Here is a 71,173-nt window from a genome sequence, read left to right as displayed (position 1 = left end):
CATCGTGTGTAAAATATCTCGTAGTGGTTGAGCAAAGAACATCAACGTAATTAAGGCGAGGGCAATTTACAAGGACTTTAGAAAAAAATTAAAATTCAATTCAACACAATAACAAACTTACAGGGAGATTGGTAGGTTTCTTCTTAATTCCCAAGAACCAATTGTAGTGAGTATCCCCAAACTCTCATTTTAGAGAGCCAGACACGGACTCCGAGCCCTACGAATTTTACTCTTGCACAACCAGAAAAATAGGATTGGGATTTGAAAATGACTTGCAGATTAAAAATTCGGACCAAAAGTCGTAATTTTGTGGGTTAGGAAAAGCCCAAACCGAGCTTACACTTAACAAGCCATTAGTCTCCAAGCACCCACGGGAGACTTCAGAGAGGTCGTGACAATCAAGTCCATGCTCACATGTCTGTATTTGTAAGAAAATGAGAGGAATGATGTTTGACATATCTCTAGTTTTTTTCGTGAAATTACTTTAAAGAACTTTAGGCTTTGTGTAACATCCGCGATTTCCAACTCCATGAGAAATAACTATGAGTCTGGTGTGCCAATGGTAAAGATCGACCATGGATCGATTGGCTCAATCAGAAGGGTAACCAAGGGATTAATCATGTTCTGATCAAAGAATCAATCATGGATTGATCAAGGAATCGGCCTCGCATGCATCCGCCCCTCACTAAACCACTTTCTCTAGCTTTCTTGAGGTTCATTAAGGTAAGTAGAATTCATAACTCTTGGTTAGGGTGATAGCCTACATTATCGAGTTTAGTTGTATACACACTTGTACTTAGTTTTGTGCATATTGATTGATTGCAGCCTACATCATCGAGTTTAGTTGTATACACACTTGTACTTAGTTTTATGCATATTGATTGATTGCTCATGTGTTTATATTCCTAAGCTAAATTGCGCTCTGGGTCATGAACGGCTCTCGCTCGGCCTTAGATTGGCAATGAGGCATGTCAGTTCAAGCCTTGAATCATGTTGCTCAGACTTGATTGCACTCTCATTCGATTTTAATTTGTGTACATGTTAACATTCAGTTTCCTCATGCCTTTGTATGTAAGTAGAATCCTAATTCTTAACTAAGATGATAGCCTATGTCGTCAAGTTTCGCTATGTGCTCACCCGTATAAACCATGATTATGTTGCGATGTTCTTTTATATGGTTTGCTCATGTTTATTCATTTGAGTGTGTTCATGCTCTGGGACAAAGTCGAGGTTCGCTTGACTTGGAATTGACGTTAAGTCGTGATGGCCTAAGCTCGCAAGACCTTGGATTAATATTGATGCATGCTAGTTCTAAATCTTGTGTGGCATAGGGATCGCCCAGGTCTGCGAGGCCTTGGATTGACATTGAAGTGTACCGGATCCTAATCTTGTTTGGCACGGGGATCGCCCAAACCCACAAGTTCTTGGTATGGCATTAAGATATGTTGATTCCAAGTATTGCTTGGTGTAGAGATCGGCCTTATGTGTTTGGTTCAAGCCACGGACCAAGAATTGTGTCGAACATGTTATATTATATGATATTGAGGGTCATGGCACACATTCTTGAATGAGCACGCCCCAACCCTTATGTGTGTCGGCTAAGATGAAAGATAAAAAAAAAAAATGGCTTATGCAAGGCACCGCGTGTAATCACCTAATGAAATATAAGAACTATCATCACTTGAGGTGGCGACGATGCCCCCACACCAACGGGATGCCTCATTAATGAAAACAAGATGCCCCCACATCAATGGGATACTTAGGTTAAGCCCGAAAGCCTCGGGAAGCTAGCTCCAAAAAGCCTCGATCGAGCTGAGATACCCTAATCGAGCCAAGAAGCCTAGCATGAAGCTAGAAGCCTCAGTCGAGTGGAGATACCCTGGTCGAGTGAGGAAGCCCAACTTCAAGAAGCCCAACATGAAGCTAGAAGCCTCGGTCAAGCCAAGATGCCTCGGTCGAGCTTGAAGCCTGACATGAAGCTAGAAGCCTTGATCGACCCAAGAGGACCTTGTTGAGCTATGACAAAGTTAAATGAATCTTTTATGTGTGCCAATATATGCATAAGTTAGATATGTTTGATGTATTTAATGAAAAGTCGAAGGTAAGCATGCATTGAAGTATAGCGTGATGGACACATGCATGTAGTTGATGTGTAGCAATGAATTTGTTATTGATCTACCATTGACATTGTATTGTCAGTGTTGTGTCAGCTAGATGTTGATGATAAGATGTTCCTATAGTAGAGAATTAGGGTTTTTACTTACTGAGTTTCCCGCCTCACTCCATTATCTTCTAGACTTGTAGGCATGGAAATCTCCCCTCAGTTTGGGGAACTATCGTCACGCTAGAGGAGATAGGGATTCCCCTAGCCTATGCGGATACTTGTAGTATAATGTAAAAAGGAAAAAATGGCCTGTAGAGAAAGGGCTTGTAAATATACTATTACAATCTAAAGTAGTGTGCTTCATCCGTCATGTTATCCCCGATTTCTAGTTGTTGTTTATCAAGGAGAATACTTGTACACGTTTTCGCATGTGCATATTAAAAGGATAAAAAAAAAATGAGATGGCGACAAGTCTGGGATGTCGCAATGATGACCCCCGCGACCGCGAGTCAGGTTGTTACACTTTGATCTTAGCCAATCACATCTAAGATCTTGTGTAAAATATCTCGTGGTGGTTGAGTGAAGAACACCGGCGTTAAGATTGAGGCCAATTTATGAGGACTTTAAAAAATTTAAAATTCAATTTAACACAACAACAAACTTAAAGGAGAGATTGCCAGTTTCTTCTTAATTCCTAAGAACCAGTTGCAGTGAGTATCCCAAAACTCCCATTTTAGAGAGCCAAACATGGAGTCCGAGCTCTACGAAGCTGCTGTGAAAGGGAACACGCATTCTTTGCTTGAGTTGCTCAAAAGTATTTCAAAAGTATTATATCACTTGTGATGGTTTGAGATAATTTACTGTGCTATAAGGAAATCACTAAGTGTAACTACTCTCATGCGATAAAATGAGTGATTTACCTTCAAAGTAGTAATGTCTCTTAAGACAATCATATGCCTTATAGTATGGAGAAGTACACTATCAGTGTCATAAGTTGTGTACAACGCTCACTTTGGTGCCAAAAGTTTCCGTCGGATCACTTAAGTGCTAAATCAGAGGAAAAACAATCACTTTGGTGTTACCAAGCAAGAGATTCCAGCCAAAATTATTACGTGGATTTTATATTTTAAAAAAAAATAAATCGACAAGGCCTTTAAACGATGTTGTTTTCTGTCCTCCTTAAGAAAATGACATCGTTTTGCCGTCCTAAGTGGATGGCCTCGAGAAAACAACGTCACACAACTCATTTGGGTTTTTTTATTTATTTTTTATTTAGGGATTGAAATTAGGTTTTTTTGTCCGATCTCGCCCAATGTTGGCCCCGTCGCTCAGCCGCCGTCGCTCGACCGTCGTTGCTCGGCCTCCGTCATTGCAACACCGTGCCCCAATCTTGGTAACATTTCACCAGCTTCAACGTCCTCAAATTCTTCAAGTCGAGACCACGTCCAGCAGCTCCGAGTGGGCATGGAGGGCGAGCCTCGGCGACTCTGGCCTTTGATCGCAAGCCAATGGCAGCACGTGAGGGAGCACCACCCAAGTTGCCAAAGCCTAGGTATTGGAAGACGTAGGCCAAGCACTCGCCGAGGAGATCGAGAGATGGAGAGATCGGGGCAGCGCACTCGTCGGTGGCCTCTCCGAGCATCGGCCAGATCACGGCCTTCGACTTGGCTGCCGAGTGGCCATCGTTAGGGTCGGGGTCGGGGTTGGAGCCGCGACCACCGAGCGCAGGGGCCATTGAGGATGGCGACTGGCCCATCGCCATTGGCTTATCTTCTCTCTCTCTCTCTCTCTCTCTCTCTCTCTCTCTCTCTCTCTCTCTCTCTCATCTCTCAATTTGGGGACTTAAGGTTTTGAATTGGGAGAGAGACACCAAACGGCGCCGTTTTGTTATTTAAATGCTGACTATACTCTCCGGCGAGTCACATCAGCTTCAAAAATTAATAAAAAAATATCACGTCGGATTTCCGGCCAACCAAATCGGAGTTGACACTAAAATGGTCGTTTTTCAAACTTTTTGGCACTTAAGTGATCTGACAGAACTTTTGGCACCAAAATGAGTGTCATACACAACTTATGACACTAATAGTGTACTTATCCCCTTTATAGTAAGTAATTAAAAGTAGTAATCTAAACTATCATATGTAATGCACCTCTAAGGTAGTCATTTCCCTTGTAATTAGTAAATAGAGTAAGTGCTAATTCTTGATGATATTAATTATATTTATGCTAATTCTTGATGATCTTAATTATATTTATTCTTAATAAATTGCTAACCCAATCTAATGGTAGTAAAATCTTTATTGTATCATAACTGCAAAATGATGTTTGTGAGTCATACTTTTGTGTTTATAAAATTAGTCTCCACGTTATTAAATTACCTTTACGTTCTTAAGTGTTAGTAAATGCGAAAGTGATCTTACAGTTTATAAACTACTGGGGTTTGATCTAGTAGCCACCCTTCCAACATAAAATAGGGAGGTGAGAGGTTCGAATCCACACCTTCTCGAGAGTTGGAATGTGAACGATATAGTTTTAGGAATGTGTTTTGACTTAAGTCTGAAAGTGAGAGTTAGAGTAGGAATATAGTAGGACTGACAAAAAAAAATCTTACAGTTTATAAATTATCTTTATGTTGGTAACCAGTCGATTTGGCAAGTCGGATGCGGTCCCTCTTTTTCTCACAGCAGACTCTAGACCCGTGGCTAATGATATGATCCCGTTATTTTTTACTCAAATTTAATGAGCCTAATTCAGTACAAGTAACTTGGTTTTTTTTTTCTTTTCTTTTTCTTTTCTAAAATGGGCTACAATGGATTGAGAAAAACTATAGTCCAACCCATTTTGCAAAACCCACACAACCACGAGACTCAAGCCGTCTAGACGAGACAATGAGTCTTCCTCCATCTCCAAGTGCCGCCGCCCCCTCCCTCACCCCCATCCTTCCGCCCGCGATGACCTCGCGCCGCCAAGCCTTCGCCTCCTCGGCACTAATCGTGATGGGCATGTCCCCGAACTGCTCGCCGTCGACCTCAAGTCCTGCCAAGTCCCGGTTGGTGCACCTATCATTCAAGATGATGAATTAGATGCAGGTACAAGTGTTATGGGTGACCGATCCGCTCGCCAAAGGGAGGGAAGGAGTTGGAGCAAAAGAGGAGATAGGTCGAAGAAGCTCTTGCGAGTCGAGCTGCCTCTGAGCAAACAAGGAGGAGGTCATAAGCTCGCTTCGACCATAGTTAATTCTCAAAAAGGGCTGAGGCGGCGAATCTATAGTTGAGGTGCGTTTCCAATGCAGAGGAATCGTAACTTATGCAACGATGTTCTTCCCCTAAACCATGACCGGACATTTTACACACAATCTTAGACATGATTGGCGAAGATCAAAGACCAAAATTCTCTAAGGTAATTTCGCTGAAACAATCATAGATATATCAAACACCATTCCTGTCCTTTTCTTACGAATATGGGCATATGTGAAAGCGTGAACTCGACCTAGGTAGGCCAAATGCATACGATGTCCCCGCCAAATGGTCCCCAGATGCAACCCCAATTTCCTAAACACAGGAATGTGAACTTCTAGAGCTCTTCTTATAGTCTTATTTGAGCATGTGGGGAAAATTGTCCAAAAAGTCCTAAACCTACTGCACTTTTGCCAATTTAGTCATAAACCTTTTAACTTTGCCAATTGAGTCATAAACCTTTTCACTTCTTGCCGATTCAGTCCATCCGGCCAATTTTGATCGGAAAATGCTGACATGGATGACGGCGATGCCACGTAGGACTACCGGTGCTAACGTTTGACAATTTTTAATAATATTTTTATATTTTTTTATATTTTTTGTTTTTTTATTATTTTATTTTTTTCCTTTTTCCTTTTTTTTTTTTTTTTTTTTTTTTTTGCTTTTTTCTTGGCCTTTTTTGATGGCTGGCCATAGGCCACGGCCCGGCCGGCTGGGCCTTGCCAACCACAGTGCAAGGCCCGGCCGGGCTAAGAAGAGCCCTAGCGAGGGGAGCCCTCGCCCAAGCGCGGCTCAGCAAAGGGTCGCCTAGGTGAGGCCAACCTCCCCCAAGCTAAGGCGGCCTCGCTAGATTTGGCAAGGGGAACCCTCGCCTGGGCTCACCCTCGCCTAGGCGAGCGTCGGCCTCGCCCAAACCAGATATGGTGAGGCCAGCCCTCGCCCTTGGTTGGGCAGGCGTCAACCACCGGCCACAGCCTAACACTCGGCCGTGGGCACCAAGGAGCTGCCCCCACCATCGATGTGGATCTCGCTCAACTTCACCCAAACGTTGAGGAACTCCTTGGCCTTCACCCCGCGAAGCTTGCAGATCTAATGGGGCTCGACGTAGGTCGACACGATGGTGTCATAGGAGATGACCACGTTGTCTACCACCTTCTGCTCCACCTTCTTGCGATGCTTGAGCCACACCAACCCCACACCCTTGTCGTAGCCGTACTCCTCAATCTCTTGGGACGCCGTGATGAGGCCGTTGGGAGGCCGATCTCCGCCAACAAGAGGTTCAGCTTCTCACGGTAGATCTCGTCACCATGGTAGACCTCGGCCTTGGTCTTCATCTCGTCCATGACGAGAGCCATCCTCAAGGAAGAAGAAGATGGAGATGGCGGAGGTGGAAAAGGAGGTCGAGATGAGGTGGGGGGAAAGGGCTCCCCTCGTCGAGGCTCCTCCTCACCCGGCTGGGCCTCACTTGTGGTAGGCGAGGCCAACCGGCTAGTTGTGGCCGGTGGCTGGCCGTCACTTGTGGCCAATGGCCGGCCACCATAAAAGGCCAAGAAAAAAGCCAAAAAGAAAGGAAAAAACAAAAAGAGATAAAAATGGAAAAAATAGAAAAAAAAATTAAATTATTATTAAAAATTGTCAACGTCGGCGCCGGTAGTCCTACGTGGCATCACCAACGTCCACGTCAGCATTTTCCGCCAAAATTGGCCGGATAGACTGAATCGGCAAGAAGTGAAAAGTTTTATGACTCAATTTGCAAAGTTAAAAAGTTTATGACTAAATTGGCAAAAGTACAATAGGTTTAGGACTTTTGGACAATTTTCCCTGAGCATGTGCGGCACCTTATTCTTCAGCTAAGACTATTTAACTTAGATAGATTGTAATAGGAAGATGGTTGAAATGAGCAATAGTGTCATAACTGCATTTACTCTTAGTCTTTCAACCAACATTGTTGCTAATTGTTGAGAATGTTGAGTTTGATCGCATGAACAAGCCTGATCAATTAAAGGAGACTACGAAAATAAAAAAATTTAGGGACATCCGCAACTATGTACAAGGGAAACCTATATTTCATTTTGCGTTCATAAAATTAGTTTCGGCGTCAAATGACCTCTACATTCTTAGATATTAGTAAATGCAAAAGTGATCTTATACTTCATAAATTATCTTTATGTTGGTAACCAGTGAATTTTGCACGTGGGATGCAGTCCCTTTTTTTCTCATAGCAGACCCTAGACCCGTGGCTAATGATATGATCCCCTCAAGCTTCCTTTGTTAAGAAGCTTGTATTATACATGTGCTCCCATCTCATTTGCCCCCACAGATGGGAGCTTGAATGATTCGTATATTTATGAGACATATGACGTAAATTATTAGTTAACTTTCAACTTCAATTTTATTTAAAATATGATTATTGAAATATCCCATATCGCTTGACTGTGGGCTTTATTTGCATTTTATATACATGTTCTCTTCCTCCACCATTAGTCCAAGCTTTTTGATTGAACCTTGTATCATAGTATCAGAGCCAAATTGTACCCTAGTTTATATCACATGTACTTTATATTTTCTTTTCCATCTATCTATCAATTTAAGTTTTTGGAATGGACTTACCAACCATGATAAACAAAGTCAGTGTTTAGAAATGATCACTAATATGCATAGTCAATGGTTGTTTTCTTTCTTCTTTTCCAATTCTAGCCATTGTTCACGAGCAATTGTCAATCTCAAATTTCGACTAGCAAGTTTCTTCCAAGTTCCATTTTTAAAATAAGTAATAATTGAATTATGGGTACTTTATGATTAATAAGGAAAAGGCGTTGGAAAAATTCTACATCTATTGTATTAGTGTCAATTTAGTCCTGATCATTTTAATGATGCAAATTTAGTTATAAATCTTTTGATTTGATACCTAATCAATCATGCCTACAAATTTTGGCAGAATATTGCTAACATGGGTAATTTTTAATAATATTTTAATAATATTTTTATTATTTTTATGATTTTTTTATTTTTTTTCTCTTTTTTTTTTTTCTTATGTCAATGACTAGCCACAAGTGATGCCAGGTCAGCCTCACCCAAGCCAAATTTGGCGAGGTTAGCTCGCCCGACCATTGCCCGTGGCTGGTGGCCCGTCACCAACAAAAGGAAGAAGAAATGAGAAAAAAAATCGAAATATTATTAAAATTATCCACATTAGTGCTGACAATGTCACGTAAGTCGGCCGACGTCTCTGTTAGCAATATCCAACTAAAATTTGCCACAAGGAATGTAATGGGGACCGGAACCCATTTGACGATCCAGCCGATTGGCACATGTTCAGCAGGGGCCATGGTGACGGGAAAGGTGGGGCCAAGTTGTCCCACGCAGGTCCCCGGGGACGAGCAATGCCGGCACAGAGGATTGCTTCCATCCGTAACTGGAGGAGTGGAACTATTTTGTGCCGACGGTGCTCCCCCAAACTGCCGGCGCCGCCGCTTCCAGACAATGGCAGCTGTTGTCACGTGCTTAGAGAGATCATTCATACTCACGAAGCGTTCGATTATTCTTCCAATAGGGTAGAAACTTTTCTTGATGAATTAGTCTGTTTGAGGAGTTCAGGCACGGTTGAACGCTGTCGACAAGTTCTGTAATTGATCCCAGGCCGACGGTGTTTGCCATTTGCTAATGCTTTATGTAGCAACACTTTCTAACATAAGTTCTTTCAAATTTAATTAAAGGAAACCAATCATACCACAAAACTCGAACTACATGGAAGAGTTGGTATGGTCAGTCACACGATGCTGGACACTTAGCAGAATCCTGGTGCGATACCATCCAACGGCGAGCATTGGTATCAAATGTTTGAGTAAGCACTTCAGTTAATCACTTCCATTAAAAAGTTAAAATGACATTCTTTTATTTTTTCGGACATTGGAGTTCTGAATATGTATCGGGCAGCAATATAGTCCTGTCTTTCTTGCTTCCATTTCAGTTTTTGCAAGAAAAACATACAGAATGTGAAGGATTTTCTGCAGCAATACTGTGAGGGAAGGAGACTGGCTGGCTACACCATGTAACAGGACCCGCTCGCCATGTTCTATGAAGCTGGGTGCGTGGGAAAAGATTTCAACGGCAATGTAAATGCCGATTATTTTCAACTACCTCTGCCTCCGACTGTTTCAGGTGATGCATAGCCATTCGCACTTTTCCAAGTCACAACATTATAAGCCTCACATATAGAATCAGATTCGAGTTCCCGTTGATCTTTTGAATAGCTGGAAGCGGTAGAATGCTTTTTTTTTTTTTTTTTTTGGTATTTTAATTGCTTGAAGCTGAGAATCCCGGGCAAACGGACAACAAGCCAAAACCTAAGAAACGACAGGCGAAGTCTCCTAAAACTGGGCTTGCAGCACAGGTTACTGCTTTTCTAGAATTATTAACTGTGTATGTGTGTCCTGTACAGCCTTTTATGCTACGATAAACAATCATACTTTCTAATATCTCTTATGACTGTTATAAATGTAAGCGATATCCGGAGTTCTGTTTTTCACGAAGTTATCATCGCAAACAGTTTCTGCGTGGATTCTGTTGAAATATAGATTACTCCGTGAATCTTTATCCTCTAGGACTTGGCCTTTAGAATAACGATCTTGTTCAACGGATGTCACTTGTATTGCACTCATCTTTTACTTCCATTATTCTGAAACGGCTGTATTTATGTGCTGAGATTAGTGCAGAGGGAGAGAGCGGGAAAGATGACCCTGGCAGATGTCGGAGGTTACTTCCATCTTCCGATCGAAAAGGCTTCTAAAAGATTGCATTTGTGTCCTACCGTTGTCAAGAAAATTTGCCGAAAAGGCGGAGTGGGGCGGTGGCCTTATAGAAAGGTTACATTCCCTTTAGTTTCTCAGTTCTCAAATTGAAATTTGCCCTTCCAAAATTTTCCACTTCAACCAAATCTTGGTTTTCTGCAGGTTCAATGTATTGAGAGAAAGATCTTGGAATTAAGGGAGAGAGAAGATGAACCGAAAAGGAGTCGCACCCAAGCAAAGATCGACGAATGGCAACGAAATTTGGACAAGATCCGCTATGGAGTCGCTAGAACGGACTAGTATGGCGTTTACTAAGTTGGATACATTTATATACTGCAGAGACTGTGAGACCTTGATGCGTCTTATACTTTCGTCTTTTGGAACATTTTTGTTTGTGTGCAGTCCGCTGTGAGCGAAGCGAGGACAAAGATGGATACTCTTTCTTGCCTTATATAAATCTGTGATCAGAATTTCTTGTTAAGCCTTGACAGAGAGTGGAACATTTTTGTGTGAAATTCTGTACGGTCTCTATTTGGCTATTAGTTTAGAGCACAAGTTGGTCAGTCTATGATTATAATTTGTGACCTAATTTAGCCGGCTCGCTTGTCATCATTCTAATTAAGTACATGACGCTGGTTACCATATGGCATTGGAAGGGTCTTCAAGCTGTTGAGAGAATATGATCTGGACGTGAAGTCCTAAACATAGACCTTGGAATGTTCGTACATCGTTGCAAACTGCTCTAGGACAGACAGCGAAACCTCTCCTAGGATATAAACCGCGTGAATAATGTTTCCATGGAGAGGTACTGGTGCGTTTTCCGAAGGAGAGACAACACGGGCAGTGCTCAGACGACGGTGTTGTGTGTGAAACAGGTGAAGCAGGAGGTGCCAGAGGACTGGGACGAGAGCATGCCACTGCACGGGGACATCATTGAAGGGTTCGTGGAGGAAGACATGGATGAGTTTGTGCCGACCAAGGCCCGGTCGGAGTTCAACTTGCAGCTTGGCAAGATCAGCCAGCAGGCTGAGACTTTGTGGGCGAAGGTGAGGAGGGGCAACTGTGTGATTAAGCTCCAGGCACACATAGTGCCTCTTAAGGGCTTGATGCTCCAGAGGAAGTTCACGATCCAAGCCGCATTGACGATAGACGTGGTGGTTTTAGGGGATTTAAACCTGGAACAAAATTGCAAGGTAACTTTTGCCTTTTTTTTCCTAAATCTACGATCACTTCATGTTAAGGGTTTAGACATTACCAAAGATGTGGGGCGTGCCAACTGCTGAGTAATCTTATGAAATAAATTTGATTGTTGTTCAAACGATTGAATTTTGACGCATCACTAACTGAACATGTTTTGGGCAGAAGTCTTAGTATTTCTAGCTAAACTTGATTGATTTTACCTGTTCAAAGTTTCCCTCGAGATGATTAAACATAAGCCTTCAGATTAGAACTTCACAATAGTAAATCACGGATTGCGTTCACTGGGCAAGAAGCCCTGGAGACAAAACCAGGCAAATGAAAGTTCATCCCCATGTGCTGCAAACATTCATCCACACAATTATCCTGCTAGGATGATGGCTGGTAGATATATATACTACCTCTTGAACATTCATTTGGAAGAGCATGCCTGTATATCGTGCAAAGGGATAAGATGAGGACTTTCCATCTGACGATGCAGAAAGGAGCAGGCGGGTGGTGAATGTGGACACCGCAGGATTCAAGAGGAAAGGAATGAGATATGACTGGAAGGCAAAAGTCGGGACCTACTTGCCTGATCAACGGTCTCCGGTAGTTAGCTCCATTCTATTTATGCCTCTACCAGGTGAACACACCGTCAAGGCCACTACAACCCGGTCCATGGCCTGAGTCTCTGCGTCAGTTTCCTCTGGAATTCCTCTCGTCTTTGTCAACATCCAAACCGAACAGATCGTGACATCGGTAAATTCTCTCTCCCATTGAGATTCTTCGCCAAGCTCTTGAGATCTGTTTATGATTATAGCTCCCTCATGTGAATGTAGCTTCTAATTCTTGGCATGTTGAGTGATTACTTCCCTGTTTTTTTTTTCACTAAGGGCAAGAACATCCCCACAGGAAAAGAAATTAGTTTGGGGAAGCAACATAGCCAGACAATGACTGTCCAAATGGTTCATGGGATAAGATTATGGTTTTTACCGGGAATTGCGGAGGTTTCAATAGAACTAGTCCCCGAACCCGGAGAAACACGGTTCGTAATGCACATCAAACGAACTGAAGAGGCAATCATCACAATTATAGGACGACATTTTATTAGCTGATATTCCTGCAGAAATTGATGTGACTAGCTCCTCCACGCAGGGCTTCATCTGCATCTTCTCCATGACCAAAGGATGAGCAGCCGATTGCGCTGGGCTTGGACGCATCGGCAATGCAGCTGGGCACCTGCTTGTGGTCTCGAGATTAGAAGGCAAAAGCTGGCAAAAGAATAGCCCAAGTGCTAAAATTTGACACAATGGGACACTTTTAAGTGCCAAAAGTAAGAAAAGTGACACTTAAGTGCTACTCGGCAAAAAAAGGCCGATTCCATTATTATTGCTCGCCTACATGGCTTGTCGGAAGCTGACTCAGCAAAAAAAGGCCCAAACGACATCGTTTTGACGGGGATTTGAATTTTAATATAAATATTAATTAACTTAAATTTAAAACCAAATATTAAAAAGAAAAAAAGTTGCAAAATGGCAAGAGTTGAGCCCTCGCCATTGCCTTCTCGACGTCCCCGGAAGGGGATTGATGGTGGGGAGGCGGCGACGAGGGCTCAGCCCTCGCCTTCGCCTCTTCCCCTTCCTCATCCTTTTTTAAAATTTAAAATTGATATAAATATTTTAGTTTAATTAATATTTATATTAAAATTCAATTAAGAGGCAAAAACGAGAAAAAAAAAAATGAAGGAAGATGGAGATTGTAGGAAGCGAAGGGCTAGCGACGGCGAGGGAAGGGTCGACTAGGGTTGTCGGGCCCGACCAGAGTCAAGCAACCCCGTCTAACCACCGGAGAGGGCCTGTGAGCCCTCGCCTAGATCTAGGGCAAGGTCATGGCCCTCCCAAGATTCGGCGACACTCGTAGGGCCAAGGGTCATCGATGGTCTGGGTTTGCCCTAGATTTGGGTGAGAGCTCACAGTCCTCACCGGCAGTCACCGGGCTCATTGCCCCCTAGCCCGGCAACCCCAACGAACCCTTCCTCAGCCCTCGCCGCCTGCAATCTCCATCTTCCTTCCTCTCTTTTTTTTTTTCTTCTTTTTTTTTCTTTTTAAATTTAATTTTTAGCTTTAAATTTTGTTTAATTAATCCTCATGTCGTAGCATAACGACGTCATTTTTACACTTGTCTAACCACGTCAACATACAAAATGACATCGTTTTGCACTTGTCTCGCTAGAAAATTGCCACGTTAGCATTTTTGCCGGATTTTCTCGTCGTTGACACTTAAGCGATCTATTTTGCTCTGATTTTGGCACTTAAGTGTCCTTGTGCCAAGTTTTGCACTCCAGGTATCCTAATCCCAGCAAAAGCCTAATGCCTTCGAATGCGTGCTCTGTAGAGCTAATGCACTGCTGTGAACACAGCGACATAAGAGAAGTCCTCACCGCAGCCATCGACACGATGGATAGGATCAAAATCCACATCATGGGATGGCCGAACCAAACTCGCCCTAATACATGCGGCTCTCTGTCCTCCTAATGTACACCGTTCACCCCCTCCGCTGTTAAAAAAAATGAAAGTCAATATAGAGATTATGTACCGACAAATTTTTTACCCATGTCACGTGAGGAAGAGTCAAAACAATTTCAAGAATTCTTTGCCATGTTTCTGAATGCATTGGAGTAAGTGATCCGAGTACGTAACCTGCTTAATTAAGTCACATAACTTGGTTTTCTTGCTCTTTCTTTCTGGGAAGCAACTCAACAGGTCAGATTGATTCGGACAATTTTGGCTTTCCCTTCTCCAATTTATGATCATTTCTTTTTGCTGATTATATCTTCAAATGTCAATTGGTTTTCGAACAGAGATGGGCAATCAAATGTATAGCAAGACTGCTGATTGCTCCTTGTGCTTAATCTTTTTGCTAGATTTAAATCATTTGCGACTATTTTGGTAGGAAGACTAATCGCAGATGCACGTATGACACTTGCTCATTTCAAGCATCTTCCTAACACAATTCACAAAGTCAAATAACGCTCCTGAAGAATCAAGCAATGTGCAGGCTCAAATAACACCAATAGAAGTCTTTGAAGTTGACATGCTGCTTTCAGGGAATCGGGGGATTACAGCTGGGGACCATTTTGTGGTGACACTGTTTGCATTTAATCTATGGAGGTCAAGGTCACGCATTCACACATGTCCCTCTTCGAAAAGAAAGGAAAAGCATAGAGTTGATGCATCTCTTATTGCTCGTCAAAAGTACCGTAGAAAATTATGATCAATGATCTTGGCTAATCATGTCTAACATCACGTGCATTTGCTCCGAAACTGTTTGCATTTACTCTATGTAGGTCAAGGTCACATGTCCACACATGCCCCTATTCGAAAAGAAAGGAAAAGTATGATGTTGATATATCTCTAATTGCTCGGCAAAAGTACCATAGAAAATTATGGTCATTGGTCTTAGCTAATCATGTCTAGCATTGTGTGCATTTGTGCTGACACCGTTTGCATTTAGTCTATGTAGGTCAAGGTCACATGTCCACACATGTCCCTATTCGAAAAGAAAGAAAAAGCATGACGTTGATTGCTCAGCAAAAGTACCGTAGAAAATTATGGTAATTTATCTTAGCTAATTATGTCTAACATTGTGTGAAGGCCTCGGGGACTATGACACTACGTCTATCTATTAAGAGCCTAATATCAATACATAATTCTTCAAAAAACTTCAATTATAATATAGTAGATTCATATGCTCAACATTTTGGGACTATTTTGGTAGGAAGACTAATTGTAAATGCACTCAAGCATCTTCCTAACATAATCCATAAAGTTGAATAATCCTATTGAAGAATTAGGTAACGTGCAGGTCCAAATAAGACTATAGCAGAAGCTTTTGAAGTTGACATGCTGCGTTTAGGGAATTGGGGGATACACCTGTGGACCATTTGGTGGTGACGCTGTTCGCATTTGATTTATGTAGGTCAAGGTCACGCGTTCAATCATCCTGGGCTTCTTCATCTAAATAAGAAAACCATTTCTGTTGTGGCAAGGGTATACATTCTATGTGATTCATTTCCCTGCCTAGCGCCATTTAGGCCTTTGGAGACTGAACAAATCAATCAGAAACTTATGGTTCTTCAATCCTTGAATTTTTTTAATTGGAAGAAAGAGAAGATCAACTCTCTTTGGCGGAATTTTGGAGGCATAGCCTCCATATTGAGCTTAAACTATTGGCAAGCTCAAAATCACTTGGAATTACCATACTGAGAAGGCCGATTCATAATGTGCCAATGATACTAGTGCTCATTTGTTTCTGTCCTAACACACCCATATGGCAGAATAATTTTTCTGAAGTGCCTAGTTACGGCTCATTACGATTGAGCGTGCGTTAGTGCAAAAATTATAATTCCCATACCGATGAAATTAATGTCCTTTCAAAGTAATTCATTACAATTTGCATGAATAGAGCATGGCTGCTTTACATCATCAAGGACGTCATGGCTCCAACGGGACATCTTACTTGTGCGAACTCGACCTGTATAGGACCAATGGAGACAAGACGAGATTCGGCAGAAAATGGCCGACAGCCGAATCCTCACATACCCACGCTAAGGGTGCGTTTGTTTGCGTTTCCGTTTAAAAATTGTTAGAACAGAAATAAAAATATATATATATATTTCTGTTCGGGAACAATTTTTTGAACAAAAAACGCGTTTGGTAAACTTGTTAGGGAATAAAAAATAAACGAAACACGTTTGGTAAATTTGTATAATTTTTTATTTCTTTTATTTCTATTTTTTCCTTTTTTTTTCTTTTTTCTTTTCCTTTTTCTTTTGGCCGTCGTGGCGAGGTCGAGCCTCGCCGTAGCCGGGCGAGGCTCGCCCTCGCGGGGCCGCGAGCCTCGCCGTGGGCGGGCGAGGCCGCCGGCCCTCGTCGGCCGGTCACCGGCCATGGTCGAGGCCGGCGACCGGCGAAAGAAAGAAGAAAGAAAATAAGAAGAAAATATAAAAGTGTTCCTCAAATGTGTTTCAGAAATAAGAAACACAAATTCGTTGTTTCTTATTTCTGTTTCTTTTTTGTTCTTGGGAACAAAAGAACAAAAATACAGAAAAAATGTTTTAAAAAAAAAAGAAACACAAACAAACAAGCCTAAGTCTCCAAGAATCATTACCTTTTCTGACATTCTAGGACATTTGCTGGAATTGCGCCAAATACTTGCTGACGAGAAAGATCTGCCGATCATTTTTCGGTCTCCGTCAAGCCTAGCGTTAAGCTGACATGGTTATGATGGTATTTATTCAAGTTTCAAAATGGAGGAAAGAGTACTCTGAAAATCTCTTTTTAGAGATCCAAACATAGAGTCCGAGCTCTACGTAGCTGCCGTGAAAGGGAATGTGCCAGCTTGAGTTGCTCCCAAAAAGATAAACTATTTCTTGATAGAATCATGACCAAAAACATAACGAGCATCCTCTACACATTGCAACCACGCTTGGACGCTTGGATTTCGTGGAAGAGGTCCGGTCCTAACTCAGAAGGCCGAGCTGGCAAGAGAGCAAGATTCCCTCTTCATCTCGAGTAGCAAAAAGATCCCCTAACATCGTGGCATGCTTGTTAAGAGTCAACCTTGATATGTGTATTGTCCTCAATAAATACGAAAGAAACCCTCTCGTGACCATGAAATGCCATGTGGATATATTGGAATATTTGGTCCGAGTGAGACCTAATGCAGCCCATAGTGTTGTCGAACATGGCCAGACAATCCTGCATTTATGCGTGATGCATAATAGACTAGAAGCTTTGAAACTTTTGATAGTTATCTTGGGCGATGATCAGTTCATCAACTCAAGGGACAGATATGACTACATGATTTTGCATTTGGCTACTGCAAATAGAGAAACTAAGGTATGTTTGTACAACCAAGCCTCTGCACTAGTCAAATTCAGTGAGCTTATCAATAAAAAAAAGGTGATTCTAGAAATATTCGGAAGCTAAAAGATACCCATTTGTAAATCATTATATGTTTTGATATTTAAAAAGAAGGAAGTCGTTGGTCCATATAATAAACTACAACTTTACACTTCACACAATTTTGATACTTATTTTATCTAGATCAGAAGGAACATAAAAACGGAGATAGCAAAAAGAGTTTCATCAAGGGACGAGTATCCCTTCTGATGGCATCAAATAATAGTCACAAAGACTAGAGGACTGAAAAACGTTAGTAGCAAAGTTAATCCTGAAAAGTACGTAACATGGTGTTGTCTAGATCAAATTTGACCCCAATTGATACATTTTGATGTTACTCCTCTACAGACCATGCTCTCCTTGACTAATAAAGGAGTTAAACCAAACATTAAGAACTCCAGAGGTTTCACAGCATTCGCCGAAAGTGAGGAAAAAAAGAGAAAGTGACAAGGCAATATGGAATTTGACGCTAATGGTGATAGTGACATTGCTAGCTACGATGACATTCCAAGCCAGCATTACCCTACCTCACGGCCTTTGGGAAGGAGATTTCATGGGTGATGAATAGACTGCAGCATATACTGCGGGTGAATCTGTAATGACAGATAAGTTCCTGAACGCGTGCAAGAATTTCTTAACATATAACATGATAAGTTTCATTGCGTCGCTTAGTATCATTATGCTTTTGATGAGTAGTCTTCCTCTAAAGCGGCATTGGATCACCATGAGGATTGCAATGCTGATTATGTGGGTTGCGATAAGCTTTGCAGCGGCAACTTATGCCATCTCCGTATTTGTCTTCACACTAGCGAGCGAACTGAAAACGTTCATTGGTGCAATTGGACTTGTGGTGCTGGCATGGGTTGGATAGATAGCTCTTTTTTTCCTGTGTCGCTTCGTTTAATCCTGAAATTGGTATGCAAGATTCTGGAATTCGTCCGCAAAGCCTCGACAGAACGCAGGCCAGAGGATCATACGGTTTAGTGGCTTTATATAGTTGCAAATGTGTTTGTTACAGAAGAAGCGCCCTGAGACCTAAGGCCATAAAAGAGGAGATGCTATACAGTGCATGCGTTGTTCAGTGTGCCAATTAGACAACTTAGCTCCGATGCATTAGAGTATGGTATGTGCCAGAAAACAATAAATGTTTTAATCCTGTTGAATTTATGGAAAAGATGGAGTTTAGATGTATAATGGATGGCTGTCTTATTTGATTTGATTTGTGGCAGTTTAAAAAAAGAATGACTTATAGGATTTAAAGTCCAAAAATTTCAGCCATGGGATCAATTTTATTTAGTGTAACGGAAACATATTCAAGTGGTAACTTATTGATAATTAAGGAAGTTTGTTCTTGTGCAAATTCTACGATTAATTACGGAAAATCACGATAGTCGAAAGGATTATTACTTATGGACAGGATCCATTGATTACAAATTTGAAGGATTATCTATGTAGATTTACTAAGAATAGGGAAATAGAAAGTAAACTTTAGGTTGCTTAGATTTCTCAATAAAAATTATGATCCTTATGATCTTTTGAGCTTACGATGACTTGAGGTAATTTACTATCTATAAAAGTAGAGAACTCATTACCATCTACACGAACTTGCGACTGATTTACGATTATAAATGTCAATAATTGATTATAAGTTGTGCCTCCTATGACAATTTCAAGTATCTTATTATCCCAATGGTTTATTGCTATGTGATAGGAAATTTTTGTTTCAAATTGTATTAGCTCAATTACTACACAAAAGGGAGAGTACTAATTGGACATGGGATTGAGATCGTGATGATTTTAGGCAAATTACAATTGCCAGAGGTGTAATTATTAAGGACAAGAACGACAAGTTATGACTAGTTGAGGAAAATTACCCCTAGAATGATTATTTAGTAATTCCATTGTCGAGTTATAAAATATGAAAGGAAGTTATTACTAATACTGGAATAATACAAAATAATCAACTAACAATTTTGACTAATTGAAGAAAATTATGATAAAAATGGATAATTACTACATCCCGATGTCATCTTGCTGTTCGTAGATTATCTTCTCCTTCTCCAATTTATGATCATTTCTTTTTGCTGATCATACCTTCAAATGTTAATTGGTTTTGAACAGAAATAGACAATCAAATTTATACCAAGATTACTCATTACGCTTTATTTTGTTGCTGGGTCTAAATCATTTCCGACTATTTTGGTAGGAAGACTAATTGTGAATGCACTTCCGAGGGGTGAGCATGGTTCCGGTAGAACGGGAACCGGAACCAAACCGAAGGAGGGTCCGGTTCGGTTCCCGGTTCCGAAGAGGCCGGTTCCTTTTTTCTGGGAACCGATCAAATTCAAAATGAAAAACCCTAAACCTCTCCTTTCCCCCTTCCCCACGTGATTTCCCCCTCGATTTTCCCTCCTTCCCCTTTCTTTTTTTTTTTTTTTCTCTATCTTTCTTTTCTCTTCTTTTTCCTCCTCACGTCACTTCCTGCCCCCTACCCCTACTTTTTCTTTTCCTCTCTCTCTCTCTTCTCTTTCCCCTCTCGGCTGAAACCCCCATTCTTCTTCTTCTTCTTTCTTTTCTTCTTCTTCTTCCTTCCTTCCTCTTGCAAGGGATGACCACGATTCCCGGGTAGAATCGGGAATCGGAGAACCGAACCGGACCCTCCCGTTCTCTGCCTCTGCCCGTCGCCGACGCCGGATGCCGTTGGACGCCAGTCACCCCGCACTCGTCTCACCCTTGCCTCCTGCTCCCTCGATGCCGTCACCCCTCGCTTGCCTCGCTACTCAGCCGCTCGCCGTCTATGCCACCAGTGGACGCCGCTCATCCCTCGGTGGAGGCCGCTCGCCACTCGCACAGCCGCCCCCAACTCTGCTCGCTCGGTCGCCCTCGACGCTACTCCCCCCCGACGCCGCTCGGCCAGCCGCCCCCAACACCGCTGGCCCAGTTGGCCCTTGACGCTGCTCACCAGTCGACGACGCTCCTCCCAAGTCTTTGTCTCGATATGCTTGTAAGGATAAGCTAATTTGGATGGTTTAACCTAGAGATTATGATTCATGGGCACTTGAGTTGGGTTCTTCAGGTTGGCGGTCGCCATTTGCATTTTGCTCTGTGATTTTTGTTTTGTGATGAGGCATAACTTGTCTAGTTCGTGTCAAGTAGATCTAATGGGATTTGTGATACTTATGCGATATGATTATACTTGTTTTTTGATGAAGCACATCTACGAGGTGAGCTGTTGATCCCCTACCCCTTCCTCAAATCAAAGGATGGGATGTGTTTTTAAGTCATGAGCAAGCAGATTTGCTCGTCTTGTACTGAATTTTCATTTTTTAGGGAAGGGGCCCTTGTTGCTTATGTTATATCCTGTAATCGAGCCATAACTACTTAAAAATTGGTAGCTGACTTGATTAACAATCTGTGCACATCTTTTTTGATTTTTATGCTGTTATTTTTTGTCCTTCACACGATATGTTTGATTGATATCTAGTATGCAGTTTGGTTACACAGAAGCGTTTGAGTCACATTATTTACCTAAAAGATTTTGGTACAGTAAATGTATCGAACCCTTGAGAGGATAATGGCATGTCTTCTATTATCTTTTCTCTTATGAAATGTCACTCCAGCTTTTTACTATTCCATCAGGTCCTTTGATTGTGAGCTGTTTTAGAGTCATGATGAAGAAGAAGGATCTTTTGGTCTTTATGGATGTCTCCATTGATGGGGACCCTGCTGAAAGAATTATTTTTGAGGTACTCATTTGTGAATGTGAATCTTAAATTTTTTTAACATCTGTATGCCCTCAGTTGTTGCATTTCTTTTGAAATTTGCTGCATATTCTTCACAATCCTTATCTGTTGATTGGCTTTCTTGTGAATCCGGTTCAACAGCTTTTTCCTGAAGTTGCTCCAAAGACGGCAGAAAATTTCCGAACACTCTATACTGGAGAGAAGGGAATTGGCCAGAAGACAAGGAGACCACTGCACTTGAAGGGGTCATTTTTCCATCGGATCATTAGAGGCTCTATGGCTTAGGTATGTTTGTTTGTTCATGTAAGAGCTTTGTTCTAGAGAAAGTTTGGCCTTTATGGTTGTGTAAGGCTAAATAGGTTCTTTTGGTTAGTTACCTTTCTTTATGCTGTAGGATACAGGGCTGATGCTCACGACTGCTTTTCTTATGATATAGTTTTAAGGTTGTACTTACCATGTTGTCCACCCTTTGATCTTTTCTTTGGTTAACATTTCACATACATTTCTTTGAATATTATCTTTCTCACCATTGGATTTTTCATTAATTTTTTGTTATTTTTCTTTTTCTTTGCTTTTTGCAGGGTGGTGATTTTCACAAAAGAGATGGTAAGAATTTTTTTCATGGCTGTCCAATTTGTCTGTTTGTTTGTAATTTCACTCATCTTCCATGGTTGCTTTTGAGGCCTAAACTTTGGATTTTCTTGTTATGTGGCAATTTATTGAGGTTCTTTTTTTTTTTTTTTTGTCTTTGGTTTCTGTTATGTGCATCTCGTTGGTCAAGATGGACAACGCTACAAATTGCTACTGGTGAACAGGCCAATGGCCATCATATGTGATTATATGCATATACACGACCTGTTTACTTATTAGTTAGTTTGGATGAGTCTAGTACGTGTCACTACACATTCATCACACCAATGCGTTCTTTGAAAGCTATGTTACCTTTGAATCTCAACAAAATGCTGTTCGGTTTTGAATTAATAGTCTAATGTTCTTTTATGGACATAGAAGCTTTGGTTTGTCTCTTTTTTTCTTCGTTATAGTTCAAATCTGAAAATGAAAAAAAAAAAATAACTTGTTGGAACCTGGAATCGACCTGGAACCTGTGACAAGGTAGGTTTCAGGTTCTTGATTTTGACGGGGTAGGTTTCAGGTTCCAAAAAATGAGGAACCTGTACCCGAGGGTAGGTTCCAGGTTCCACCTGGAACCTGTAAGGAACCGGGAATCGCTCACCCCTATCCGACACTATGCTCATTTCAAGCATCTTCCTAACACTATTCGCTCATTTCAAGCATCTTCCTAACACTATTCGCTCATTTCAAGCATCTTCCCGACACAATTCATGAGGTTGAATAATTTCTCCAAAAGAATCAGGTAGAGGCTCAAATAAGACTATAATTGAAGCCTTTGAAGTCGACATGCTGCAATCGTGCTACCAACACACAAGCGGAGGTCATAGCTTTGGTAGAAACCCTAGACTTGATTTCTTCTAAGCTATCTCCATGCAGTGTCGAAAATAAATTCCTCATTTAGTTTGATTGCCTTATGCTAGTGGAAAGCGTTCTCTCCTCTACTCCGTCAAGTTGGGTTGTGCAACCCCTAGTGGATCGAGCCAAACTAAAAATGGCGAGTCTTTCGGGTATTAGCTTAGCCCACTGCAATCGTGCTACCAACAAGGTAGCGCATTCGCTAGCCAAAACTCATCAGTGGGGCTGTCTACCACGGAACTGGATTACCAATCCCCCATCTGCTCTTTTGAATTTACTTTGCACTGATAATCTTGATGTACGTGTTCCGAACTTCTGTTAGTAATGAAATCAGCTTTCTTGTCCAAAAAAAAAAAAAGTTGACATGCTGCTTTTAGGGAATTGGGGATACAGCTGGGAACCATTTTGTGGTGACAGTGTTTGCGTTTAGTCTAATTTGGTCAAGGTCACGGGGTTTAGTCTAATTTGGTCAAGGTCACGGGTTCACACTGTCCATATTCGAAAAGAAAGGAAAAGCATGCATTTAGTCTATTTTGGTCAAGGTCACGGGTTCACACTATCCATATTTTGGTCAAGGTCACGGGTTCACACTGTCTAGATTAAAAAAAAAGAAGGAAAAGCATGATGTTGATATATCTCTAATTGCTCGGCAAAAGTACGGTAGAAAAGCATGATGTTGATACATCCATGGACCATTTGGTGGTGACGCTACTTGCATTTGGTCTATGTAAGGTTAAGGTCACGCGTTCATAAATGTCCATATGTGAAAGAAAAGGAAAAGGAATGATGTTGATATATCTTTGATCGCTCGGCGAATGTATGGTAGAAAATCATGATCATCGATCTTAGCCAATCATGTCTAACACTGTGAGAAGGCCTCGGGGACTATGACACTATGTTTATCCATTAAGAGTCTAATATCAGCACATAATTCTTCAAAATTCTTCGATTCTGATATAGGATATTCTTATGCTCAACATTCTTGCCGCTTAAATCGCCCAGCTAAAGTTTTAACACACGTGCGCAAACATGCAAAAAGACATACATGGGGCAAAAGCCGTATCTGTGAATTAATCCACCGAACACATGAAGGAATAGCCTCTGTTTATATATAGATTGTATCCTCACACGACTTGAAGACTCGTTCCCTTACCTCACATCCCTTTACCTTTGGATGAACCAGGCAAGGGTGATGCAGAATGCACATGATTGATTCTCGGTAATATCATGTAACTGTAATGAGTAACTCAGGGTTGCCCACTTCACGCCAAAAACGTTTCTAAAAGAGAATGTCGCTTTTCTCAGACTTCCATCTTGTCTAAAAATTTTTTAAATGAGGGAGTTGCATTTCTCAGATTTCTATGGGGAAGGCTATAATTTCATTGTAGCAGTTGAGAAAAATGTCTGGTCATGGTTTAAGGGTCGTCACAGTGAAGCATCAAGAGAAAAGCGACAATCAAAAGGAGAATGGGAGCTTCCTTAGGGCAATCTACGGCAGAGACTTCCAAACAAATTAAATTTCGATTTGCCAAAACACACATTTGAAGAAGAGCTTGCAGGTTTCTTCTTGATTCCCTTAAGAAATAGTTGCAAGTAGATTTTAAGTGTCTATAACCTATCTATGATGCCAAGTTTGAGTAGGTATATAGTGAGACATCCTTAAATTAAATCACTCCAGTTATTGTTTGTTTTGCTTGTCCCACTCCAAATTTCGCTTGCGTGCATATACTTCCCAAAATTGCTTTTCCTTGGATCAATGCATAGTTCGATTCATTTTCGTCCCCTCATCCTAAAAACCTACCACAAGCCGCTCATTATCTAAGCCCTTTGTTTTGGCGACTACTCCCCACCCTCATCAGACGGAGTTAGTATGGGCCCACCAACTTTTGTGTGGTTTGTCCCCGAACCATATACCTATTGGAGAGAGTTTCACCCTGATACCATATTATAACATCCTTGAATTAACTCGCTCGAAGTATTATCTTTTTTTTTACCGTACCATAGTGAATCTTACAATTTGTCCTTTAACATACGGACATTTAATTTTTCAAGAAGTCACACATCCTAGTAACATTCTAACTTGAACATGTTTAACTTTGGAGTTCCAAATTAAAACTTGCCATCCAATTTTAACATATATATCCCATAATCGCTTCGCTCCTATTTAATGCACAATTCAACTCATATTTGCTCTCTTCACCATCTTAGAAGTATGCCAAGAGCCGCTTCTTGTTCAAAACCTCTAGCTTGGCGACTACTCTCCGCCCTCATTGGACCGAATTGTTACATATAGTCGTGAGTGACATTTGTCCAAGCGTTTGTGTACACAATCATCCTGGGCTTCTTCATTTAAATAAGAAAACCATTCCTGCGGTGGTAGGGGTATATATTCTCCGTGATTTATTTCCCTGCCTTGTACTATTGAGGACTTTCGTGACTGATCAAATCAATCAGGAATTTATGGTCCTTCAATCTTTGAAATTTTTAACGGAAGAAAGAGAAGAGTAACTCTTTGGCGGCATTTTGGAGGTATAGCAAGGCTGATGCCTCCACGTTGAGCTTAAACTATTTGCAAGCTTGAAATCACTTGGGATTACCATGGTGAGAAAGCCAACTTCTAATGTGCTAGTGATATTATTGCTCATTTGTTTCTATTTTCCTAACACACCCATATGGTAGAATACTTTCTATGAAAGTTCCTAGGTCATGATTCATTCCAATTGATCGAGCATAAGCGCAAAAATTATTTCTGATAAATCAATGAAATTCATGTCTTTTCAAATAATTCATGTTTACGATCATTTGCACAAATAGAATGTGGCTGCTTTACATCCTCAAAAGCACGTCATGGCTCCAGTGGGACATTTAAGTCTGCGAACGTGACTTATATAGGACAAAATATAGATGAGCCTCGGTAAAAAATGGACGACAGGCGAATCCCCACATCGATGGCAGACAGCGCAGAGTAGCAGAGGAGCAGAGCAGAGTGACATGACCGGGGCAGGGGGCCGACGTGACCGGAGCAGCTGGCCGGACGTCCGGCGGCAGCGGGGCCACGTGCTCTCGCGTACGCATTTTATAGAGCCATACGTACCCGAATCTCTGAATGGGACAATGATCCTATGAGATCCTATTGCTCATCTGTAATTATTATCCAAACACACCCGTATGGCAAAATAATTTGTCAAGAAGTGCCTAGGTTACAGCTCATTCCGATTGAGTGAGCGTTAGTGCAAAAATTATTTCTCACATATGGATGAAATTCATGTCCTAACAAAATATACATGTTTGTGCAAATGAAGTGATTCCACAATAATTTGCATGGATAGAGCGTGGCTGCTTTACATGATCCAAGGATGTCATGGCTCAATCGGGACATGTTACATGTGCAAACTTGATCTATATAGGACCAGATGGGGACGAGACCTGCCAGAAAATGACCAACAGAGGAATCCTTATCCACAATAAAGCTTCAAGAGTAAACTTTATCTGACGTACTAAGACCTATGCGAGACTTGAGCCACATACTTGCAATCAAGAGATATCTACCGTTCGTTTTTCGTCAAAGACTATTGAGATGGTTTACTTGGTTGTGACAATATTATTTAAGTCTTCCAATGGAGGAGGTAGTATTTTGAAATCCTCTTTTTGAAGATCCAAACATGGAGTCTGAGCTCTATGAAGCCGCTATCAAAGGAAATGTGCCGTCTTTGCTTGAGTTGCTAAAAACGGATAAACTACTTCTTGACAGAGTCATGATTGGGAATCACACCGAGACTCCTCTGCACATCGCAGCCATGCTTGGACACTTGGATTTCGTGAAAGAGATCCTAGCTCAGAAGGCCGAGATGGCAAGTGTGCAAGATTCTCAGGGTTCGACGCCTCTTCATCTTGCCGCAGCAAAAGGGTACCTTAACATAGTGGAAAGCTTGGTAAGAGCCTACCCTGATGCATGTTCCTTCTGTGACAAATACAAAAGAAATCCTCTTCATGTTGCAGCCATGAAAGGGCATGTGAATGTGTTGGAAAACTTGGTTGGAGCAAGACCTGATGCCGCCCATAGTGTCATTGAACATGGCCAAACGATCCTGCATTTATGCGTGAAGCATAACAGACTAGAAGCTTTGAAGCTTTTGATAGATATCTTGGGCAATGAACAGTTCATCAATTTGGGGGATGAAGATGGCAACACAATTTTGCATTTGGCTATTGCTGATAGACAAGCTGAGGTATGTTCATACAATCAACTCTCTGCACTAGTCAAATTCAGTGAGCTTATCAACAAAAGAGGTGGTTCTAGGATGAGAAAATAATTCAAATAGCCCTTAAACTTTGGTTCAATATGCAATGTCATTTTTGGATTTTTAGTTTATCCGGCGTGGTCCTTAAACAATTCATAAATACTTGATCTTGTTTCTAAATTTTTAATTTGTTTGATCTAGTCTCTTAGCTTTCCACACCAAAGTCAAATAAGCCATTCGATACTATTTTCATTTTATTATCTTTTTACCTTTTTTATTTTTACAAATATAACTATAGTTCCATTTAAGTGTATTTAACTTATAATCTCTATAATGGAAAAATGTTAGAGTTATATTGGATACATAATCCTTTCAACTTTAAAATAAGTATTCTCATAAGAGTATTTAACAACAATATTTGTATATTTATAGACTTTCTCGTACTTATATTAATCTAAACTCATTCCTAATTTTTAGATAGATTAAAAATTCAAGGTTTTGTGTTTCGTGTTTTCTCAATAAATTTAGTTAAATCTGTAAATTAGGAAATTAAATAATAGAAATATCAGCCCGATACAACTTTAATGAGATTTTACTTTTGTTACTATAGAGATCATAAGTTAAAATATGAGCAAATAGAACTATCGTAATATTTATAAATGTCAAAAAGGTGAAAAAGTAATAAAAAGATAGTCATTTTTTTGTTGATTTAGGAAAAAAAATTGAAATAAGAGAATTTTCTAAAAGTAAGAGAATTTTCAAACTTTAAGCAATATCTTAATTATGAAAACTTTTTACTTTTTTATGGGTAAATGAGAGACTAGATTAAACAACTTGAAAGTTTAGGGACTAAATTGAATATTTAAAAATAGTTCAAGGACCACATTGAATGACAAAAAGTATAAAGATAACATTACACATTGAATTAAAATTAATGGACTATTTGTGTTATTTTCCCATCTATGATACCTAGGTGTCCTATCAATTTTTGGTAGCTAAGAAGTATCCATTTTTACATCGAAGGTTATGATATTTGGAAAAGAATTAACTGGTTGAGATAATTAACTACAACTTTATACTTTGCGTTATTTTCATGCTAATTTTATCTAGATTAGACGGAACATAAAACTAGAGGTAGCAGAAGAGATTCAATAAGGGATGGGTTTCCCTTGTGAAGGTGTCAAGTAATAGTCACCAACACTACGGGACTAAAAAAACACTGGTGCCAAAGTTGATCCTGAAATGGATATAACATGGGCGTGCTTAGTTCAAACCTGATCTCAACTGCTACATTCTATTGTTACTTCTCTGCAGACTATAGTCTTCTTGATAAATAAAGGAGTGAACCCGAACATTATGAACTCTAGAGGTTTCACAGCAGTCAGCCTATTAGCACAAGGTGAAAGCGCAGGAAGAGCCTCCGAGATTAGGGATTATGTTCCTCAAATTTCAGAGAATCAAAACTCTTCCGGACGAACAGTCCACACCAATAACAAGGTCACGACCTTCCATCCACCTATAGGAGAAAAGGAAGAAAGGAAAGAGGGAAAAAGGAAAAGAAAGATAAAATGGCAAAACAACATGCATCAGACTCTATTGGTGGTAGCGGCATTGCTAGCTACCGTGGCATACCAAGCCATTCTTACCCCGCCTAGTGGCCTTTGGCAAGAAGATTATCCGAGCGAAAATGCAACAAATGTTGCAGGCAGTATTAACCCATCTGGTGGCATTTCGCCAGCAATTTCCTCGACCGCTGAGACCGGCACAGAGCATGTTGCGGGCGAGTCCATAATGGGATATAAGTACCAGGATATCTACCAGGGTTTCCTAGTATGTAACACGATAAGTTTCGCCGCATCGATTAGCACCATTATGCTTCTTATAAGTGGTCTTCCTCTAAAGCGGCGTCGGCTTACCACATGGATTGCAATGCTGATTATGTGGATTGCGATATTCTTCACAGCGGCGACTTATACCTTCACCATATGGGCCTTCACGCCGGAACAACTATTGACTACTGCAATTGACATGAATAGATTTGTGATGCTGGTATGGCTTGGATTAATGGCTATTATTTGCCTGTGCCACGTTGTTCTCTTGACCGTGAAGTTGGTACGCAAAGTCCTGAAATTCGTCCGCAGCAGGAGGGATCCTATAGGAGAAGTGCCCTGAGCCCAAAAGCCATGCAAGAGGAGATGCTATGCAGTATGTGTTGTTCAGTGTGGTGATTAGACAACTTAGCTACGATAGCATGCATGTGTGTATCTGCTGGTGGAAACAATGGATGTTTTATGCGTGTTGAATCCCTGTGAAAGACGGAGTTTAGATGTATAATTGATGGCTGTTTCATTTGATTTGATTTGTGGCGGCTAAAAAAAAAAAAGAGAATATGACCTATTGGATTTGACGTCCAAAAAATCTCAGCCGTGGCATCAGTTGAAGCGGTAATTTATAGACAACTAAGGAAGTTTGTTCAGGAGGAACTGTAAATTTTACGATTAATTAAGGAAAATCACGACATGCAAAAGGACTATTATTTATGGATAGGATCCATTGATTATGAATTTGAAGGATTATTTAAGTAGATTTACTAAGAAAAGGGAAATAGAAAGTAAACTTTAGGTTGCTTAGATTTCTCGATAAAAATTACGATGATTTAGACCTTTGAACTTACGATAACTTGAGTTAATTTGCTATTAATAAACGTAGATATTTACTACCATTTGCATGGACTTGCGAATGACTTACGATTATCGTGGTCAATTATTAATTTTATGACGTGTCTCTTATGACAATTTCAAGTACCTTACCATCCCATTAGTTAACTGGTAGGTGATAGGAATTCTTGTTTTGAACTATGTAGCTCAATTGCCACACAAAAAGAGGAAAGAGCAAACTAGACATGCAACTAAGATCGTGGCAATTTTAGGTAAATTATAATTATTAGAGGTATAATAATGCGGGACAGGAACTACGGATTATGGCCGGTCGAGTTATGAAGTATAAAAGGAAGTTATCGTTAATAATTGAAAAATACTAAAATAAAAGAAAACAATGAACTACCAATTTTGACTAATTGAAGAAAATTATGAAATTACCGAATAACTAGTACAACATCCCTAATTTAAGTGGTGTATATGAATGTCACCATTTGAATTCAATTTTATGAACAAGTGCAACAAGATTATGAGGAGTATAAACAATTTACCATTGCTTTAGATCAATTACCAAGTAGTATGTCACACCCCATGGTTTGAGGGAATGTTATAAGGAAATTATTAGGTGTAAGCATTTCCATGTTACAAAATAAATAACTTACCATCAAAGTAGTAACATCTTTTAAGATGGAAATATACCATCAGAGCATTCTTGTTACGAACTGTATAGCTAAATTACACAAAAGAGGAACCTACTAACCACTGGTACAATTGAGATCACGGCGATTTTAAGCAAATTACGATTGTCAGAGATATAATTATTAAGGATAGGAACTACAAGTTATGACATGTCATGGAAAATTAGACCATGGTGGGACAATTACTTAGTAATTCCATTGTCGAGTTATGAAATATGAAGGGAATTTACTATTAATACTGGAAAAATACTAACCATAATGAACTACGGACCATGACTGTATATAGAAAATTACAATATAGTTACTACTGAAAACATCCCCAACTTACAAACTGTTAAGGAATGTTTTTTTTTTTTTTTTATAAAATTTTACGAACCATAAGTGCAATGAAATTGTGAGGAGTTCAGCCAATTCACCACGGCTTTAGGTCAACTACCAGGTAATGTATCACATGCGATGGCTTGAAGTAATTTACTATGTTATAAGAAAATTACTAAGCGTAAGCATTCTCATGTTACAAAACGTGTAATTTACCTTCAGAGTAGTAACATATCTTAAGACAATGTTCTAATTTATAGGAAGAAATTCAAAATAGTAGTTTACCCTATAAGAAATGATATACCTTTTGAAGTATTGATTTTCCTTATAATTAGTAAAATGAATGAGTGCTGATCCTTGATGATCTCAATTATACTCATTCTTAGCAAATTGTTTTTTTTTTTTTTTTTTTTTTGGGTCAATTCTTAGTAAATTTTTAACAAAGCCTATAATAACATACATTATTGTATCATAAGTGCCAAATGATGTTTGTAAGTATATGTTGTGTTCGTAAAATTAGTTTTAACGTCGTTAAATTACCTCTATGTTTGTAGATATTTGCAAATGCAAACTTTATCTTATAATTCATAATTTCCCTTTTGAATTGGCAAAATCATCTACAACCAAAGTAAACTAAAAAATAAATGGCTATAGCCAGTCAATTTTGCACACGGAATGGAGGTCCCTTCTTCCATATGGGACCCTAGAATCGCCCCCAATAAGCTTAAGACCAAAGTAGAAAATCCTAGAACGTAGAATTACCGAAGCAGATGTTTTGCGTTCATGAGGGCAGTTTATGGCAAGGACTTTCAAACAAATTAAGATTCGCTTTCACAAAATACTAAGTTATTGATTGAATGTCCAGATAAAATGATTACGTGCCCACAATTTTTCTACATTAGTCGTGCGAGGAAGAGTCGAAACTTTCTCACGAATTCTTTGCCATGATCACTGAATGCAGTGGAGCTAGTGATCTGAGCATGTAACATACTTTATTTTGCCGCATGATTTGGTTTTCTTGTTCTTTCTTTCTGTGAAGAAAATTAACAGGTGATATTGATTCGGATTATTTTTGGCTTTCCCTTCTCCAATTTATGATCATTTTGTTTTTGCTGATACCTTCAAAGTAAATTAATCTTTGCATAAAAGCACATTGGTGTTTGAACAAAAATGGGCCATGAAATGTGTAGCCAGACTGCTGCTTGCTCATTGTGCTTAAATTATTTGCTAGCTAAAAATCATTTGCGACTATTTTGGCGGAAAGACTAATCATAAATGCACTTATGAAACTTGCTCGTTTCAAGCATCTTCCTAACACGATCCATAAAGTTGAATGATCTGAGCCGAAGAATAAGATATTTTGCAGGCTCAAATAAGACCAAAACAGGAGCTTTTGAAGTTGACATGTCGTGTTTAGGGAATTGGGGGAGGCACCTGGGACCAATTGGTGGTGACACTGTCTGCATTTGGTCTATGTAAGTCAAGTTCACGCGTTCATATATGTCCATATTTGTAAGGGAAGGTAAGGACCGGTGTTGATATATCCCTGATTATTCGGTGAAATTATCGCAGAGAATTATGGTCTTTGGTCTTAGCCAATCATGTCTTAAATTGTGTGAAAAATGGCTGGTCGTCGCAATGAAGCATTGTGACAGCAGCGAATTTCAAAGTGTTGGAGGTTTGTTTGTCAAAACAAGCTGAGTGTGTTTTTCTTGTCCCACATAGGAAAAGTGAGAGGAAGTGGGCTGATTTATAAGTGAAGGGTTTCCTTGTGTATCTCAAGGAATGATCGGGTGAGGCTAGACCCCACCATACCCACGGCGGGTGCACGAATGATGACGCGGTTAATTAGCACTAACTCATTTGTTATTTATTTAATTTTTATGTTATCAATTTTTTAATCAATTCAAAGGTTGCATTTTAATTTGAGAATTTTTGGAAATGAAATATAAAATGTAAATTCTAAATTCTATTTTTAAAAAAAAACTATTATTCCGAATTTTTATTTGTGTTTTTTCGATACAATCTTTGGAAAATTACTTATACGGTTTACAACTTTTCCCGAAGTGTTGCAATTGTTCGGATTTCGACTTCTTCCAAAGAGTCGTATTTATTTATCCGAACAATTTTTCTAAAGAATGTGTTTGTTCATTCTTTAGCAATTTTCACGAAGAGTTAAAAGATCTTTTTTATATATACTGTTATTTTCGGAAAAACGAAAGTGATCATTTTTCATCTTTTTCAAGCTTTCTGTCTGAAAAAACTACAGCCATTCTTTCAAATTGTTTCCTAGAGAGACCTTGGAGAAATACTATAATTGCTATCTAGTATTCTCATCCGAGACTTTGTTGTATCCTAGAGGATTTTTGCCGGTGACCATTAGCAATGTTGTAGGGCAAATAAATCCTTAAAAAAAGTGATATCACGTTTCAAAGTCCGACTTGAGTACTGACTATCTCTGTCTTCATTGTTCTACCCAATTCAAAGCCATATTTTCACAACACAAAGGACGCCAAGTCTCCAAGGGGACATGTTGAGAAGCATCGCCTCTCCTCTTCCATTTTCCAGATCTCTCTCTCCCTTCTTCCATATTTTACCTTCTCTCCAGATTTTTCCCTTTCTCACCGCCTCTTCCGATAAGCCAAAGCAAGTTGCAATGTGATGAATTAGTTTAGGAGATATTTTATATTGGAAAAGTGTGGAAAGCTGGGATGCACCGACTTTGCATCCTATAAATGGAGAAGGTGCTCCATGTGCGAGCGTGTGGTGAATAAAGCGACGTAGAGAGAGAACAGAGAAGAGTGTTTTATTGAGTGCTTGTTTCAGTGGAGCATCCAGTTGACCAATATAGGACCAAATGGAGACGAGACTCGCCAGAAAATGGCCGCCAGGTATATCCCAACACACCCTCCATAGACATTCGGGGGAACTGAGCCACATACTTGCAGATGAAAAATCTACTAATCATTTTTCGGTCTTCGTCAAGCCTACTGTGAAGATTCACTTGGTTGTGACGATATATATTCAAATCTCCAAATGGAGGAGTGAGTATTCCGAAACTGCCATTTTAGAGACCCAAACATGGAGTCCGAGCTCTATGAAGCCGCCGTGGAAGGAAATGTGCGTTTATTACTTGAGTTGCTCAGAAAAGATAAGCTACTTCTCGCTGGAATCATGACCGGGAATCACACTGAGACTCCTCTGCACATCGCAGCCATGCTCGAACACTTGGATTTTGTGGAAGAGGTTTTAGCTTGAAAGGCCGACCTGGCAAGAGAGCGGGATTGTCAAAGTTTGATGCCTCTTCATCTTGCGGCAGCAAAAGGATACCTTAACATAGTGGCAAGCTTGTTAAGAGTCAACCCTGAGGCATGTTTCATCCATGACAAATACAAAAGAAACCCTCTTCACGTCACAACCATGAAAGGGCATGTGGATATTTTGGAATGCTTGGTTCAAGTGAGACCTGATGCAGCTTGTAGTGTCGTTGAACATTGTCGCGACCTCTTTTTCGGCGCCCTATCACACGGGTGCCTGTGAAGAGTAATGGCTTGCTAAGTCTATTAGGCTTAGCCCGGACTCTTCCAAACCCGCCAATTCACAACTTATCGAGCTTAGGATAACTTGAGGTAATTTATTGTCTCCAAAAGTAGATTATTTTCACTCAAGCTAAGAGATAGGAATTTCTTGTTATGAACTATAAGCTAAGTTACTATGCGAAAAAGGAAAGTACTCGCTAGAGGTGCAATTGAGATCACAACGATTTGAGGCAAATTACAATTGTTGGAGGTGTAATTACTAACGCGGGTAACTACAAGTAATGACCTCTTGAGGGATATTACACTATGGTAGGAATACTTAGTAATATCATCATCAAGTTATGAAGTATAAAGGGACCATTAACGATTGAAATAAATTAACCATAATGAACTACCAATCATTATCAATAGATAATTACAAGAGACAAAATGAGTGATTTACCTTCAAAGTAGTAACATCTCTTAAGACAATAATAAGTCTTATAGAAAGTAATTCAAAGTAGTAATTTACCCCATAAGATGTAATGCATCTCTTAAATAGTAATTTTCCTTCTAATTAGTAAATTCAGTGAGTGCTAATCCTTGACGACCTTAATTATACCCATTCTTAGTAAATCGCTAACAAAGTCTAATCATAGTAATATACCTTATTGTATCATAAATTCAAAATGATGTTCGTAAGTCAAATTTTTGTGTTCGTATTACTAATTCCGTTGCAGTTAAATTATTTTACGTTGGTAAGTATTTGTAAATGTTAAAGCTATCTTACATTTTTTTTTATGCGTATATTGCCTACTATCAAAGTAAATTACAAGTGATTTGCACACGGGGTGACGTCTCCTTTTTTTATCATACGGGATCCTAGACCAGTGATTAATGATGAGGATGACACCGTCGTTTTTCCTTCGCTAAGAAGCTCGTATTATACGTTTGCTCCCTCATAGAGGAGCTTGTGTTTTTCTTAGATTTTTATAAGACTTAAGAAGCAAACCGTAAGTTAACTTTCAACTTCACATTTTCTTACAAATATTATGTCACTAACTCATACCTGTCCCACAAAGGACCATCATATTGGTAATTTAAAATCATGATCAACAAAAGCATGGTTTAGAAAATCATCACTAATACTGTTAGAATAATTAAATATTAAATCACGTCTCCATTTAACAGTTTAAACTTTTACGACAGTCAGCAGTAATCTCACAAAATTCTTACATGTATCAGAGCTGAAGGCCCTAAGTTCAAATCTTACCAAGTCCCATTTGCCTTTCCAATTAAATTTCCACACATAATTATGGGTAAAAGATAGACTAAGCATGGGGAGTGGTCGGAATGGATACATCAAACAGACCAAAGAGGTAATCATCACAATCACAGGAGAACATTTTATTAGCTGATGTTCTTGCAAAAATGGATCTTAGTCCCCTGCGCAGGGCTTCATCTGCATCCTCTCCGTGACCAAAAGATCAGCAGCCGATCGCACCGGGCTTGGATCCATCCACGAAGAGGCCAATGCAGCTGCACGCCCGCTTGCGGTCTCGAATGCGTGCTCTAAAGTGCTAATGCACAGCGACATCAGAGAAGTCCTCGCCACAGCCATCGGCAAGATGGACAGGATTAAAATCCACATCATGGGGTGGTCCAACCAAACGCACCCTAATACGTCCCCAGCGGTGGGCGCAGCAGCTCTCTATCCTCCTAATGTGCATTGCTCGCCACCTCCGCTGTTAAAAGATTGAATGTCAAAATCAAAAAGATTTCATGCCGACAAAACTTTTACATCAGGCTTGCAAGTGATCCGAGTATGTAACGTGCTTAATTTTGTTACATGACTTGGTTTTCTTGCTCTTTCTATCCGGGAAGAAACTCAATAGGGCATTCTTTTAGCTCGGTGGAAGCAAAATACTTTTGCTAAAGAGTGTCTTAAATGGAAATAGAGGATGAAGTCACTAGGAATATCGTTAGAATACCCCACTCTCTATTTTAGAGGATCGTTTAGAAAGCAATTTTTTTTAAACCGAAACGCCTTCAAACAGAAAAGCTGACGTAAACGTTATGGATTGATTTTTTTTTTTTTTTTTATTTCGTTCATGTCTTACAGAAAAGCTGACTTGTTTTACAGGATTTTTCTGTCCTATGACTTTATACTACAAGTGGGACAATTTTATTTTGATTTTTTTTGTCAAATTGCTCGTTGCTGACAGGAGAATCTCCAAGATGTTAGCCACCTTAGACTTCCAGCTGTAGTTTTTGTCTTCTCTTCTTCAATCTTGGACAGCTGTGAATTTCTCAACTTGCTTGCTCTCGACGTAGTTACCAAATTGCCAGTTGGACAGCCGCTGGAGAAATCTGGATGGTTCATGAAATGGATCACAAATTTCACCGGAACAAAAATGGGCAAATCGAATGTAAAGCAAGACTGCTGCTTGCTCATTGTGCTTAAATTATTTGCTAGCTCGGAATCATTAGCAACTATGTCGTTTGAAAGACTAAGCGTAAATGCACTCATGACGCTGTTGCTCATTTCAAGCATCTTTCCTACCACAATCCATCAAGTTTAATAATCTTAGCTGAAGAATAGGGGAATGTGCAGGCTCAAATAAGACTACAGAAAGAGCTTTTCAAGTTGACCTGCCGGGTTTAGGAAATTGGGGGATGCATCTAGGGACGATTTGATGGGGAGATTGTATGCATTTAGTCTGTGTAGGTCAAGTTCGCGGGTTCATATATGTCCATATTCGCAAGTAAAGGACAGGGACAAAGTTGAAAGAAGAGATTGCGGGTTCCTTCTCAATTCTCCCAAGAACTAGTTGTAAGTAGATTCGAAATGTCTGCAACCGATCTGCGTTGCCCGAGTTTGACTACGTCCATAGAGCCATGAGCGACATTTGTCCAAGCGTTTGTGTCCAGAAACATCCGAGGCATCTTCACCTAAATGAGATTTAAAAGATATTCGATCATTTAGATTCACTTACAAATTGAGATACGTTCGAAGTATTACGTCAGCAGCTGATATGACAAAATTACTGCCTGTATTCTAGATGGAGCCAGCCATTATGACTACGGAGGGGTAGCTTGGCTTGGACTCGCAACAATGTTCGGCCTGGACCCAGCACTGGCCACTTTGATGGCAAAGCTTGATGCGTTTGTGCCTCCAGATCTGGCCTCGTCCATGGCTCATGAGGTAGCTTGTCCACACATCCAGCGACGGTGGCTCATATATGGCCGTAAGCCTTGACGGCAAAGTTGAGATCCCAACCATCATGGTAGAAAATGAAGATCAACTCTCTTTGGCAGAATTCGTTGGTGGCATGGCAAGGCTAATGCCTCCACATTGAGCTTAAACCATTCACAAGCTTGAAATCATTAGGAATTACCATGTTGAGAAGACCAAATAATGTGCTAATGGTACTATTATCATTTGTAACCATCTTCCTAACACGACCATATGAGAGTATAATTTCTTTGAAAGTGCCTGGGTTACGTAATTTCATGTTTGTATGAATGAAATGATTTCACAACTAGTTTTGCATGACTAGAGTGCGATTGCTTTGCATGATCAAAGGATGTCCAGGCTCAACGGAGACTTGAGCCACATACCACCAATCATTTTTCGCTTTTTATCAAACCTACCTTGAAAGTTGACTTGGTGACAATATACATTCAAGTCCCCAAATTGAGTAGTGAGTATTTTGAAACTCCCGTTTTAGAGAGCCAAACATGGAGTCTGAGCTCCATGAAGCCACTGTGAAAGGAGACGTGCCTTCTTTGCTTGAGTTGCTTGGAAAAGATAAGCCGCTTCTTGACCGAATCACGACCAAAAATCACATAGACTCTTGTGTATATCTCAGCCATGCTCAAACACTTAGAAATTGTAGAAGAGGTCCTAGCTCGCAAGGCCGAACTAGCAAGAGAGCAGGATTCTCAGAGATCGACGCATTTTCATCTCGCAGAAGCAAAAGGATGCGTTAACATAGTGACAAGCTTGTCAAGAGTCAGCCTGAAATATGTTTCATACGTGTCCAAGCTTTCACATTGTCCATATTCTTAAGAAAAGGACAGGAATGGTGTTTGATATATTTCTGATTGTTCGGCGAAATTACCTTAAGAGAATTTTAGTCTTTGATCTTAGCCAATCATGTCTAAGATTCTGTGTAAAATGTCCAGTCGTGATTTAAGGGAAGAACATCATCGCGATAAAGACGAAAGAAGTGACGATCAAGAGAATGGTAGCTTCCTTCAGGCCAATTAACGAGGACATTTAAACAATTTAAAATTCGATTTCACAAAACAACAAACTTAAAGGAGAGATTGCAGGTTTCTTCTTAATTCCCCTAAGAACCAGTTGTAAGTAAATTCCAAATGTCTACGACCGATTGGTGCGGTGGAGTTTGACTAGGTCTATAGAGCCGTGAGCTAACATCTCTTCTAGCGTGTGTACAGAAACATTTGAGGCGCAACGTTCGGCCAACGTAAACTTGAGCTACGTACTTGCAGAAAAAAGATGTCTAATTTTTTACCAATCATTTTTTGGTCCTCGTCAAGCCTAACTTTACAATATATATTCAAGGCCCCAAATGGAGTAGTGAGCATCCCGAAATTCCCATTTTAAAGAGCCAAACATGGAGTCCGAGCTCTACGAAGCCACCATGAAAGGAAACGTGCATTCTTTGCTTGGAAAAGATAAGCTGCTTCTTGATAGAATCATGATCGGGAATCACAATGAGACTCCTTTGCACATCGCAACCATGCTTGGACACTTGGATGCCGTGGAAGCAATCCTAGCTCGGAAGGCTGAGTTGGCAAGAGAGCAAGATTATCAAAGTTCAACCCCTCTTCATCTCGCGGCAGCAAAAGGTTACCTTGACATAGTGGAAAGCTTGGTAAGAGTCAGCCCAGAAACTCGTTTTGTCCATGACAAATACAAAAGAAACCCTCTTCATGTCACGGTTATGAAAGGGCATGTCGATGTGTTGGAATGCTTGGTTCAAGCGACACCTGATGCAGCCCGCAGCATCGTCAAACATGGCCAGACAATTCTGCATTTATGCGTGAAGCAAAAAAACTAGAAGCTTTGAAGTTTATGAAAGATATCTTGGGAAATGATCAGTTCATCAACTCAAGGGACGAAGATGGCAATACGATTTTGCATTTGGCTGCTTCAAATGGACAAATCGAGGTATGTTCATACAACTAAGCCTTTGCTCTAGTCAAATTCAATGAGCTTATCAACGAAAAGGCAATTCTAGCAAACATGAATGTCCTAGAGATATTCAGAAGTTAAAAGATATCCATTTATAAATCATCAGGGAAAAGTGTCAGAAGATTTAGACTTTTTAATTATGTCAATTTAGCCATAAACATTTTGATTTAATATCAATTTAGTCCTTCAAACTAACTTTGGCCAAAAATTGCTACTATGGATGACGGCTGTCCAACTTGGCATAGCCAATGCTAATATGGACAAATTTATATTATATTTTTTTCAATTTTTTAAATATTTTTCTGATTTTTTTTTTTTTTTTTTTCCTTTCTTCTTCCTTTAACTAGCTATTGGCCATGGCAGGGCAAGCTAGCCTTGGCTTGGGCAAGGGCCAGTCTTACATGATTTGGTAGGGCTTGGCCTCGCCTAGGCTAAATCTAGCAAGGCCGCCCTAGCCTGAGTGAGGGGAGCCCTCTTTAGGGTTCAACCTCGCCGTGGCAGGCAACAGAGACCCTCACCCAAGTGAAGCTAGTCCACCCACCATGGCCAATGGTCAACGACTAGTCATCAGGAAAAGGATGTAAAAAGGAAAAAATTTAAAAATATATATATGGAAATATTATTAAAAAATTTCACATTAGCGCCAATCATGCCACATAGACTGGACGGGGTCCACATCAACAATATCTAGTTGAAATTAGTAAAATGACTGAATTGACATTAGGTTATAAGGTTTATGACTAAATTGACACAATTAAAATGTTTAGGATTATGTTAACACCAATGTTATAGGTTTAGGACTTTTCTGACACTTTTTCCTAAATCATCACAAGTTTTGATATTTGGAAAAGAAGTCATTTGTCCAGATAATTAACTACAACTTTGTGCTTCACATATTTTCACGCTAATTTCATCTAGATTAGAAGGAATATAAAAACAGAGAAGCGGAAGAAATTCAACAAGCGATGAGATTCCCTTTTGACACATTCTATTGTTACTTAGTCACAAACATTAGAGGACTTAAAAACAAAAGAAGCAAACTTAGTCCTCAAAAGTATATAACATGGGCTTGTCTAGTTCAAATCCAACATCAATTGACACATTCTATTGTTACTCCTCTATAGACTATAATCTACCTGACTAGTAAAGGAGTAGACTCGAATATTATGAAATCCAAAGGTTTCATGGCACTAAGCCTGCTAGCACAAGGCCAGAGCGTGGAAAGAGCTTCAGAGATTAAGGATTCTGCTCATCAAACTTCAGAGAATCATGACCTGTCCAGACAAACCGATGCAAAAAACATGGTTACCGAAGAGAGCAAGAGGGAAGAGAAGAGAAAGTGGCAAAACGATATGCATAAGATGCTAATGGTGGTGGCGGCATTGGTAGCTATTATAGCTTACGAAGCTGGTAGGGAACCACCAAAGGCACCACCAAAGGCACCTCCGGACATGGAATGGCTTTACAAGGTGTTCATGGCATTTAACATGATAAGCTTCATGGCATCGCTTAGCACCATTATGCTTCTCATAAGTGGTCTTCCCTTAAAGCAGCGTCGGATCACCACGTGGATTGCAATGCTAAGTATGTGGGTTGCGATAACCTTCACGGTGTTGAGTTATTCAATCCTCATGGTATTATCCTCACCGGATGAGGGAGAAATAAAGTATGCTAATGATAAAGTAGTCGTAACTGTATAAGGGGATTGATGTTTCTTATTTTCTTGTGCCATACAATCCGCTTAATCTGGAAATTGGTGCGCAAAGTCCTGAAATTTGTCTACAAAGCCTTCGGGAAAGGGAAGAGGTAGAATACTATGGTTTAGTGGCTGTCTATTACTACAGATTTGTTTGTCCTAGAAGAAATGCACTGAGCCATGAGGCCATGCAAGAGTAGATGCTATATAGTATGTGCTATTGAGCATGCTCTTTAGCCAATTATGTACGATACGTCTGAGAATGCAATGCGCTTGTCTATGTGCCGGTTTAAACCATAAGTGTCTTAGGCGTGTTGATGGATGACGCATGTAAAAGATTGGAGTTTACATGGACGATGGAATGGAGTATAAACAATAGGTATTATTAATACATGGAAATCTCTTCTCTTTCTTCTTTCTTTATGTGATGTACTTAATGTAAGGAGTGAGTTGCGGTTGTAGTCAGATTACAGATGGTTACAAGCAAGAGGAGAACACGTAGTAAGGTCTTTGTTCCCTTAATTAGGTTAGGTATGACAGGGGACTATCCAGATCTGGCGAGGTCGAGCCTCTCCAGTGGTTGGGCAAGTCTCCGGCGAGTTCGTCGGACCTCGCCCTAGCCTGGCAAGCCTCTAGTGAGCTCGCTGAAGCTTGCCCAACCAATCGCTAGTGATCGGCAACGGTAGTGGAAGAAGAAGAGAGAGGAAAGAAGAACAAGAAGAAGAAAGAGAAAAAAAAAAAAATGGGTTGGCTTTGATTCTGGAATTGTTTCCGAGAACAAAGAATCAGCTTTTTTCTACTCCTTGATTCCATTCCAAATCTATTCTTAGGAACAAAGTTTTTATCAAAATGGATTTCTACTTCAAAGCTACTCCCGACTAACAAAAGAATAGAAATTTTTACTATTTGGCCAATTGCCAAATGCGCCCTAAGTGTAAGTACTCTCAAGCGATAAATTGAGTGATTTACCTTCAAAGTAGTAATGTCTCTTAATACAATCATATGCCTTATAGTGAGTAATTAAGAGTAGTAATTTACCCTATAAGATGTAATGCACCTCTAAGGTAGTCATTTCCCTTATAATTAGTAAAAAGAGTGAGTGCTAATTCTTGTTGATCTCAATTATACTTATTCTTAATAAATTGCTAGCACGGTCTAATTGTAGTAACGTCTTTATTGTATCATAACTGCAAAATGATGTTTGTAAGCCATACTTTTATGTTCATAAAATTAGTTTCAGCCTTATTAAATTACCTTTACGTCCTTAAGTACTAGTAAATACGAAAATGATCTTGCAATTCATAAATTATCTTTGTGTTGGTAACCAGCCGATTTGGCACCTGGGATGCGGTCCCTTTTTTCTCACGGCAGACTCTAGACCCGTGGCTAATGATAAGATCCCGTCATTTTTATGACTCAAATTTAACGAGCCTAATTTGATACGAGTAGCTCGTTTTTTTTTTTTCCCAAAATGGGCTAAAATGGAGTGAGAAAACTATAGTCCAACCCATTATTTCAAAACCCACAAATCCACGAGACTTAGGCCGTCCAGACGAGACAATGAGTCTTCCTCCATCTCCAAGTGCTGCCGCCCCCTCTCTTGCCCCGATCCTTCCGCCTCTGATGACCTGCCGGCCGCCAGGCCTTCGCCTCCCCCGGCATTTTTATGACTAAAATTTAATGAGCCCAATTTGGTACCAGTAACTCGTTTTATTTATTTATTTTCCCCTAAAATGGGCTAGGATGGACTGAAAAAAACTATAGTCCAACCCATTATTTCAAAACCCACGCACCCACGAGACTCGGGCCGTCCAGACGAGACAATGAGTCTTCCTCCATCTCCAAGTGCCACGCCCCTTCACTTGCCCCAATCCTTCTGCCTGCGACGACCTGCCGGCCGCCATGTCTTCACCTCCTCCGACACTGGTCATGATGGGCATGTCCCCGAACTGCTCAGTCCTCAACCTGAAGTCCCGCCAAGTCCCGGTTGGTGTCATTCAAGATGATGAATTTGATGCAGGTACAAGTGTTATGGGTGACCGATCTGTTGGAATTTCCTATAATATGGGCTTACATTAATTAATTGATTTTGTATTTTAAATAATCAGGTTAATGGATATTCCAATATTTGTTAAACCCTAAAGTGATCTAATTGAATTGGGTATTGGCATCTATTGTTAACAAGCCTAGTTGAGCACAAAGTGTAGGCAATTGTGTTTGGTTGAAGCCCGTAATGGAATGGCCTAGTTGACACGTTGTTGATTAGGGTTTGCAGGTCCCTCTCTAGCCTATAAAAATGGTAGGTTATACCTATCGTTGCTTTAATCACATTGAAAGTTATATCGAAATAGGTCATAGAGAGGAAGATCGGCATTCGATAGATCCCCGATTATCGAGTGATCTACTTTTACGCAAGTGAAGCAATGGCTCAAACAGTGCGCTTTAATTCCGTTGTATTTATTGATCTTGGTGTTTTACAATCATGTATGGATCCGTTTGTTCTTAATTGATTACTTGTTCATCAGAATAATTTTCATACATGTGGTATCAGAGCAGATCGTACATGATTGTAGAACCCAAATTTTTTTTTTATGGACAAATTCGAAACCCTCCTCTTTGAGCCGAATATGGGTATTATTTATTTTTTTTCGTGTAGATTTATTGCTTGATTAATCCCGTAACCATAAGGCTTTTGTTCTACACGTCAAGATCTTTCCAACCATATATAATTTGCATAATTTCGTTGAGAATTGAGAGAGAAATTTAGATTTGAAATTCTAGGGTTTATACGTGAAAAAGTTCTAGAATTTGCAAATTACTTGCAATCGATTGATGTATGATGTAAACCGTTGCATGGGTATGTTATATATTTGTTTTAGTATCTTTAGTTGTATTGAATTGAGTTTTTAGGGTTTAAATTTAGGAAATTCGAAATTCGGCCATGGGAGCTTTAGTCCGAAATTTCGAAGCTTGCATGTGGTAGATTTAGTTAGTTTTTTCTCCGTTTAATCCATTATAATCAATCATATTGATGTTATATGCAATATCCATGGATAAATTTCATAAAAAAATCAATGTTTCTATGGTATTTTGGTGCTTCGGGTCGAAACCGGGTCGTGCGACCCGGTTTTCTGCAACTTCGGGACCCGGCTGGAGGTTGAAGAACCCTCCAGCCGGGCCGGACCAATGGATGGGTTTGTTTTTTTATGTTTAAGGTTCTGGGCGTAGCCCAGACCTTTATTAAAGAAACATAAAGGTTCTAGGCTCACGCCCAGAACCCAGAGCCCAAAATTAATGGGCTTAGCTCTTCTCTTTATTAGTTTATATGTTTTGAATTTGTGGGCCAATTTTATTCGCGGCCCGCCCGTTTTAAGTGGCTTGTGTGCGGGCCGGGCGCAGGTAAGGGCCCGCAGGTTGGGTCCGTATTATTAAAATAATATTAATATAATAATATTAAAATAAAAATAATAAAATAATAATAAATTTTAAAAAAATTAAAAAAAATTGTGGCAAAAATTGTTGTTTGAAAATGTGCAATATGATCATTGGAAACACATGTTGTGAAGTGTTTCATATTGTTTGATGAATTTTGAGCATAAGTTATGGAGTTCCCTATTGATAAAAGATTAATATATACAATTACTCGCCCAAAGGGAGTTATTGTGTATATTAATTTGGAAAATAGCATGAAATTTAATTCCCATATTTAAAAGATGGGGATGTATAATTGAAAAATATTTATCTGCCCAAAGGGGATAAATGTTTTGAAAATTATATGTAATTCTCCTCTATGTTGATATTATGGAGATGTATGATTTAGAGGATTTGTCTGCCCAAAGGGGATGGATCCTTGACAATTATATGTAATTCTCCTTGTTATTGTTTTATAAATTTCATGCTGGGAAAAATAATGGTGCATTATACACTCTGCCCAAAGGGGAGTTTATGATGCACTAATTATTTTTGTTGAGTTACTTATTGCCCATAATTGATCTTATTGCATTATATATGTCAAACAGTTACCTTTGCTGTAAATAACAACAATGCCACGGTTGAAATGTTAATTGGATCAAACTTTAAGAGATGGAAGCAAGATATAGAGTTTGCTTTGGGCATCGTTGATATGGACTTGGCTCTACGTGAGGATGAACCTGCTAGGCCCAATGATCAAAGTACTGCAGATCAAAAGGCCCATTATGCTAGATGGGAAAAATCTAATCGACTGAGCCTCATTGCTATGAAGAGGTCTATTGCTGAGCATCTGGTTAGTGGTTTGCCGGAAGATATGAATGCCAGACAGTTCCTTGAAGCAGTGGGAGAAAGATATAGTCTCAGATAAGGCTGAAGCTGGGAACTTGCTAAGTGAGTTAACGAACATAAGGTATGATGCTGCTATGGGTGTTAGAGAATTTATACTGAAGATGGTCCACATTCAATCCAAACTTAAGGCCCATGAAATTGTTCTTTCTGAAAATTATATTGTGCATCAAGCCTTAAATGTTTTGCCGGATGAATTTAGCTTGATTAAGATCGCTTATAATGCTCGAGAATGAGACATGGAGTGTTAATGCCTTGATTGCTAAGTGTGTGACTGAGGAAGAGAAATTAAAGAAGGAAAAGTATGGGTCTGCCCACTTAACTACCAATGCCAAGTTGAGTTCATATAGAGGCAAATGGAAGCCTAAGGGGTCAAATGCTCATGGCCCAAAGAAATGGCAAGACTTTAGGAAAAATGAGAACTATGGGAGGAATGGAGATAAGGATTTTAAATTTTTTCACTGCAAGAAGAAGCGGGGGTCACAAGAGAGCCAATTGCTACAAATTTCGAGCTTGGCTAAAAACAAGAAAAGAAAGTCACCAAGGGTCTCACAAATCTAAGGAGTCCAAGTCTGAGGGAGTCAAAGCTTAAAGTTGGAAACAATACTGGAGTTGATGTGGAGTGCATAGGACAGTTGTTTTGAATTTAGATTCTGGTTTTCAGCTTGTCTTGAACAATGTCTTTTATGTTCCTAATTTTAGAGAAACTTAGTATCTCTTTCTTCGCTTGACAAAGCTGGATATTGTCTTCATTTTGCGAATAAAGGAGTGGATTTGAGTTATGATTCCAGAATTATTGGGAATTGTGTTTTGTCTGATGGATTATATCGATTATCCTTATCTCCCGATAGGCCATATTGCTCTTTTAATGTCGAGAATGTTGTTGCTAAGAGATCTTTAATCAAAGATAGATCTTCAATGCTATGGCATAAGCGATTGGGGCATATCTCCAAAGAATGGGTAAAGCGACTTGTCGTGGCTGATATTCTCCCTCCTCTTGACTCAGATGATACTGAGACTTGTATTGATTGTGTGAGGGGAAAATTAACTAAAACCAAGAAGAAAGGCGCTACTCGAAGTCAAAGTCTATTGGAGATAATTCATATTGATAGTAGTGGGCCATACTCAACCACCTTGTGTGGAAATAAATACTTCATCACGTTCATTGATGATTTCTCTCGTTATTATTATCTTTATCTAATTAAGGAGAAGACTGATGCTCTTGACATGTTTAAAGTGTTTCGATCTTTTGAAGTTGAGAAACAATTGGGAAAAAATTATCAAGATTGTCGTCCGATCATAGCTTGTGAGTATTATGGGCGATATACTGAGGCTGGACAACAAAAGGGACCGTTTGCAAAATATTTGCAGGACTGTGGTATTGTCGCTCAATATACAATGCCTGGGAGTCCTGAACAGAATGGTGTAGCTGAACGGCGCAATCGCACACTCATGGAGATGAAACGATGTATGATGGGCAGTTCTAATTTGCCTGAATACTTATGGGGTGATGCGATTAAAACAGCAACTTATATATTGAATCGTGTACCTAGTAAATCGGTGCCGAAAACACCTTTTGAATTGTGGACAGGGAGGAAACCAAGCTTGAATCATTTACGAGTTTGGGGTTGTCCTGCAGAGGTGAAAATTTATGATCCTTCTCAGAAGAAGACAGAATCCAGGACTACTAGATGTTACTTTATTGGATATCATGATCATTCTAAAGGATATAGATTCTATTGTCCTACTCGAGGCACTAGAATCGTTGAATCTTAGATTGCTAAATTCCTGGAATTAGATGTTGCTGAAAAGAGTTCCTTTCAATCTTTTGAAAGGGAAGAACCAAACAAAATGGTCTCTATTCCATTGCCCATCTTGCATGAAGATTCTATGCGAGATCCCAGCAGAGTGGAAATTCAACAAGAAGCAAATACCGAAAATATGGCGATAGATCATTCCATTACAAATGAAATTCCCCAGATAAATGATGCGGCTTCAGAAATGCCTGTGCGAAGATCACAGCGACAAAGAAGACCAACACTTTTAAATGATTATCATGTCTATCTTGGAGAAGCTGATTTTGACATTGGAAGAGTAGTTGATCCGACGACCTTCAAAGAAGCTCTTAACAGTGATCAGACAGATAAATGGTTAGGAGCGATGAAGGACGAGATGTTTTCCATGTCAACTAATCAAGTATGGAGACTTGTTAATTTACCTGATGGGCATAAACCGATCGGTTGCAAATGGGTATTCAAAACCAAGAAAGACAATAAAGGCAACATAAAGAGATTCAAGTCAAGATTAGTCGCAAAAGGGTACACACAAAGAGAATGTATTGATTATAATGAAGTCTTTTCCCCAGTATCTACTAAAGACTCTTTTCGGATAATCATGGCTTTGGTGGCTCATTTTGATTTAGAGCTTCACCAAATGGATGTCAAGACAGCTTTTCTAAATGGAGATCTGAATGAAGAAGCCGAAAAGGAGCATATGGTGTGCAAACTTCAAAGGTCCATATATGGTCTCAAACAAGCATCACGTCAATGGTACTTAAAATTTCACAAAGTTGTGAGATCATTTGGCTTTGAAGAAAATAAGTTTGATCAATGCATCTACATGAAAGTAAGTGGGAGTAAATATATTTTCTTAGTACTTTATGTAGATGACATTTTACTTGCTAGCAGTGATGTTGATCTATTGAATGACACCAAAAATTTTCTATCTACAAAGTTTGATATGAAAAATCTTGGGAAGCCTCTTTTGTTCTAGGCATTGAGATTCATCGTGATGATCTAAGAAGGTTATGGGGTTATCTCAAAAAGTTATATAGATCGTGTTTTGAAAAGATTCAATATGCAGACACTGTAAGTCAGGTGAAGCTCCTGTTGTGAAAGGAGATAAATTGAGCATAGATCAATGTCCCAAGAATGATGTTGAAAAGGAAGTCATGAAAAATGTTCCATACTCTTGGAAGATATCTTATGTATGCACAAGTATGTACCAGACTTGATATTGCTTTTGCTGTGAATACTCTTGGAAGATATCTGTCGAATCCAGGTCAAGAACATTGGGTTGCAGCTAAGAAGGTGATGAGATATCTACAACGAACAAAGGATTTCATGCTCGTTTATAGCAGAGTTGAGGACCTAAAGTGATTGGATATTCAGATGCTGATTTTGCTAGTTGTTCAGATGATAGAAAATCAACTTGGATATATTTTTATGATGGCTGGAGGTGCTATTTCTTGGAAGAGCACAAAGCAAACCTTGATTACCAACTCTACAATGTATGCTGAGTTTGTAGCGTGCTACGGGCGCGTCGGTTCAAGCAGATTTGGCTCAAAAATTTGATCTCGAATTGCGTGTTGTGGACTCTATTGCTAGACCTATGGTGATCTACGTGACAACTACAGCTGTGTTTTATTCCAAGCATGACAAGATTAGTAATGCGTCCAAACACATGGAGATCAAATATTATACTGTTAAGGACTTGGTCAAAAATGGAGACGTTGTAATTGAAAATATCATAACTGAGTCCATGTTGGCTGATCCTCTAACAAAAGGCTTACGACCCATTTTGTTTAAAGAACATGTAAAGAATATGGGTGTTTTAGAATCTTTTGATTTCTTTTGTTAGTGGGAGTTAATAATTTGTATTTCTGGATATTATAGTTATATGTAGACTGATAATGCTTTTATGATGTCTATTAAAGCATTTATTTTTAATGATTGTTGTTATTGATTCTATTGTTATCCTTTCTCCTGTTGACTGAGAAATGGAAGTATAAAAAACAGTATCCTTAAACTAAGTTTAGTTTAAAGATGACTGGATGTCACTGATTATGAGATCTCATGTTGGATTGTGACATAATTGTGCAATTTCATGTTGTTTAGAAATCGCACTGAAGCAATTTCATGTTGTTTAGAAATTGCGCTAATGCAGTTTCATGTCGTTGAGAAATTGCATTGAGGACCGATAAGAAATAATGTGTATTTTGATCACATGTTGGCATTATTTCTTACTACACTACTAGGTCCATGATCCATGAAAATATAATACTTATTATATGTGATTATGGAAGGTCTTGTGTTGTGGTATTTTCTTAACACATTGATCTTCATAGTCATATACTGAGGTTATATAGGATTGGATTGGTTTGAGATGTCATTATTAGAATATTTTTTTTTTTAAAGTTGTGGTCACATAAAACAAAATTTTTAGTTATTAACCCGATAGTGTCATTTTCAATATAAAATCTTTTTCAAAATAAAATAAATTAATTAATGTAGCCCAAGTGGGAGAATGTTGGAATTTCCTATAATATGGGCTTACATTAATTAATTGATTTTGTATTTTAAATAATCGGGTTAATGGATATTCCAATATTTGTTAAACCCTAAAGTGATCTGATTGAATTGGGTATTGGCATCTATTGTTAACAGGCCTAGTTGAGCAGCAAAGTGTAGGCAATTGTGTTTGACTGAAACCCGTAATGGAAATGGCCCAGTTGACACGTTGTTGATTAGGGTTTGCTAGGTCCCCTCTCTAGCCTATAAAAAAGGGTAGGTTATACCTATCAGTTGCTTTAATCCCATTGAAAGCTGCTATATCGAAATAGGTCATAGAGAGGAAGATTTGGCATTCCGATAGATCCCTGATTATCAGAGTGATCTACTTTTCTGCAAGTGAAGCAATGGCTCAAACATGTACGCTTTAATTCCGCTGTATTTATTGATCTCGGTGTTTTACAGTCATGTATGGATCGGTTTGTTCTTAATTGATTACTTGTTCATCAGAATAATTTTCATACACAATCCGCTCGTCAAGGGGAGGGAAGGAGTTGGGAGCCGGTGTTGGAGCAAACGAGGAGAAGAATGGCTCCCTGGTCAAAGAAGCTCTTGCGAAACGAGCGGACTCGAGGCAGACATGGAGAAGGTCATAAGCTCGCTTCGACTATAATTAATTCTCAAAAAGGGCTGAGGCAGCGAATCTACACTTGAGGCACCTTTCCAAGGCAGAGGAATCGTAACCCGTGTGACGATGTTCTTCCCTCAAACCGCGACTGGACTGTTTACACGCAATCTTAGACATGATTGGCGAAAATCAAAGACCAAAATTCTCGAAGGTAATTTCGCAAACAATCACAGATATTTCAAACACCATTTTGTTCTTTTCTTACAAATATGGACATATATGAAAGCGTGAACTTGACCTGCGTAGGCCAAATGAATACGATGTCCCCGCCAAATGGTCCTCAGATGCATGCCCAATTTCCTAAACATGGCATGTGAACTTCTAAAGCTCTTCTTATATTCTTATTTGAGCATGTGCAGTACCTTATTCTTTAGCTAAGATTATTTAAACTGTGTTAGGAAGATGCTTAAAATGAGCAATGGTGTCATAAGTGTATTTACGCTTAGTCTTCAACCAACGTTGCTAATTTTTAAGAATGTCGAGTTTGACTGCATGAACAAGCCCGATCAATTAAAACAGAGTCCGAAAATTATTATTTATGGACATCCGCAATCGTGTACAATGCAAACCCATAATTCCTTTTTTGCGTTCATAAAATTAGTTTCAACGTCATTAAATTACCTCTACGTTCTTACGTATTAGTAAATGCAAAAGTGATCTTACAGTTCATAAATTTCCTTTTTGTTGGTAATCAGTCAATTTTGCACGTGGGACACGGTCCCCCCTTTTTTTTTTTTTTGTAGCAGAGCTGTGACATCCCAAATTTCTGATTCTGTTTTCAATTAAATGAGACGGACATTTCATCGACGCGCTTATAGTTCAATTCTCCGAGCTGATCACTCACGAGATAACTAGTCTATCGGTGAAGCCGTTAAGGAATTTAAATGCAATAGGCTTGAGAATCGACCATGAATCGACCGCTCGACCGTATAAAATGCAAAGGATCATTACGACACCGTCGAATCGAATAGAGATCGGTAATAGGTCGATTCGACCGAGATATGTAATTGGAGTGTGGGTGATTCCACCTTATTTCAATATCCTCGTCGACCGGCACTAAACCGATTATTCCGTTTTGGGCACTCGCGTCCGTATTGAAATCTCGAGATTTTCACGACAATCGAGAGTCGCTAATGTGTCGAAGATTATGTCGTGGCTTGAAAATAATCAACCACGGGTCAATTGCACTGAAAATTTCCTAAAAGCTACCCGGTAGATTAGGACGCGCTCAAATCGCGCCAGATTGAAATTAACCGTGATTTTAAACCCGATTCGTAAATTGAAGGTTCTGTATGTCACAATTCATTTTAGGAACGTCGACTCATATTCGTAAGATTTTTCTACAAACCGAGATTTTGGCTTTAAAAGCAAAGTAAGGCCGTTTTGTTTTGTTCGGGATTGTCGAGGGCCGTTTTGAATCGAATCTTCGGGATGCGTGTCACGCCCGATCCTCGGGCACGCACACATCCTTCTCACTTGGTCGATTTTATAATGCGATATCCCAGGACTAGTACGCCGACCCTTTCATTTATTAAGACATGCTAGCCGATTAAAATCCCCGACAATAAAACGATGGGATAGAAAAGCGAGGGCCATACTTTTCATATTGAAACTTATAACCAAACTTTTATACAAAACACAAACCACTTCATAACTATTCACTTCAAAAGGAATTCTCAAAAGAAGATAGACTCTCAGTCCATCCGGTCGTACTCAAGACCCTTCTAATTATCTTCTTCTTCCAAAATCATTCTCCTTAAATTTCACCTCCGAGTTCTCCTCTCGACTCCTCCTCATCGCTCCTCCCGGGATCCCGAAATGTTTTTCCCCAAACCGGGATGAGACTACGTCTCGCCGAGTTCTACCCCACTAAGCCCGATTAGTAAACTATTATACTACAGCCGCCTAAACACGCATAGGACAGAGGACTTACCTTGGCCTCGACTCCACCCCGCATATTAACACGTTCAATAGGCACCCAAGCACATAAACACGATCGATATCTCGATCCATTGACCTAGTCGATTTCATGTCAATTCGACCATTCCCGTCGTTTCCCTTATTCAGTTCAAATCGTACTCACGACTTCACAAGCATAGACTACCAAATTTCTTGGCAACAAATTATTTGATTCCGAAGGACACGACCTATCTTTAGGTAGCAAATTACGGCCCAATGAGCGCGACCTTTAATGGTGGCAAATTACGGCCTTATCGGCGCGACCCTTATCGGGTGGCAAATTACGGCCTTAACAGCGCGACCTTTAATAGGTGGCAATTTACGGCCCAACGGGCGCGACCTTTAATAGGTGGCGATTACGGCCTTATCGCGCGACCGACTCCAAATTCGGTGGCAAATCTCGGCCCAACCGGCATAGCCATACTTCGGGCTTCCGAGGTTCAACTCACAACCTTTCACAGTCAAATTCTAATTGAATACCGACATTGATCAATCTTGGGATGAATCCCCACATACTCATCAACTCACTCAATTTTCACACGATATTAACATACCTGATGGATCTTAGCCAAGAGTATATTCAAATCACTCTCACAATTCTACTCACTTTACAACTCAACAAAGCATTGCAAATGCTAAATAAACATACTTGGCCATTTACTAATCAATAATTCAATCTCAATCAATTCCAATCAATTTAGGTAAATCCCAAAATATCACAATTTATTTAATTCCACGCAACGTGGAGCTCAAATAAATAAACGGACTGTGCCACGACGATCAGCACGAGATTTCGGGTCGTCGGCCATCAAAATCTTAATTTCCAAAAATAATTAATTAATTTATTAATTTCGAAAATTAAATAATTAATATTAAAAATTCAATTTAGCTCAAAATAAAGCCCGATTAACTAAACGGACTTCACCACGATCATTAGCACAATATTCCGGTCCGGGCCATCTCAGTTGAATTTTCGGAAAATAAATAATTATTTAATTTAATTCCGAAAATTAATATTTAAATGCCAAAAATCCCACTTAGGCCCGAATCACCAAATTGAAGCCCGATTAGGGATCGGAAAATTCCCGAGACACTTCCAATAAATAGTAGACCACGTCTACTTGTTAATTGCACAATCAATTTATCTAAATCACATCACAATTGACTAATAATTGCTAATTTATTCTAATCTAACAACCTAAACATAATTAATTAAATCTAAACCAACCTTAAGCATAATTAGTCAACTAATCCAGGATTAGTGAGATTACTCACCAAATCGCGCGCAAATCGGATCAATCCGACGAGGGCGGCGCGAGGAATGACAAACTCCAAAGCGACTCGCGGATCCGGGGCCGGGAAACGGCCCAAAACGGGCCCGAACCAGCTGGAAACCCATTTCGTGGGTTTCTGCCCTTGGCTGGTCGGAGCAGATCCGGCGGCCAAAATGGCGAGGGAAGGCCGGCGAAGGACGAGGGGGACGCCGGGGAAGTCCGGCGGGGTTGGGCGGTGGCCGGAGGTGGCCGGATCGAGCTGGACAGAGGCGGAGCAGGGCTGGAGACGCACGAGGGAGACGCCTGGGCGCGAGGGACGGGGCCGACGGCGCACGGCGGCGAGCGGCGCGCGCACGACGGCGCGCGCGGGCGTGCGGCGCGGCGGCGGGACGAGCGGCGACGGTGGCTGGCTACTGCTTCCGATCTCCTGGAGCTTCTGGTTCGTTCGTTTGCACAGAGAAGAAGGAAGAAGAAAGAGTGACGAGAGAGAGAGAGAGATGAGAGAGAGAAGAGAGAAAGATTAGGTTTGACTGGTCAAAAAGTAAAATAAAAGAGAAGCAGAGTGGAAGACAGCAGAGGGGCGGTCGGCTGGGGAAGGGTTTTCGCACGAGGGGGAGGGGAGGAGAGAGAAGAGAGAGAAAAGGGAGAGAGAGAGAAAAAGAAAAAGAATAATACTATTCAAAATTTTCTTTTCTCTTTCCATTTCCCTTTATAATTTCTTCCGGTCTTCGATTTTTCCTCCGATAATTTCTTTCTTGAAATTTCGGACTCGTCAATAATTTGACAGACGATGAGACAGGGTCCTAAAAATGAATCGTGACACACTCGAATATTCGATTCCCGAAACCAAATCAAATTCCATGGTTAAAATCGACCGGACGTGATTTTAGTCCAATCCAACCAATTAGGTAGCTTTTAGGGATTTTACCATGGATATATCCCTTAACAGCTTCACCCAATAGGTTAGTTAACTCGTGAGTGATCGCCGCAGAAAAAGGACCATAGGCACGTTGACGAAAATGCACATTTCATTTTATCGAAACGGCCGAATTTCGTGATGTCACAACGCGAGTTGGATCATTTGACAGGAAATGTCATGAGAAGGCCGAGGACACATGGACCGATTTATTTGAGCTTCAATTGATTGGAATTAAGAGATAATTGAATGGATTGAATGGGGGAATGTCCAAAATTGTAGCTCCCATGGCACACCACATTTTGCACCTATCGCCAAGCTTGTAGAGGAAGATTGGAGGAGAGAGAGTGGCTGAGGTCATGTGGTGTCATGGTGGGGCAAAGCCAATGAGAAGATGGCAAGTGTTGAGCTCAGAGAGCCCAAGGAGACCCCGCTCTTAAGCGCCTTCTTCTCTAAGGCTTTCTCCATTGTTGTTGAAGGAGAGAAGCTCAAAGAAAAACCAGAGGAACCGAGCAAAGCACGCCCTCCACTGTCGCATGCCCATCGACCCCATTTCCTCCTCTCGTTTTCCCTCGTTCAGGTTGCCACTCCCCACCGACCTTTCGCCAAAGATCCGAGTAAAAAGTTAACTTCCGGTTGAATTAGCAAACAAGCCACCCATCGCCGCGAAGACGACATCCAGACCGTTCCGGATCACCTCGCCGCTTGCCGGAACGATTCTCCGGCCGTCCCGCACGACCGCCCGGGCCGCCGCTCGCCGGACCGTCCGGACTCGCCCTGGTTCCGCCTGTTCCGCCCGTTTCGCGGTTTTCAGCCCATTTTTCCCATTTCTACCCTACCTCCACCCATACCAACCACCGGCAAGATCCCCTTGACCCCGGAGCCGCCGGTTGCCAACCACCCGCTCGCCGAGCTCCGATCAGCCCTTTTCGCCGTTGAAGTTTCGGGGTTTCTTCTCTCGCAGCCGGTTCCCTCCGCATCGTGGCGTAAGACAGAAGAAGTTCCACTTTGTGGCCCGTTTTCAAGCCCTTCCCGGCCTCCGTTGGTGTTGCCGCTTGGGGTTTATTGACCGCCTTGGCGTCGTGGTCGCCGTGAACTCACCACGCAAAAAAGTGAGTTTATCTTCTAAACCTCGCTTAGCAAGTTAATCATGCTTAAGGGGTGTTTAGATTAGTCTAATTAGGTTTAGGTGGTTAGATTAGATTATTTTAATGTAAATTAGATTAGTTGTATGATTAGTTTAATGGATGTTTAATTAGGGCTAATTGTGTGTTTAAATTAGTGTAATCTAATTTAAGCCATAATTAATTATTTTTAATTAAATAATTATTTCGAATTTTTAAATATTATTTTATTGTTTTATATTATTATAATATAATATTTAATTATTTAATTTTCGGAATTAAATTTAATTATTTAATAATTTCGAAAATTATGTCGGGATGGCCTGGGTCGTTAGAATTTCGCTACCGATCGCAAAGAAGTGCGACCGGTTTGTGTTAGTTGTATGTTTACATTGAGAAATTGAGTGATTGATGATTATGGTTAATAATTCCAAAAGTGTGGAATTGTGTGAAATTGATGAAGTTGTGGTATTTAACTTGAAAATACCCGGTGTTAGCTTTCAAAGACCATAATTGATTTGTATGACCAGTTTGAATCGATTGGATTGATTGATTGATTGAATTGAGATATGAGTTGGTTTATTATTGAATTATCCGCTTTGGCGAGCAATTGGTTTATATATGTCACTTGTGGAGAGCATCGATCCATACATCAGCTTGTGTGAGCTATCATCTATGCATATATCAGCTTGTGCGAGCTACCATCTATATCAGCTTGTGTGAGCCGTGATTTATTAATGGATGAATTGATAGATGATATGAATTGATATATGATATGAATTGATATATGGTATGAATTTATCGACGTATGAGTTGCACCGACGTGGTGAAGGACTCGAGGCGAGGTAAGTCCTCTATTCTCTTTGTGTGGCTAGAGCACCCCGGGGCTTATTTTCTTCCTAATCGAGTTCTAGAGGGTAGGACTCACTGAGACATTGTCTCATTCCGGTTGCCAGGGATAATATTTCAGGTCCCTAGATGGCGAATCCTCCGGAGCTTTTTGGTAGACTAGTGAGGGTCGCCGAGAGGATTTTTGACTTCGCCGATCCCGACTGAAGAGCTGGCGAATGGACCTGTCTAGCTGATCTTAGGACAGCCTAGTTTTTGAGGACTGATCTTCTATAGATCTTTTGTAAATAGCCTAGTCCTGTAAATGAACTGGTTTGATATGTATAAAAAGTATGTGGTTGGTTTTAAAAATGTGATCCCGCTTTTCTATCCCAATTGAGTTTTGTCTGGGATTATTTATCCGCTTCCGCATGTGCAATTAAAAAGAATGGGTCGGCGACGTGTCCTGGGAAGTCGCATTTCTATCGACCGCAGTGGGATGTGCACGTGCTCGAGGTTCGGGGCGTGACAAGACCCTAGACTCGTGGCTAATGATATGATCCCGTCATGCCTCCTTTGTTTTGAAGCTTGTATAATTTAGGGGTAAGCATGGTCTAGGTTGGGCCGGTCCACCCCCTAATCTTAGGACCAACCCACACAATGCCGGTACTTAATTTTTGGGACCAATGACCGATCCTATTGAGCTTGGGACCGAGGACCGAACCGAACCCAGGGTCAACTCGAGATCAATCGATAATTTTTTATTTCATTTTTTATGCTCCTTGAAAAAGCGATTGAGGACCAGACCGATCCAATGAGTTCGGTCCAGTTCTAGGGTCAACCTGGGACCAATCAATAATTTTTTATTTCATTTTTTGTACTCCTTAAAAGAGTAACCGAGGACTGGACTGACCCATTGAATTCGATGACGAGCGTGGTCAGTTAAGAAAGGCAAGCAATGAGGGTCGAGTAGGGTGAGCGTCGAATGGAGTGAGCGTCGAATGGAGTGAGCATCGAGTGTCGAGCAGGGAGCAAGCCAAGCGAGTATCGAGCCGGGAGCAAGCCAAGCGAGTATCGAGCGGCGAGCGGCACGAGTGACCCAAAGCAAGTAAGGCGAGTGTTGAGTGGCAAGCGGAGAAGTTGTTTCTCTCAATTTTGGCAAATTGAAGACTAATAAGACAAATAAGATAGAAGAGAATGAGTACTAAAGGAGGATGCCGTAAGGAGCTATTTATGCCATTTTGGACGCCGTAAGGACTTCTCACAAAAACATTTTCCTCATTCGTAAATTATAACTATTAACACCGTAAAAGACATTAAAAATCTAAATTATTAAAGAATAATATAAAATTACTTGAACTACTCACTAAATAGTTATTTAATATTGTTAACACCATTTATTTAAGGTTTTCTCTACATAAAAATAATTATAAATAACTTTACCAAAAAAATTATAAATAATATTTTTATATATATAGTCGTGATTGGTCCGGTTGACCAACATCAACTCTTAGGACGGCGACTAACCCACACAGTGCTGATCCATGAATCTTAGGACTTAGGACCACCTTAGTCTCCCTGGGAACCGGACCAGGACCGGCAGGATTGGGCCGGTCCAAGGTCGGTCCAAGGTGACCCCGGACTGATGCTCACCACGACATTTGCCCCCACAAATGGGAGCTTGTATGATTCTTATAATTATGAGACATATGAAGCAAATTATTAGTTAACTTTCAACCTTAATTTTTTTTAAAGTATGACTATTGAAATATTTCATATTGCTTGACGGTGAGGTTTATCTACATTATATATATGTCATCTCCCTCTATTATCAATTCAAGCTTTTAAGTTGAATCTTTGAATGAAATATCAAAGCCAAATTGTGCCCTAGTTTATTTCGTGTGTACTTTACATTTTCTTTGCTGTCCATCTATCAATTTAAGTTTTCGAAATGGGCTTTTCAACTATGATAAACAAATTCATTGAATAGAAATTATCGCTAACATGCATGGTCATGGTAGTTTTCTTTCTTCTTTTCCATTTCTAGCCATTGTTGGGAAGCAATTGTCAATCTCAGATTTCGACTAGCAAGGTTCTTCCAAGTTCTATTTATTAAAATAAGTAATAATTGAATTGCAGATACTCTATGATTGATAGGAGAAAAGTATAAGAAAGTCACAAACTTATTTTATTAATGTCAATTTAGTCATAAACCTATTATATTGGTGTCAATTTAGTCCTAATTTGATATCAATTCAGTCTTTCCAATAAATTTTAGTTGGATGTTGTTGACATGGACGCTAGCTGACTAACGTGGCATCACTGGCACTAACAATAATTTTTTTAATATTTTATTATTTTGTCTAATTTTTTTTCTTTTTTTCTTTCTTTTTGTCTGTTCTTTCTTCTTCCTTTTGCCGGCGACTAACCATAGGCAATAGCGAGGCAAGTTGGCCTCGCCAGATTTGGCCTAGGTGAGGCCAACCCTAGCTTATGCCAAGGAAGCCCTCGCTGGGGCTCAGCCTTGCCATGGCTAGGCAAGGCCAACCAGCCCAACCATTGCGTGTGGCCGGTCACCAACAAAATGAAGAAGAAAGGAAAGAAAAAAGAGATAGAAAAAAAGAAAAAAAAACCAAAAAAATATTTAAAAATTGTCCTTGTTAGTACTAGCTGTGCCACGTAAGCCAACCAACATCCACGTCAACAATATATTGACAAAATTTCTCAAAATGACTAAATTGGTACTAAATCAAAAGATTTAAAACTAAATGGCACAAATGTAATAAGTTTATAACTTTTTGCACTTTATTTGATTGATAACTTATCTTTAAAAAAAAAAATTTAAAAAAAAAAAAAACTTGGAACTATCTTAATAGACATTTAAAATCTAAATTTCAAATACTTCTTAACAGTTTTTCATCAAAGAAATCTTACCTGGCGAAGGATTTACTAAAATGATGGCAAATCTTGCATTTACTCCACGTTCGAGTGTGCACTATGATGGGAAGATGAGATTGATTAATTCAGATTAATCAAATGGACTACGTGTCATTAAAAAGGTGAATGTCCCTATTTAGTAATCTCTAAGGTAAATTAACACAATCTATAAAGTTGAATAATCCTCCTGAAGAATTACGTAATTTGCAGGCCGAAATAAGACTATAGCAGAAGCTTTTGAAGTTCACATGCAGCGTTTGGGGAATTGGGGGATACATCCATGGACCATTTGGTGGTGACTGCTACTTGCTTTTGGTATATGTAAGTTAACGTCACGCGTTCATACATGTCCATATGTGAAAGAAAAGGAAAAGGAATGATGTTGATGTATCTTTGATCACTCGGGAAAGTACGGTAGAAAATCATGGTCATCGATCTTAGCCAATCATGTCTAACATTGTGAGAAGGCCTCGGGGACTATGACACTATGTTTATCCATTAAGAGTCTAATATCAGCTCATAATTCTTCAAAAATCTTCAATTCTGACATAGGAGATTTTTATGCTCAACATTCTTGCCGCTCAAATCGGCCAATCTAAAGTTTTAACACACGTGCGCAAACATGCAAAAAGACATACATGGGGCAAAAGCCGTATCTGTGAATTAATCCACCGAACATATGAAGGAATAGCCTCTGTTTATATATAGATTGTATCCTCACATGAACTTGAAGAATCGTTCCCTTACCTCACATCCCTAGGACCTTTGGATGAACCAGGCGAGGGTGATGCAGAATGCAGATGATTGATTCTTGGTAATATCATGTAACTGTAATGAGTAACTCAGGGTTGCCCACTTCACGCCGAAAACGTTTCTAAAAGAGAATGTCGCTTTTCTCAGATTTCCATCTTGTCTAAAACTTCTTTAAGAAACTTTTCTAAGGAGAAAGTTGCTTTTCTCGTATTTCCATCATGTCTAAAACATTTTTAAATGAGGGAGTTGCATTTCTCAGATTTCTATTGGGAAGGCTATAATTTCATTGTAGCATGAGAAACATGTCTGGTCATGATTTAAGGGAAGAACATCGTCACAATGAAGCATTAAGAGAAAAGCAACAATCAAAAGGAGAATGGGAGCTTCCTTAGGGCAATCTACGGCAGGGACTTCCAAACAAATTAAATTTCGATTTGCCAAAACACACATTTGAAGAAGAGCTTGCGGGTTTTTTCTTGATTCCCTTAAGAAATAGTTGCAAGTAGATTTTAAGTGTCTATAACCTATCTATGATGCCAAGTTTGAGTAGTTATATAGTGAGACATCCTTAAATTAAATCACTCGAGTTATTGTCTGTTTTGGCTCATCCCGCTCCAAATTTTGCGGACGCGCACATACTTCCCAAAATTGCTTTTCCTCTATCCAATGCATAATTCGGTTCATTTTCGCCCCCTCTGCCATCCTAAAAGCCTACCATAAGCCGCTCATTATCCGAGCCCTTTGTTTTGGCGACTACTCCCCACCCTCATGAGACTGAGTCATTATGAGTCCACCAACTTCCGTGCGGTTCGTCCATAAACCATATAGTTACTGGGGAGAGTTCCACACTGATACCATATTATAACATCATTGAATTAACTCACTCGAAGTATTATCTTTTTTTTGGCCCATACCATAGTGAATCTCACAATTTTGTCCTTTAACGTACGAGAACTTACTTTTTCAAGAGATCACCCATCCTAGTAGTGCTCTAGCTTGAATATGATTAACTTTGGAGTTCCTTCTTACTACCCCCAAGAACAAGTTGTAAGTAGACTCCAAATGTCTACGAACGATTGGCGTGGCGGAGTTTGACTAGGTCAATAGAGCCGTGAGCTAACGTCTCTCCTAGCGTGTGTACAGAAACATCCGAGCGCAACGACGTGTGGCCAACGGAAACTTGAGCCACGTACTTGCAGATAAGAGATGTCAAATTATCCACCAATCATTTTTTGATCCTCGTCAGCCGACCTTTACAGTATATATTCAAGTCCAAACTATCCCGAAACTCCCATTTTAGAGAGCCAAACATGGATTCCGAGCTCTATGAAGCCGCTGTGGAAGGAAATGTGCGTTCTTTGGTTGAGCTACTCGGAAAAGATAAGTTGCTTCTTGACAGAATTATGACTGGGAATCGCAATGAGACTCCTTTGCACATCGCAGCCATGCTCGGACACTTGGATTTTGTGGAAGAGATCCTAGCCCAAAAGACTGAGCTGGCAAGAGAGCAAGATTCTCAGAGTTTGACGCCTCTTCATCTCGCAGCAGCAAAAGGGTACCTTCACATAGTGGAAAGCTTGGTAAGAGTCAACCCCGAAATATGTTTCGTCCGTGACAAATACAAAAGGAACCCTCTTCATGTCGCAGCTATGAAAGGGCATTTGGATGTGTTGGAATGCTTGGTTCGAGCAACACCTGATGCAGCTCATAGTGTCGTCGAAAATGGCCAAAGGATTCTGCATTTATGCGTGAAGCACAACAGACTGGAAGCTTTGAAGCTTTTGATAGATATATTGGGTGATGATCATTTTATCAACTCGAGGGACGAAGATGGTAACACAATTTTACATTTGGCTGCTGTAGATGGACAAACCGAGGTATGTTCATAAAACCAAGCCTTTACATTAGTCAAATTCATTGAGCTTATTACCAAAAAGGTGGTTTTATGAAACATGAATGTTCTAGAAATATTCGCAAGTTAAAAGACATCTATTTCTTAATCACTAGGGAAAAGTGTTAAAAAAAATCTTAACATTTTAATTGTGTCAATTTAGTCTTAAACTTTTTGATTTAGTATCAATTTAGTCCATCGGACTAATTTTGGCCAAATATTACTAATATCGACAAAAATTGTCCTATGTTACACGGCGATGCTGATATAGATAATTTTTAATAATATATATTTTTTTTCATATTTTTTCATATTTTTCTGATTTTTTCTTTCCTTTTTCCTTTTCTTCCTTTTACCGACCACTAACCATACACTTCCGCTCGACTAGGTCTCAACTAGGTTTAAGACTTTTCTTATACTTTTTCCTAAATCATCACAGGCTTGATATTTGGGAAAGAAGTCATTCGTCCATATAATTAACTGCGACTTTACGCTTCACGTTATTTTCACACTAATTTCATCTAGATTAGAAGGAAGATAGAAACAGAGAAGCAGAAGAAATTCAACAAGAAATGAGATTCCCTTTTGAAGACAACACATAATAGTCACAAACATTTGAGGACTTAAAAACACTAGAAGCAAACTTAGTCCTCAAAAGTATATAACATGGGCTTGTCTAGTTCAAACTTAACATCAACTGGTACATTCTGTTGTTATTCCTCTGCAGACTATAATCTTCCTTACTAATAAAGGAGTAGACCCAAACATTACGAACTCCAAAGGTTTCACAGCACTAGGCCTACTGGCACAAGGCCAAAGCATGGAAAGAGCCTTAGAGATAGTGAATTCTGTTCCTCAAACTTCAGAGAATCACAACCCGTCCAAAGGAACAGTCTTTCCGAATAACACGGGCACCACCTTCCATCCACTTACGAAAAAAGAGATCAAGAGGGAAAGGAAAAGAAAGTGGCAACAGGGTATGCATGAGGCGCTAATGATTGTGGCGATATTGGTCGCTACCATAGCTTACGAAGCGGGTAAGGACCCACCTGACGAATCTGCAAAGGCAATGAACGGCTTCGATGACTATTACCAGTTTTTCAAAGCATCTAACACGATAAGCTTCATCGCATCACTTAGCACCATTATATTTCTCATAAGTGGTCTTCCCTTAAAGCGGCGTCGGATCACCACTTGGATTGTAATGCTAACTATGTGGGTTGCGATAACCTGCACAGCATTGAGTTATTCAATCCTCATGGTATTCGCCTCACCGGAGAAGGACAAAACGTATGATCCGCTTAATCCAATTAAGGATCCAGTAGTTGTAATTGCGGTGAAAGCATGGACATGGTTGATGTCTCTTATTTTCCTGTGCCATGTAATCCGCTTAATCTGGAAATTGGTACTCAAAGTCCTGAAGTTAGTCTGCAAAGCCCTGAAATTTGTCTACAAAGCCTTCAATAAAGGGAAGAGGGAGGATCCTATGGTTTAGTGGCTGTCTACTGCTAAAGTGCGTTTGTCCTAGAAGAAATGCATTGAGCCATGAGTCCATGCAAGAGAAGATGCTATATATTATGTGCTATTCAGTGTGCCCATTAGCCAATTATGTACGATACGTTTGAGAATGCATGTGTCTATGTGCTGGTTTGAACGATAAGTGTCTTAGACGTTGATGGATGATGCATGTAAAAGAATGGAGTTTACATGGATGATGGAATGGAGTATCAACAGCAGGTAATATTAATACATGGAATTCTCTTCTCTTTCTTCTTTCTTTATATGATGTGCTTAATGTAAGGAGTGAGTTGTGGTTGTAGTCAGATTACAGATGGTTACAAGTAAGAAGAGAACGCATGCTAAGGTATTTGATTTTCCCTTAACTAGATCACGTATGGCGGGGACTTTCCAGTTGGGGAAGAAAAAAAAGTATGCCAGTGGTAATAATGCCAACTAAAGATGAAAAAATGCTAACCATAATGAACTACCAATTGCGACTAATTAAGAAAATTAAAATCATCAATGGATAATTACTGGCGACAACATCCCCAACTTACGAAGTGTAAAGCAATGTCATTAGTTTTAATAAAACGGTTCGAACAATAAGTGCAATATTATTGTGAGGAGTTTAGCCAATTTACCACAGCTTTAGGTCAATTAGCCAGTGTTTTATCACTTGCGATGGTTTGAGATAATTTGCTATGTTATAAGGAAATCGCTAAGTGTAAGTACTCTTCAAAGTAGCAGCGTCTCTTAAGACAATCATATGCCTTATAGTAAGTAATTAAAAGTAGTAATTTACCCTTTAAGATGTAATGCACCTCTAAGGTTGTCATTTCCCTTGTGATTAGTAAATAGGGTGAGTGCTAATTTTGGATGATCTTAATTATACTTATTGTTAATAAATTGCTAGCGGTCTAATTGTAGTAACATCTTTATTGTATCATGACTGCAAAATGATGTTTGTAAGTCATAGTTTTGCATTCATGAAATTAGTTTCTACGTTATTAAATTACCTTTACGTTCATAAGTATTAGTAAATGCAAAAGTGATCTTACAGTTCATAAATGATCTGTGTTGGTAACCAGTCGATTTGGCGCGTGGGATGCAATCCCTTTTTTTTCTCACAGCAGACTCTAGACTTGTGACTACTGATATGATCCCGTCATTTTTTATGACTCAAAATTTTTTTTTTTTTGAGCAAATTTTTATGACTCAAATTTAATGAGTCCAAATTTGTACGAGTCACTCGTTTTTTTCCTTCTAAAATGGGCTTAAATGGACTGAGAAAAACTATAGTCCAACCCATTATTTCAAAACCCACACACCCACGAGACTCAGGCCATCCAGACGGGACAACGAGTCCTCCATCTCCAAGTGCCGCAGCCCCCTCCTTCGCCCCGATCCTTCCGCCTCTGACGACCTGCCCACCGCCAAGCCTTCGCCTCCTCCGGCACTGGTCGTGATGGGCATGTCCCCGAACTGCTCAGTCCTCAACCTCAAGTCCCGCCAAGTCCCGGTTGGTGCCATTCAAGATGATGAATTTGATGCAAGTACAAGTGTTATGGGCGACCGATCCGCTCGTCAAAGGGAGGGAAGGAGTTGGAGCCGGCGTTGGAGCAAAAGAGGAGAAGAATGGCTCCAGGTCAAAGAAGCTCTTGCGAAACGAGCTGCCTCTGAGCAGACATGGAGAAGGTCATAAGCTCGCTTCGACTATAATTAATTCTCAAAAAGGGCTGAGGCAGAGAATCTACACTTGAGGCACCTTTCCAAGGCAGAGGAATCGTAACCCGTGCGACGATGTTCTTCCCTCAAACCGCGACTGGACTTTTTACACGCAATCTTAGACATGATGGCTAAAATCAAAGACCAAAATTCTCTAAGGTAATTTCGCGAAAAATCACAGATATTTCGAACACCATTTTTGTCCTTTTCTTACGAGTATGGACATATATGAAAGCGTGAACTTGACCTACGTAGGCCGAATGAATACGATGTCCCCCCAAATGGTCCCCAGATGCATCCCCAATTTCCTAAACACGCCATGTGAACTTCTAAAGCTCTTCTTATATTCTTATTTGAGCATGTGCAGTACCTTATTCTTCAGCTAAGATTATTTAACTTAGGTGGACTGTGTTAGGAAGATGTTTGAAATGAGCAATGATGTCATAAGTACATTTACGCTTAGTCTTTCAACCAACATACTTGCTAATTGTTGATAATGTCAGGTTTGACTGCATGAGCAAGCCCGATCAATTAAAGGAGAGTCCGAAAATTAAATATTTATGGACATCCGCAACTGTGTACAATGCAGACCCACATTTCCTTTTGTGTTTATAAAATTAGTTTCAACGTCATTAAATTACCTTTAAGTTCTTACGTATTAGTAAATGCAAAAGTGATCTTACTGTTCTTGTTGGTAACCAGTCAATTTTGCACGTGGGATGCGGTCCCTTTTCTTTTTCTTGTAGCAGACCCTAGACTCGTGGCTAATGATATGATCTCGTCATGCTTCCTTTGTTTAGAAGCTTGTATTATACATTTGCCCCCACGGATGGGAGCTTGTATGATTCTTATAATTACGAGACATATAAAGCAAATTATTAGTTAACTTTCAACCTCAAAATTTTTTAAAGTATGACCATTGAAATATTTCACATTACTTGATGGTGACATTTATCTACATTTTATATACATGTCATCTCCCTCTATTATCAGTTCAAGCTTTTAAGTTGAATCTTTTATCGGAATACCAGAGCCAAATCATGCTCTATCTTATTTCAGTGCACTTTACATTTTCTTTTCTGTCCATCTAAAAGTTTAAGTTTTCGAAATGCGCTTTTCAACTATAATAAACAAATTCATTGTTTAGAAATGATCGCTAACATGCATGATCAATGTTAGTTTCCTTTCTTCTTTTCCAATTCTAGCCATTGTTGGTAAGCAATTGTCAATCTCAAATTTTGACTAGCAAGGTTCTTCCAAGTTCTATTTATTAAAATAAGTAATAATTGAATTGTGGATACTCTATGATTCATAGGAGAAAAGTGTAGAAAAGTTATAAACCATTGTATTAATGTCAAGTTAGTTATAAATCTATTGCACCGGTGTCAATTTGGCCATAAGTCTTTTGATCTAATATTAATTCAATCTTTCCGATAAATTTTAGTTGGACATTACTAACATGAACGCATTTCGGCTAATGTGGCGCCACCGATGCTAATGTGGAATATTATTCTAATATTTTTAAATTTTTTATTATTTTGTCTTATTTTTTTCTTTTTTCTTTTTCTTTTCTTTCGTTTTTATCTCTTCTTTTTCTTCCTTTTGCTGGCGGCCCGACCACAGGTGATAGCTAGGTAGGTGCGCCTCACCAAATTTGGCCTAGGTGAGGCCGACCCTGGCCTATGCCGGGGAAGCCCTCGTTGAGGCTCTAGCCAAGGCCAATTGGCCCAACCATTGCGTGTGGCCGGTGGCCAGTCACCAACAAAATGAAGAAAAAGGAAAGAAAAAAAGATAGAAAAAAAAGAGAAAAATCAAAAATTATTTAAAAATTATTAAAAGCTATCTCTGTTAGTACCAGTGGGGCCATGTAAGCCAACCGACATCCATGTTCAGTATCTACCAAAATTTCTCAGAATGACTAAAATGGTACCAAATCAAAAGGTTTATAACTAAATTGCACAAATATAATAAGTTTATGACTTTTTTTACATTTTATTCGATTGATAACTTATCTTAAAGGAAAAAAAAAAAACTTGGAACTATCTTAATAGACATTTAAAATCTAAATTTCAAGTACTTCTTAACAATTTTTCATCAAAGAAATCTTACCTGGCGAAGGATTTACTAAAATGATGGCAAATCTTGCATTTACTCGACGTTCGAGTGTGCACTATGATAGGAAGATGAGATTGATTAAAACAGATTTAATCAAATGGACCACGCGTCATTAAAAAGGTGAATGCCCCTATTTAGTAATCTCTATGGTAAATTACAGAAGATTGCCGAAGCGTCTCAAAACCCATCATGAGCAAAATTCCCTCTACTCTTCTCCAGAACTCTCTCAAGACCTCTCTCATGGCGATCCCCTCCTTCAAACTGCTCTATAAAACCCCAGTTAACTAGAGCTCCAGCCTCTGCATCCCACAATCAAGCACACTCCCTCTTCAAGACGACGAAAAGCGAACAGCCCAATGGATCTGCGTAATCTCGGCTTCGATTCGCGCCTCTTTGGGATCCTCGAAGACATGCTCGACTTCCCCGAGGAGCCCGAGAAATCGAGGAGCAACCCCTCGCGCGCCTACGTCCGCGATGCAAAGGCCATGGCGGCGACCCCTGCCGACGCCGTGGAGTACCCGGGCTCCTACGTGTTCGTCGTGGACATGCCCGGGATAAGGGCCAGCGAGATCAAGGTCCAGATAGAGAACGACAACGTGCTCGTCGTGAGCGGGGAGAGGAAGAGGGAGAAAGAGGAAGGGGCCAAGTACCTGAGCATGGAGAGGAGGACCGGGAAGTTCATGAGGAGGTTCGCGCTGCCGGAGAACGCTAATGTGGAGACGGTGACGGCGGCGTACCAGGACGGGGTGCTCAGGGTGGCCGTCGAGAAGGTGCGGCCGCCGGAGCCGAAGGCCAAGAGCATCGAAGTCAAGGCCGGTTGATGATGGTCCGGTTTTAATTCTGTCTACGAAAGTTTTTTAGGGACTTGTGGAGTTCCCTCTGTTTTCTTATGGGGTTTTAATATGTGTAATGAGACATGTCTCTGTGTAATGAAATCTAGTAAGGGTTTTCGATTATCAAATGATTAATAGAGTATGTAGGACTATCTCTAATAAATACTAGATTCTAACAATTCGATTGAATTTCTAGTCACTGTACGTCGGCAATTAGATTGGAATATAACGGCCCGATGGATATATAAACAGATCTTTACTACCCAATTTAAGAAAAAGGAGGCCTCCCAGCTAAAATAGCAATTGGGATGGCACCATCATCTTAGTTCTGATTCCCGCGAGTCTCGTGCGAAAATTAAATGATCAAAGATAATATAGGTCCACATGTTTGGATTTCATGTTATAATAATTATGAGTGAAGTACAAAAAAAAAGAAAATCTTAAATTTATAACATTAATATCATTTAGCACAAAAACTTTTAATTGGATCGATTTAATTTTAAATTTGTTTACGTTAGTATCAATTTAATCCATCCGATCAATTTTGGTCGATCGGCGCTAACATAAATGCTAATCGGTTGATGAACATCAACTTAGTAAATTTAAATAATTTTTTTCTGAATTTTTTAATTAATTCATTTTCTTTTTCCTCTTCTTCCTCCTTCGGCTTCTCCCTGCAATGGCTAGTGAGGCTAGGTGAGGGCTGCGAGGCCCTCATTGGCCACCAACAAGGATTGTGGCCCTCACCCCACAGCCCCTAGGCCTTGCCAGATTTGGGGAGGCCGAGCAAGGGCTGCAATCCTCACCGACGGCCGATGATGACTTTGTGGCTGCGGTCTCATTGAAGCCTCATCGGCCATTGCGAGAAGAAGCCCAATGAGGTGGGAGAGGAAAAAGAAAATTAAAAAGAAAAATTAAAATTTAATAAAAAATTAGATAAAAATAAAGAAAAATTATTTAAAAATTATCACGTCGTATTTACTAGTCAGTCAACATTTGCATTAGCTTTTGCTAGTTAAAATTAGCCGAATATACTAAATTAATAATAATGCGATAAAATTGATTGAAATATTTAGGACTGAATTAATATAAATGCTTTAGTTTTAAATTTTTTTTGATACTTTTTCCAAAGAGTTATCTCTTAAATCGGTCCTTTTCGACCCGTGCCCAGCCCACTTAATATTTTCTCCCCAAGTAATAGTACGCTAAAGCCACGTGGAAGGTGGGGCCACCTCGTGCCCCACCACGCATGAAAGAGGCTCACCGATTGCTTTTTGGAGGAATGCTATCTCCACTAGGGGTGAGCGGTTCCCGGTTCCGGTTCGGTTCCGTCGGAACCCGGAACCTACCTCTGTACAGTTCCTCAATTTTGGAACCGGAACCTACCCGTCAAAACCGAGAACCCGGAACCTATCCTGTCACGGGTTCCGAGGTCGGTTCCAGGTTCCAACAGGTTTTTTTTTTTTTTTTTGGGTTTCATTTTCGTAGTGAGCGCGAATATCCAAAAGCCGAAATAATTCAATATTGGCCCTCCATTTTCGGTACCTGCCAATACACAGCAATGTAAATCTTTTACATTTAGACGGTCAGCTCTACTTCCAATTTGCTCCACACTCTAAAACAAAATCAAAGAGATTCCTCATAAGGGGAAAAGGTAGATTCTAAGTGTCATATGACAACGATACATATAGGTTGGCCAGAAAAAAAGATAAGCAACACATACAACACATTCCTATCAGAGAAAATCTATATCCTCATTTCTATCAAGACTCCTTGAGTAAAATTGTCTCGTGGCTAATTCTTAAGGTACAAGCCAGAGAAATCCTAAGACAGAAAATGCACAAGAGCCTATGTTTACAAACAAGAAAAACTGTCCGAAAGCAATAACAAATTTGATCTGGCAACAAGAATGAATATGCATGACAGCAAAGACCAGCAGAAGGCTAGCATGAAAAATCCATTTACCTCTGGCTCTTCCCCAGAGACATACTACTGGAGCCGATCTCCCAAGATCATGCCCTTCAGCAATCATTGCAGCCATCTTCTAGTATTAATATATGAGATGGACAAGGTAGGGCACAATGGTTAGACAGGGAGGTAGATATATACAGAACTTAAAATATTTTATGAATTTCTATTGTATTATCTAAGTACATTACCTGCAGCAACAGGGTACTCTTGCCAACACCAGGATCACCTCCCACCAAAATTAAGGAACCTTTAGAGCCACAATGCAGCAAAATCAATAGCTTTGATAAAATTAAAATCTTCAAACTTCCATACATCTCAAGTGAAAGTTCAAGTAATGCAGCAGATTCGTGCGGACCATACAGCAAAAAAGTAGGTCGAACCTGGCACAAGACCACCGCCTAGCACTCTCGAAACCTCCTCTCCAAAGGGTCCATACCTAAACATCAAGCACCCCAAGAGATCATTTACTTTAAGGAATTAGGGCGACATGCCATCCGATTCATCGAGCCGCGAGCGAGGTTCGCAAAGCTCGGCCACCGGCACTTCGCCATCGAGTCGTTTGTAGCCAGATCGATCTTCAAGGGAGGTCCGGCGACGGCAAGCACGCGGCGACGGCGACAGCGGCGAAGACACGAGTCTCACGGCACCAACGGCGGCACGAACGGCGCAGCGAAGACGGCGGCGATCGCGGCTCAACCCACGGCCAAGGGGGGAAGAGCTCGGTTCTGGCGGAGGCGGTGGCGGTTCGAAGCAACGACGGCCCGGACGGCGGAGCGAGTGGCGGCGGCAAGAGGTGGTGATGGTGGCTTGGAGACGGCGGCGGCAGCTCACGGCGGCGAGGGGTAACACGGACAGCGCGACAGCTCGTCGGGCTCAACAGCGAGACGACTCGTCGGACGAGCGGTGGGTGGTGGTGGTTCGGTGGCCAAGAGATGGTGGTGAGTAGGGCGTGGGGCGGCGATGTGGTAGTGGGTGAAGCAGCAGCCAGCAAGAGGAAGAAGAAGACTACGAAGAAGAAGAAGAAGAAGGAGGAGGAGTGGGGTTTCGGCCGAGAGAGGGGGAAAGAGAGAGAGAGAGAGAGAGAGGAAAAGAAAAAGTTGGGGGGCAAGAAGTGACGTGATGAGTGAAAAGTGGAGAAAGAAAGAGAGAGAGAGAAAGAGAGAAAAAGAGGAAGGGGGGAAGAATCGCAGAGGCGGGA

The 71,173-nt window shown here is 40.1% G+C and overlaps 5 protein-coding genes and 2 long non-coding RNA genes across 8 annotated transcripts; 6 read left to right on the top strand and 1 right to left on the bottom strand.

Annotated features, from left to right (window-relative positions):
* The first annotated feature begins 20,946 nt into the window (after positions 1–20,946).
* LOC104425939 lies at positions 20,947–21,860 on the top strand. Its single transcript, XR_005548941.1, has 3 exons — positions 20,947–21,018; positions 21,157–21,300; positions 21,597–21,860. It is a non-coding gene; the product is annotated as an uncharacterized LOC104425939 (long non-coding RNA).
* A 4,163-nt stretch (positions 21,861–26,023) lies between these two features.
* LOC120291602 (ankyrin repeat-containing protein BDA1-like) lies at positions 26,024–28,916 on the top strand. Its single transcript, XM_039309252.1, has 3 exons — positions 26,024–26,732; positions 28,059–28,241; positions 28,335–28,916. The coding sequence occupies exons 1-3, from the start codon at positions 26,166–26,168 to the stop codon at positions 28,914–28,916; spliced, it is 1,332 nt and encodes a 443-aa protein (XP_039165186.1). The 5' UTR covers positions 26,024–26,165.
* Positions 28,917–38,578: 9,662 nt separating this feature from the next.
* On the top strand, positions 38,579–40,859 carry LOC120291601 (ankyrin repeat domain-containing protein 27-like). The gene is made up of 3 exons (XM_039309251.1): positions 38,579–38,839; positions 39,067–39,135; positions 40,284–40,859. The coding sequence occupies exons 1-3, from the start codon at positions 38,579–38,581 to the stop codon at positions 40,857–40,859; spliced, it is 906 nt and encodes a 301-aa protein (XP_039165185.1).
* A 1,898-nt stretch (positions 40,860–42,757) lies between these two features.
* On the top strand, positions 42,758–45,408 carry LOC120291600. Its single transcript, XM_039309250.1, has 3 exons — positions 42,758–42,875; positions 44,875–45,119; positions 45,169–45,408. Exons 1-3 carry the CDS (start codon positions 42,758–42,760, stop codon positions 45,406–45,408), a joined length of 603 nt encoding a protein of 200 aa, XP_039165184.1.
* A 15,820-nt stretch (positions 45,409–61,228) lies between these two features.
* Positions 61,229–63,600, top strand: LOC120286367 (ankyrin repeat-containing protein BDA1-like). Of its 2 annotated transcripts, XM_039308664.1 has the most exons (3): positions 61,229–61,289; positions 61,384–61,817; positions 62,559–63,600. In XM_039308664.1, exons 2-3 carry the CDS (start codon positions 61,386–61,388, stop codon positions 63,324–63,326), a joined length of 1,200 nt encoding a protein of 399 aa, XP_039164598.1. In that variant the 5' UTR covers positions 61,229–61,289; positions 61,384–61,385; the 3' UTR covers positions 63,327–63,600. The 2 variants fall into 2 exon arrangements, with proteins under 2 accessions (XP_039164598.1, XP_039164597.1); XM_039308663.1 differs by having other exon boundaries at positions 61,235–61,817.
* Positions 63,601–67,357: 3,757 nt separating this feature from the next.
* LOC108958036 (18.8 kDa class II heat shock protein-like) lies at positions 67,358–68,165 on the top strand. Its single transcript, XM_039308785.1, has one exon. It carries the CDS (start codon positions 67,528–67,530, stop codon positions 67,990–67,992), a length of 465 nt encoding a protein of 154 aa, XP_039164719.1. The 5' UTR covers positions 67,358–67,527; the 3' UTR covers positions 67,993–68,165.
* Positions 68,166–69,456: 1,291 nt separating this feature from the next.
* On the bottom strand, positions 69,457–71,014 carry LOC108956687. The gene is made up of 4 exons (XR_005549516.1): positions 70,356–71,014; positions 70,164–70,222; positions 69,970–70,045; positions 69,457–69,549 (listed from the first exon to the last, which is right to left on the bottom strand). It is a non-coding gene; the product is annotated as an uncharacterized LOC108956687 (long non-coding RNA).
* Positions 71,015–71,173: the final 159 nt, after the last annotated feature.

The sequence above is a fragment of the Eucalyptus grandis genome, chromosome 3 (assembly GCF_016545825.1).
Source record: "Eucalyptus grandis isolate ANBG69807.140 chromosome 3, ASM1654582v1, whole genome shotgun sequence".
NCBI classification, from domain to species: domain Eukaryota; kingdom Viridiplantae; phylum Streptophyta; class Magnoliopsida; order Myrtales; family Myrtaceae; genus Eucalyptus; species Eucalyptus grandis.
The sequence above is the reverse complement of the archived record's forward strand: the minus strand, read 5'-3'. Positions and strand labels throughout refer to the sequence as shown.

What these genes read in the sequence shown, in the direction of transcription:
- LOC120291602 (XM_039309252.1), top strand. Translation starts at nt 26,166, where the DNA reads ATGGAGTCTGAGCTCTATGAAGCCGCTATCAAAGGAAATGTGCCGTCT. An exon ending in TTGCTGATAGACAAGCTGAG is followed by an intron (nt 26,733 to 28,058) that starts GTATGTTCATAC and finishes ACTTCTCTGCAG; the next exon opens with ACTATAGTCTTCTTGATAAA. An exon ending in CAGTCCACACCAATAACAAG is followed by an intron (nt 28,242 to 28,334) that starts GTCACGACCTTC and finishes AACATGCATCAG; the next exon opens with ACTCTATTGGTGGTAGCGGC.
- LOC120291601 (XM_039309251.1), top strand. Translation starts at nt 38,579, where the DNA reads ATGGAGTCCGAGCTCTACGAAGCCACCATGAAAGGAAACGTGCATTCT. An exon ending in TTGACATAGTGGAAAGCTTG is followed by an intron (nt 38,840 to 39,066) that starts GTAAGAGTCAGC and finishes GGAAATGATCAG; the next exon opens with TTCATCAACTCAAGGGACGA. An exon ending in CTTCAAATGGACAAATCGAG is followed by an intron (nt 39,136 to 40,283) that starts GTATGTTCATAC and finishes ACTCCTCTATAG; the next exon opens with ACTATAATCTACCTGACTAG.
- LOC120291600 (XM_039309250.1), top strand. Translation starts at nt 42,758, where the DNA reads ATGTCTTCACCTCCTCCGACACTGGTCATGATGGGCATGTCCCCGAAC. An exon ending in AGATGATGAATTTGATGCAG is followed by an intron (nt 42,876 to 44,874) that starts GTACAAGTGTTA and finishes TATGTCAAACAG; the next exon opens with TTACCTTTGCTGTAAATAAC. An exon ending in GGTCTATTGCTGAGCATCTG is followed by an intron (nt 45,120 to 45,168) that starts GTTAGTGGTTTG and finishes TCCTTGAAGCAG; the next exon opens with TGGGAGAAAGATATAGTCTC.
- LOC120286367 (XM_039308663.1), top strand. Translation starts at nt 61,251, where the DNA reads ATGGATTCCGAGCTCTATGAAGCCGCTGTGGAAGGAAATGTGCGTTCT. An exon ending in CTGTAGATGGACAAACCGAG is followed by an intron (nt 61,818 to 62,558) that starts GTATGTTCATAA and finishes ATTCCTCTGCAG; the next exon opens with ACTATAATCTTCCTTACTAA.
- LOC108958036 (XM_039308785.1), top strand. Translation starts at nt 67,528, where the DNA reads ATGGATCTGCGTAATCTCGGCTTCGATTCGCGCCTCTTTGGGATCCTC.